Source organism: Triticum aestivum, chromosome 5D (genome assembly GCF_018294505.1).
Source record: "Triticum aestivum cultivar Chinese Spring chromosome 5D, IWGSC CS RefSeq v2.1, whole genome shotgun sequence".
Classification (NCBI taxonomy): Eukaryota; Viridiplantae; Streptophyta; class Magnoliopsida; order Poales; family Poaceae; genus Triticum; species Triticum aestivum.
Genome location: NC_057808.1, coordinates 394,618,155 through 394,690,243, shown reverse-complemented (window position 1 = coordinate 394,690,243; position 72,089 = coordinate 394,618,155). Strand labels below are relative to the sequence as shown.

At 47.3% G+C, this 72,089-nt stretch overlaps 2 protein-coding genes across 2 annotated transcripts in view; one reads left to right on the top strand and one right to left on the bottom strand.

Annotated features, from left to right (window-relative positions):
- LOC123122070 (uncharacterized) overlaps positions 1 to 2,014 on the bottom strand; it is a 2,277-nt gene extending 263 nt beyond the window's left edge. Inside the window, exons 1-2 of the mRNA XM_044542205.1 lie at positions 1,468 to 2,014; positions 1 to 171 (exon numbers count right to left, since the gene is read on the bottom strand). The exon at positions 1 to 171 is cut by the window's left edge and continues 263 nt beyond it. Coding sequence (XP_044398140.1) covers positions 140 to 171; positions 1,468 to 1,813 — 378 coding nt within the window. The 5' untranslated portion in view covers positions 1,814 to 2,014 and the 3' untranslated portion in view covers positions 1 to 139. The remainder of the gene's footprint in view (positions 172 to 1,467) is intronic.
- A 41,120-nt stretch (positions 2,015 to 43,134) lies between these two features.
- On the top strand, positions 43,135 to 45,455 carry LOC123125101 (GDSL esterase/lipase At5g45910-like). Its single transcript, XM_044545636.1, has 5 exons — positions 43,135 to 43,725; positions 43,866 to 44,081; positions 44,227 to 44,375; positions 44,584 to 44,823; positions 44,918 to 45,455. The coding sequence occupies exons 1-4, from the start codon at positions 43,464 to 43,466 to the stop codon at positions 44,800 to 44,802; spliced, it is 846 nt and encodes a 281-aa protein (XP_044401571.1). The 5' UTR covers positions 43,135 to 43,463; the 3' UTR covers positions 44,803 to 44,823; positions 44,918 to 45,455.
- The last annotated feature ends 26,634 nt before the right edge of the window (positions 45,456 to 72,089 follow it).

Genomic DNA, 72,089 nt, shown 5'->3' with positions numbered 1-72,089 from the left:
TATCCTCCTAGTTATAAGTATACAACCATTTAGACTTGTTGCATTTGTTACATGGTAAAAGTTGCCCAGGAAGGAAAATACTGCTGCCCAAACTCGTGTGCTTCTTCTGTACATCGCTGCTCCGCATTCGACTTCACGTCTACATGAATGGAGGCTTGGGGAATATATGCCCTGTGACAATGAAAAGGGCAAGTTATATACTGTTGTATTGGATAGTTGAGCAAGCAATAGATTGGCAAAAAGTCTTGGCAGCAAGATAGTGACATATGGCACAGCACTATTTTAGTAGCAATGAAGGATATGGAAAGGAATTACATTGATATCATCATATTGTAACATTGGATCTTGAGGGTACACTTAAATCTATGAGCATTATTTATTACAGGAATATTACGGTAGAGATTCTGGCGTGTGAATCAAAATGATCAAGAGCAAATCGTGGTTGGTGGGGCAACCAAGGTTCACCTTGAGCACAATTGCTCACTAGGTAGACAGTCTCTAATCAAAATACTAAAAACTGTCTATTTCGAAAGTCTGCCCTTATTGGAAATGCAAGGGTGACAGCGACATGTTAAAATAATAAAGGTTAAGTTCCAAAATTTTCTTCTCTTGTTTTTTTCGTTCAAGAGACCAGGACATATTGTTTTCCGGCAAGATTTTCGATCCTTACGTATTCTTGTTATGAAGTTTATATCCTAAGAACCCTACCCATGTCCTGTCAACATTAGCCAAGATATAAAGTTTCTTTTTCTTGTCTCCTGCTTAACAAGCACCAAAGCGCATAGGCAATCAAATCCCACCTTCACTTTTACATATACATTTTGACTTTATATGTTTACCTACTGCTCCTTTCCCATCTTTGATTTCATACGGTCATCAAGGCAGCTATACTATTCCCCCTCGTTTAACTCATCAAGCAGCAACACCAGGGAGTCTTTCTTGATCTAAATTACAGAAAAACATTATCCAGGCAATAAACACGCAGTGGCATGCACCAGCAGTCACTGGTTTGCTTGCTTTTCCTTTCCCCTTCTCTAGGAGATGGGGCAGGGATGGCGGGTGCTTCAATCCTAAGTTAATCTCAATTGCCCAGGGAGAGAGGAAAAGCTTTTTGTGAAATCATAATTTCTGCATCATCAACGCGCATATACGATGCCCTCATGAAGAGAATTGGTAGACCAATCCTAAAGTTTCAGTTTGATCCGCACGAGGAGCTTCATAATTATAATCATTTAGAACAATTTAAACGGGGCCATAGATGCTTCAAATTTGGGCAGAACTTAAGCGAAGGCGGCCAATTCGGCGCGTTGTAACCCCGATCGAGCCCAGAAACAGCACCAATCCTCGTGTCTGTTCCCAATTACGCTAACATTTACACGAAATCGAATCGCGATATCGAACAACCCAGAGCGCAGGAAAGACAAGCCGTCCCCTCGGGGATGACGCGGAAGAAAGGGGATCACGTACATGTGGAGGCGTCCTTATGGGGCGAGGAGGAGGAGCATGCGGCGGGCCAGCAGAGGATGGCCCTCCAGATCCCGGAGAGGTTGGTGAGGAAGCCGACGAAGAGGAAGACGCAGGCGAGGCCGACGACCCAGGGCATGAGGAAGAAGCCGAGCATGAAGGTGACGGAGCCGCAGAGCATGAGCGCCATGGAGGCGCCCAGCATCATGGACGCCACCCCGGCCGCCGTCACCTGCCGCGGCTCCTCCCCCGGCCCGAGCGGCGACCGGAGGATGGTGAGCAGCAGCGCGCCCAGCTCGTAGAGCAGGCGCGACTGGTGCGCCTCCGCCGCCGCAGCCGCCGTCCTCATGCTTCCTCCGCCGCCGCCGCGCGGGAGCCCGGGGCCTCGAATCGTCGGAGGAGGGGGGCGGGACGAGGCGGAACAGCGGGGTTTGCGCTGGTGTTCGGGGTCGGGGGGTGCGTTGCGTTGTGGGGTGGGTTTGGTTTGCGCTCGCTTTCGTTGCTGCGGATGCGGAAAGGGAAAAGGAGCGTGGGCGACGGTGAAATAGAGGGGGGTTGGGGACGGGACGGGATGGGTCTGCCTGCCACCGTCTCTCCCGCGAGAGGATAATGGTGGAGGCCGAATGAATAAAAATGAATGAATGCTCGTGCAGTCGTGCTGACCAACAGAATACAGAATACGCTGCTACACTAGTCTATTCTTTACGTTATCGTGTTGGTTAATTGTTCCCGTTATACGACGTGGATAACTGTGCGGCCAGACTTGATAGGCTGCTAGGCTGGCCGTTGTTCATCGTCACAAGCCAAGGGCGCCCGCCATGGGTACGTACGCCAAGGGTACGTGCCAAACTCTTTTTTTTTAACATCAGTATACAGACACAAGCTATATATATATATATATATATATATATATATATATATATATATATATATATATATATATGCGCATACCTATAAACGCACACATGCACATCTTAAAAAAATCAAAACAAGATTATAAAGATGGTTCGTTTCGATGTGGACAAAATAAGGTTATGAAAAATAGAAGCAGCAACTCGATAAGAGCATCTACAGCGGGCGCCCCAAAGCTGCCTTAAACGCCCGGGCGGGCCGTCCGGTCACTAACCGGTCATAAAATTTTGACCTAGCCGAACACCTCAAATATGCCTCAAACGCCCGGGCTGATCAGCACCCCTCATATCTAGCCCAAATATGGTGGCCCGGACGCGTCGGCCTGGCCTGCTATGGCCCACAATGACCCCACTCTAGCCCCCACAAATATATGACGACCGACGAGCAAACCCTAGTCAAACTCAGTCTGTACTCACTCGACCTCTCCACTTCTCCCCCAAATCCACTTCGTCTTCCCCCGCACGCCATGTCCGACAGTGAATCCGACCTATCGCAGGAGGAGCTAGCGCTCTGCATTGCCCTCCGCCGGTCGCTGCTGGATCGGGGCGGCATCTCCTCTTCCGGGGCATCAACGACTGGCCGGGTGGGCAGCAGCAGCAGCAGTTCGGCGGCGCTCCGCACTCGTCCGACGCGGTCCCTGCCGACCCCTGTCAGGAGGCACCCAGCACCGCCCGCTCCTGCCCCTCCGAGGCGGCACCGGGTGCTGTTGCTGGCGGAACTGCAGCCGGAGTCTATGGGCCGCGCGTATCGCCTTGCAAAGAAGCGGGTGGTGGAGGCGGCTAACAGCCGCGGATGGATCGAGCAGATCCGCGCCACAGCCAGTTCCCTCAGCCAGCGACGATGACGAGGACCTCCGCACCTCCATCCGCCGCTCGTACACATCCGCGGAGACGGAAGCCCGTCGTCGTCGCCGCAAAGATGCGAAGGCGCTCCGCGTGGCGCGGGAGGAGTAGGAGTGGTTGGTGAGGCAGCGGGCGACGGCGATGGAGAGAGCCCCCACGACTCTGGGAGGAGTAGACACGCGAAGCCCGTTGCATGGCGGGCATCATCATCTCCTCCTCCTCCTCCTCCGTTTCAGACAGCGACGACGATGACGACGCGCTCGGAGCCGCTGACGCCTACGCCGAGACCCCAAGGGGAAGCGTCCGGCATGGAGGAAGTGGTGAAATCCCCTCCCCTCCCGGTTTTAGTTGATTTTTAGTACTGTTAGTAATGAACTCGGGCGACATCTTATGTATCAGAGTATCAGACTATGTTATGTATGCCCGATTGCTATGTTTTATGTTGAAGTACGTAGAAACTCTGTCTGCATGGTTTTGTATGGATTTGGGGTAGGACATATGAGGGATGCGGTTGTAGAACAGGAGAAATGAGGTCCACCCGGTCACCTTCAGTGGACGCGCTCGGGCACGTCCACAGTCGTATAGTGGGGGCAAATTAGATGACCGCAGCTGTAGATGATCTAACTTGTGATGTTGGATTCGACATGAGGTGGCCCCGGCGGGCAACGGGAGATACCAAGTCGGTCTAGACCGAATGTCAAATACTCCCTCTGTCCTATGTTATATAAGAGCATCTACAGCCGGACCTCGCAAACCCACATCATACGCCCGGGCGGGCCGCCCGGTCACGTTTTTTCGACCCAGACGGACGCCTCAAACGGGTCTCAAACGCCTGGGCTGACCGGCACCCCCATATCCATCCCAAATATGGGGCGGATACGGGGGCGCTCGGGCACGCCCGCCACGTCGGACCCGACCCATGCTTGCCCACCCGACCCCACTTATATTTGTCCCCATCCGCTCGCCGGAGCAAACCCTAGCCACTTCACTCCACTCCCCTCGTCTCCCCTCCGCCACCCGAGCTCACCTTCGTCGGATTCCGGCCTTCTCTGCCATGGCAGACAGCGGATCGAACTCAACCAGTCTGGATCCATCGACTGGGGTGTCATCCCGTGTGGGTTGGAGGAGGCAATGGCAGTCCGCATTGCACTCCGCCGCTCCCGGGAGGACAGCGCCCGACCGAGGACGGATCTGACGCCACGACGCCCTAGTGTTGGCTCACCGGGCGCTCGGTCCTCTGGTGCTGGATCCTCGCGGTCCCGACAGGGAACACCCTTCTTCCCCATTACCGGTCGGACAGACTATGAGTCCCACCGGGAACGGGCGGCCCGCCGTGGGAAGGAGAGGATAAGGGCCGCCGAGGCCCGTATTGCGGCGGAAATGGCGGCGGCGGAGGCGGCTCACGGGCGACCGCAGAGGAGGAAGCCATCCGTGCTCGCATTGTGAAGAAACGGCAGCGAAAGAACACACGCACCCTCGCCCGAGAGCAGAATCGGGCAGTCCGTGCCATGGCCGGACTGCTGCCGAAGGAGGACATCGGCGGCGAGGACAGCTCCGGTGCAAGCAGATCCGACTCGATCCGTACTGCGTCTTCGACCAGTACTTCTGCGAGAAGGACGACAAGGACGCTGGGAAGGGCAAGGGCAGCCGTGGATGAACTCCACCATAGCCAAACATGCCAAATTTTAGTAGTCCAATGGCATGTTAGTGTAGTGTGATGGGGTAGCCGGACGATGCGTGTGCGTTGACGTAGTTACATGAGTTTATATGAATTTGAGATGGTGTTTGAGGGGCCGGATTTGCCAAGTCCGGGTGTAGATGCTCTAAGATCGTTTTGCAACGCGACCATGTGCTTGGTTCTTCGATGCCTTCGATATCATATCAGTGATTCCGTTTCAAAAATAATATGATTCCGTTTAAAAAAAAAGATATCATATCAGTGACGGGCGAATGACGACCGGAGACGATGCAGAATGCCCTCTCCGCGAGCCCTCGATCGGGAGTCCAGTCCCCAGTGGCAATCTTTTACTCATTTCTTGCGCTGAATCTTAGGTTTACTCTGGCGCACACCCGCAAGCATGTCACGTACTCGCATTTGGTCAACCGAGAGATCGAGAGATTCGACATTACTTATACTTACTTTGCACGACGACGGAGATATCCTCCAGCCTACAGCGATCAGAAATGATATTCTTCGCCTCTTTCTTTAGGATAAATATAAACAAATAAACAGATAGTGAGCAGGTATGAGGAAAAACTTGGATTAAATTATGGAGGCACGAGGACACGCGGAATCTTTCTTTCCCAAGAAACACCGACACGACGAGCGCAGAGTAGAACCGAAGCATCATTTCTCCTGTGCGCGTACGCGATCTGCTTTTCCCAGCTTAGACGCTAATTAACGGAGACACGTCCGTCGTCAAGCCACTACCTTTGTCAGATTGACTCATTAGGATGCTCAGGCCCAGTTTTTTTTCCAAAATCTGGAGATTTTTTCAGAATCCAATCCCTATCTAGCTTCTTCTAGATTCCGACCTCCAAAGATTCTGAAAGAACTTGAGTAGGGGTCGGATTCTGAGAGAATCCCCAGATTCTGGCATAAGAACTGGGTCTGAAACGGAGGGAAAGTTGCCTTCACGTTGTAGAGAGCAACTTTTACTCTCTTCGTCTCATAATATAAGGGGCGCTACTCTGCGCCGGCGCACCGGCCCAAACGATTCGGCCGGTCGCGCTAGGACCGTACGATGCAATGACTGCTAGCCGCCAGATGTGTCTTCTCGCTTTGTTCCTTTTCTCCATCGTCTTCCTGAAAATTTGCAGCGCCACACACCGCAGCGAGAGGCGGCTGCGTGAGTGCCCATCGACCTCCGCCGTAATTTGCCGCCCTGCCGCCAGTCGCCGCCCTCGTCGGTGGTCAGCGCCTCCCATACGTTTCTCGTCAGTCGCCAACCGGGTCGCCGCCCTCGCTACCGTGCTGCGTCAAATCTCCTCCTCCCCCCTCCCACCGACCGCCGTTTGAGCAGCCCCGGCGACCTTGCAGCTCGCCTCGCAGCGGTGGCCGTCGCAGTTTGCCGCGGTGACCTGTCACGGCTCAAAAAAAGCTTCGGTTGTTGCAGCTTTGGAATTGCTGGTTCCAGCAAAATTAGATACTGGTTGAAGCAAATTTTCTTCCCAGTTGTATCAAAAATTGCTTTGCATCTCTGAAAGACATGGGCTCTAGCAAAAAATCCAAAGGTTCCAGCAAAAAAAGGTGCTGGTTGAAGCAAAACTGCTCGTCGATTGTATCAAAAATTGCTTGCAGATCCATCGAAGAAGAAAGCCATTGCCGCCGTGAACAAACACCGCCATGGGTGAATGTAGCAAAATTTATCTTCAACTCCAATAAAATCATAACATGGTTGTAGCAAAAAACGACTGGAAAAACAGGTGATGTCGTGGAGGTAGATGTAGCACAAATCCGCAAAACACCTGTAGTAACAAAAATAAAAAACAATTGTAGCAAAATGGTTCGCCGGTTCCAACAAAAATTAACGTTGTAGCATGATTTTGATGGGTGGGTGGTAGCAAATACATGGGCTGGTTCCAGCAAAAAAAAACATGCTGATAGCAAATCCTGCTGCGGCGGCCATGGAGAGGAGCACAACCAGCCGAGGGCGGCCATGGCGACAAAGCGCTGGTTGCCGCACGCTCGCGCTGATGGATGGGCAGCCGCTCGCTGTACCGGCGTGAGGCGGGTGGATAGTGGCCGGCCGCTGGAGCAACGCGGGCAGGTGGTGGTGGGCTCGCCGGAGCAAGGATGCGGCGGCGCGAGCCAGAGGCAGGCGAGATGTGAGCGAGAGGATGCGTGGATGAGGATGTGCGGTTGCTGGGATAAGTATGTGGGTGCTGGGTATTGCGCGTGGGACCCATGGCCATGTGGTGTGCGTGAGGCACTGCAGCAGTTGTGCTGTGCACGACGAGAACGGCGCGACCGGCCGAAAGTTTGGCCGGCGCGCTGGATACAAGCATTTCCCTAATATAAAAGCGTTTTTGACACCAGAAGGAGAGAATAGTTAACTATAGTATTACAAGGATTACGGGTTACCCGTTGTGTTTGCAAAACTTAAAAAGGGTTAGTCGTTGTTGACTGCTCCGAGGAGATGGACGAGGATAAACACGAGGGCGGAAGGAATTACCTGTCGTGCTCACCCCGGGTAAAAATATCCAAGGAAAAAGGGTGGAGGTGAGCTGATTTGGCGCGTGACATGGCAGCGACAGGAATATCATATCGATCGATTCCCCATTGACAGGAACTGTAACGGTGGACTATTTGGCGTAAAGCCGTAAAACCATGATTGAATCCGGCCCACCTGTCGCTTCACGGTTTCCGTAATTCTGCTAGTAATCCCTCAAAAAAAAAGCTAGTATAAAAAGAAAATCTTGACCGGAAAAGGAGCGATCGAGCTAGCCGGTGCCGAAACAATGTGTTCACTACGGCACTACCGCACGGAACTGGCTCGTAGTACCAAAATCACCTGTTTACCTTTGTTTTTTTTGCTTGTTTGAGGGTCACCAGTTGGAGCATTTAGAGCCGAACTTGACAAATCCGATTCCTCAAACATCTACGGGCAGTGACCGGTCACGCCTTAAAAAATCATTCCACATTCGGATGCATTAAATTAAAAACCTCAAATCCATATTATTACACGCAATGCAGCGATCTTTGAGCGAAACTTCTCCGGTTCCGCTCCCCGCTCGCTTGGCTCCACCCTGACAATGTCCGGCGGCCGGCTGCGCTCCTCAGAGTGTTGGTCCGGTCGCCGGCAAGGTAGAGTATAGGGCATGCGACACGAGCCGCCGACGTCCTCCACGATGCGGTTGCGGCGCCCGAATTGATGCGCCATACGGGGCACCCAAGAATGCGACTCCGTCTTGCCGACGTCCACCGTCGCGAGGGCTGCCGCCGCCTCCCCATGCCCGGTGCCTGACACGGCGGGCATGCCGTGCCATGTTCTTGTCGGACGAGGCCCATGGTGCGTCCTGATGCTCGGCGCGCCAACGGAGGGGTTGCGCGTCCGCGACCACGCCCGGACGCCAGACGGACCGCACCGCCTCCGGCGAGGCAGTTACGGCTGGCCTAGCGCCGGATCCATGCATCATTTGGGCGGATGCAATGGATTCTCGACGGAAGGAGTCCGAGTGCTGTCGTGCACAAGCCTCCTCTCGGGTGCGGCGGAGCGCAAGCCGGACGACCATCTCCTCCTCGGGAACGCGTGGGATGAACTCGGGGTCGACGGACCTGGAGGTGAAGGACTCGGATCCGCTGCTCGCCATGCCGGAGACGGCCGGAAGTCGCCGGAGACGAGGTTAGGTGGCGGTGGGGAGTGGAGAGGAGTGGAGTGAAGTGGCTAGAGTTTGGTCCGATGAGCGGATGGAGAGGAATATATGTGGGACCGCGTGGGCAAGCGTGTGCCTGTCCGACATGACGGGCGTGCCCGGACACCTCATATCCGCCCCATATTTGGGCTAGATATGCATATCCGTTTCATATTTGGGCTGGATATAAGGGATGCCGGTAGCTCGAGCGTTTGAGGACCATTTGAGAGGACCGTCAGACTCAAAATTTTAAGACCAGACAATAACCAGGCCATCCCGACGTATGAGGCGGATTTAAGGCACACGGTCGTAGATGCTCTTACCTTATTGCTTTGCTCCGATGCTCCGTTTCATCTCGGACGTGGGGTTCTACGTCTACCGTGTGTACATACGTGCTTGAGCGCGGATCGCCCGAGGCAACGTATGGGCGCGCGAACGAGAGGAGGGGAGGTCGTGCAGTAGAGTGGGGCCTCTTGCTCGGGTCGACGTCACATGTTAATTACTTCCAACTTCCAACGTCACAAGTTTACTTCAAAAATCTTGGATGCTGGATGTTGGTCACGTGCGTGCGGGGAAGACGCAACGAGCCCGGGAAGCGAGGGAGGGAGGTGGCTGGGTTGAGTTCACGCCATGTCTCCGCGTCGGTGATTATTTTTATCATTGTCAGACATGGCTGCCCACTCGTCGAGAAGAGAACCTACTCGTGACATGAAAATTACTCCATCTATAAATAAATATAAAAGCATTTCAAATATGATCGCGAGCAGCACGCTTCCACCGCTGTCAGCCGCATGGGAACACCAGACTCTAACTTAGTACTGTCTCCGTCCGGGTTTATTGGTCTTCATTATATTTCGTGCCAAATTTTAACCATAGATTAAACTAACAAAATGTTCACGCATGTCATCAAACATTATATTTTTGAAAACTACGTTCAAATACGAATCCAATGAGATAATTTTTCTTGACATGCATTAACATTTTGTTAGTTAAATCTTTAGTCAAAATTTGGCACAAACTACAAAGGGGACCTATAAACCAGGATGGAGGTAGTAAAGGAGATGGTTCGTTCCTCTGTGTTGTGTTGCGGTGTGATTGGTGTGTTGCAAGACAAGAGGGCATGGGCATTGTTGAAAGGAATATTTAAATTAGTGCCCCTGTTTCCTTAGTTGTGCTCACTTTTCCCTACGCTCCAAATTTTTACTAACTTTTCCCCTCTTCCTTAGCTGAAACTCTCACAAATGCTCATAGCGGGCGTTTGCCGTCTTGACCGTCCATTGACCGTTAATTGCTGACGAGTGGGGCCGAGTCTTCGTCTGACCGTTGCTTGCTGACGGGTGGGACCGCAAGGAGACACGTATTGGGCAGCTTGTCTGAATCTGAAACAGATCAAGACAGGCCACACCGCACCGCGCCGCCCCGCCCCCTCCGCCGGCGTCGTGCCGCGTCCATCGCAGTTGTTTCTGTTGGAAATATGCCCTAGAGGCAATAATAAATGGTTATTATTATATTTCTTTGTTCATGGTAATTGTCTATTATTCATGCTATAATTGTATTGTCCGGAAATCGTAATACATGTGTGAATACATAGACCACAACGTGTCCCTAGTAAGCCTCTAGTTGACTAGCTCGTTGATCAACAGATAGTCATGGTTTCCTGACTATGGACATTGGATGTCATTGATAACGGGATCACATCATTAGGAGAATGATGTGATGGACAAGACCCAATCCTAAGCATAGCATAAAAGATCGTGTAGTTTCGTTTGCTAGAGCTTTTCCAATGTCAAGTATCTTTTCCTTAGACCATGAGATCGTGCAACTCCCGGATACCGTAAGAGTGCTTTGGGTGTGCCAAACGTCACAACGTAACTGGGTGACTATAAAGGTGCACTACGGGTATCTCCGAAAGTGTCTGTTGGGTTGGCACGGATCGAGACTGGGATTTGTCACTCCGTGTGACGGAGAGGTATCTCTGGGCCCACTCGGTAATGCATCATCATAATGAGCTCAATGTGACTAAGGCGTTAGTCACGGGATCATGCATTGCGGTACGAGTAAAGAGACTTGCCGGTAACGAGATTGAACAAGGTATTGGGATACCGACGATCGAATCTCGGGCAAGTAACATACCGATTGACAAAGGGAATTGTATACCGGATTGATTGAATCCTCGACACCGTGGTTCATCCGATGAGATCATCGTGGAACATGTGGGAGCCAACATGGGTATCCAGATCCCGCTGTTGGTTATTGACCGGAGAGGCGTCTCGGTCATGTCTGCATGTCTCCCGAACCCGTAGGGTCTACACACTTAAGGTTCGGTGACGCTAGGGTTGTAGAGATATATGTATGCGGAAACCCGGAAGTTGTTCGGAGTCCCGGATGAGATCCCGGACGTCATGAGAGGTTCCGAAATGGTCCGGAGGTGAAGAATTATATATAGGAAGTCCAGTTTCGGCCACCGGGAAAGTTTCGGGGGTTACCGGTATTGTACCGGGACCACCGGAAGGGTCCCGGGGGTCCACCGGGTGGGGCCACCTATCCCGGAGGGCCCCGTGGGCTGAAAGTGGAAGGGAACCAGCCCTTAGTGGGCTGGGGCGCCCCCCTTGGGCCTCCCCCCATGCGCCTAGGGTTGGGAACCCTAGGGGGAGCTTCCCCCTTGCCTTGGGGGGCAAGGCACCCCTTCCCCCCTTTGGCCGCCGCCCCCCCTTGGAGATCCCATCTCCCTGGGCCGGCGCCCCCAGGGGGCCTATATAAAGGGGGGGGAGGGAGGGCAGCAACCTACAGCCTTGGGCGCCTCCCTCCTCCCCTGCAACACCTCTCTCTCTCTCTCTCTCGCAGAAGCTCGGCGAAGCCCTGCCGGAGAACCGTTACATCCACCACCACGCCGTCGTGCTGCTGGATCTCCATCAACCTCTCCTTCCCCCTTGCTAGATCAAGAAGGAGGAGACGTCGCTGCACCGTACGTGTGTTGAACGTGGAGGTGCCGTCCGTTCGGCACTCGGTCATCGGTGATTTGGATCACGGCGAGTACGACTCCGTCATCCACGTTCATTGGAACGCTTCCGCTCGCGATCTACAAGGGTATGTAGATGCACTCCCTTCCCCTCGTTGCTAGTATACTCCATAGATGCATCTTGGTGAACGTAGGAAAATTTTAAAATTATGCTACGATTCCCAACAGTTTCCTCCACCCTATGCCCCTATTTCGTTTGTCGGCGACACCGCGTCTCCGCCAGATAGAGCCCACCTCCCCATCTGGGATTACATAGCGATGTTGAGTGAGGACGCCCGGAAGGCAGTCGACCGTGGAGAGGATTGGGTCGAATCCGCGGTAGATAATTCATGGATTAAACCTGGGTAAGCATCGTTTCCTCTCGAATTGACGTTCTAAGTCGTATTGTAGGCCATATTTGACTTCTGTTTGCTTGAATCGTTCGAATTTGTGCTCGATTTTACCCGGCTAACTGAAGCCTTTGTTTCAACAAAATAGGATTGATCCCGCGCTGGCTTTCCGGCTGGCGATTAGAATGGAAACTAGTGTGCTGCGTGGTACTAAACCGCATTTGATTTCATCATTTTTCTATCCCAAAGTGGTAGAAACCAGCATATTTTTCAAAGATTTGCGAGCTGAGCTCCGAAACACCTATCCCTGGAGTGATGCCGATGCTGTTGAACTGAATTACTTCAGCAGTGACGAGCAAAGATTTCTTCCACTAACTTGCGATGATCATATGCCGTTGCTTTTTGCTGGGATTGCTGGCTGCCGATTCGGTAAACTCCAAATCGATGTGCTTCAGCCACGCACAGAACGGGCGAAGGGGAAGGGAGTTCAGACATCATCTGTCTGTGCTAATAGCCAGCACCCCGGCACTCCTTGTAGGTCGACACCAAGTAAAGCAAGTGGTTCATGGAGCCACAACATGCCTGCTGCCAATTCTGGTTCCGATTCAGCTGCTGCTTCTCGTGTACCTTCTGCAGTTGGTGTAGAAGAAGATGCAGAACCTGACGAGGCAGTGCCTACAAATGATGATGAAGACGAGATGATGTTTCCTGAACTGGTCGATGTAGCCAGTCAGCAAGCAGTGGATGATGAATATACGGAGGAGCCCATCAAACAAGCTAGGTTTGATGACACTGACGATGAAGAGAAGGTGGAGAACATGGACAGCTTAATCGAGGATGAATACGATGGTGATGACATGCCAACAATCGAGTGGAACAGGGAAAAACCTGAGCTTAGTGTAGGTACCATTTTCCAATCAATGGTGGACTGTCGGAATGCAGTGACAACATGGTGCATTATATCTGGAAAACACCTATAAGATTAAAAGGAGTGAGCCAGCAAGGTTCACAGTTTTTTGTCCATATCCTAGGTGTAGGTGGAAGTTGCATGCATCTCGTATGAGAAAGAGCAAATATATTCAGGTAATCCAAGTTCAGTTAGTAATTTAGTTTCAGATCATTGAGTAAGGTTTCTTAACTGTTTTTTACCCTTTTATTTTGTTTCAGATAAAGAAAAACCCACACAAGCACACCTGTCCACCTGGAGGGGGAGGGGGAAGGCCAAAACCAAGCTAGCAAAAACTAGGTGGGTGGCAGATGCTATATTGGATTGGCTGAGAGAAGAACCTGGACTTGGTCCAACAGCACTCCATGGGAAGCTTTTGAGAAGTACAAGATAGAAATTCCTTACATGAGAATTTTCAATGCTAGGGAAAAGGCTCTTGACAGAATTAATGGTCAATGGAATGACAGTTTTCAGCTGCTTTACACTTTCAAAGCTGAAGTGGAGATGGCAAGTCCAGGGAGTGTTGTAGAGATTGACAAGCATACAGTTCCATTCAAAATAAAAGGAAGTCATTTGAGAAGGAGTGCTTCAGAAGGGCTTTTGTTTGTTTCAAGGCTTGCTGGCAGGGGTTTCTAGATGGTTGCAGGCCCTATTTGGCTGTAGATGCTACACATTTGACTGGAAGATGGAGAGGACAGCTAGTAGCAGCTTCTGCAGTTGATGGACACAACTGGCTATTCCCAGTTGCATTTGGTGTGGTGGAGGCAGAGTCTGAGGAAAGTTGGGTCTGGTTTCTGCAGCAGTTGCGCAACATTATAGGCACACCCCCAGGTTTAGCTATACACACAGATGCTTGCAAGGGTTTAGAGAGTGCAGTAGAAATTGTATTCCCTGGAGTGGAGCATAGGGAATGTATGCGACACCTAGCGCATAATTTCAAAAAGAAGTTCAAAGGTAAAGTTTATGATGAGAACTTATGGCCAGCATCATACACATGCAGCAAAAGGAAGCATGAACACCATTTGAGAGTGTTGTATGCTCAAAATCCTCTTGTGAAGGAGTACATGGATGCACATCATGGCAAGGTGTGGTCAAGAAGCAAATTCAACGAAATCTGCAAAGTAGATTATGTGACCAGTAACCTTGCAGAATGCTTCAATTCAAAGTTCAAGTCAGTGAAAGGGCTCTTGTTGTGGCAAGCATTTGACAAGATGAGGCAGATGATCATGATAAAGATGGCTATTCGCAAAAGAATTGCAGAAACACAATATGTTGGTCATCAAATACTCCCATCACTGATTAAGGCATTGCACTTGAACGCAAGAGGGCTGAAGATGAAATGTATTCGATCTGGTACATATGAGGGAGAGGTTACCTATACTGACACTAAAAATAGGGTATGGAGGTATCCTGTGAACCTAAGTACTAGAGAATGTACTTGTAGGCAATGGCAGATCCGTGGGAAGCCATGCATACATGCCCTACATCTGATGACCGTTATCGGGGGTGCAGATGGTGAAGTTGATCAATATTGCTCTGAGTATTTCTCTGTTGCCAAATTTATGGCTGCTTATGCTGACAATGTGCCTGCACTCTTGGGGAAAGATCAATGGAACATAGTAGATCCAGGGTTCAAACTCCACGCTCCTATCATTACTAGACCACCAGGAAGACCAAGGAACCAGAGGATTAGAGCAGGTGAGGAGGGTCGTCTACCAAAGAAGCGTGCTAGCAAAAAAGTGGAGTTATGGGGCATATTGCTACGCTTTGTACCAATGCAGTGGATGCATCATTTGGAGAGGAGGAAAGATGGACAACATCCAATGCTGAGGAGAATGCAGCAGCAATGGAGACTGAAGATGCAGAGGAGAATGCAGCAGCAATGGAGACTGAAGATGCAGTGGAGAATGCAGCAGCAAATGAAGCAGTGGAGAATGCAGCAGCAAATAAAGCATCTTGGTATCTGTTTGCATTTGTAGAATGCAGCTACCCTTTTGTTTGCATTTGTTCTCTTTTTTGTCTATCTTATAATTTTATTTACCAGCTCTAGGGAGAAAAGGCCAAGAGATGAAGAAGCAGAAGATTTTGAAACCATGGCCTTTGATGGTTTTGAAGCTATAAGAGAGGAAGAGGAGGGGGTAATTTTTCCAATTGTGCCTTTAAAGATTACTGAACCCATAGATGACCGTCAAATGGTCGTCAAGTGCTCGGCGAGTGGAACTACTCCATCAGCACCTCCACGGCGAAAACCCCAAGTAAAGATCAAAAGGAACAAGAGTCTGAAAGAAAAGAGCATCTCAACTAGGGAAACCAGGAGCAAGACGGTGAAGCCAGCTGCAAACACAAGGAGCAAGTCGAAAATTTGAATTAAGTTGTTGGGAAATGTTTGTGTTGTCAATTTGAGGGCGAGTCGATCGCTTAAAACTTGGTAGATTTGTATTAAGATGTTGGCATCTTAAAACTTGGTAGATTTGAGCTACTGTGAAAACTTATCAGTTGTAATAATGTTGCTTCTACTTTGGTTTCTTATTTGAGTCAGAATTCAAATTTCCATCAAAATTTGAATTTAAATCAATATTTGAATTTGGGCCAAAATTTGGATTCGAGCCAAAGTTGAAGTTGAACATTGGAGGTTCATTGCTCTGTGCGGTGTATTTGATCGATCATTTGAAGTCCAATATTCGTAGGTGAACAGTATGAATGAGAAATGTGCTAGAAACGAGCTCGAAAGCTAGGGTAAACAGCCCTATTTGAAATCAAGTTTTTTTGACCTTGTCTAAATGAGGCATATATATTTTTATTAACACTTGTTCCACATATATAGGGTAAAAATAAAGTCTCACTATTTATTGATTAATATTCATATTACTACATTTTTTTTTGAAAAAATATGCTTTTAATTCAAAACCGTCAAATAACACGTTTTAGATATGAAAATGAAAAAGTAAGTTCAGATCCTTCTTATTCACTCCAAAATGAAGCTATGGAGATTTTTCTGATTTTTTTGAATTATTTTGATTTTTTTCAAACCCTAAACCCTCTCTCCCTATTCTACGAACTCTGAACATGTTCATAGGTGATAGCTCATTTGTGTGAAGCCTTTTTTCATGAAAATGACCTACACCAAGTTTATATATTTTTCTCATAACCTTGTTACATATGACGGCTATGTGCGCAAGAATTACAACATTTTGATTTTTTTTGAATTTTTTAAAAACATTTGAACTTGATTTCGACAGATCACTTCAAAAAATGTTTTTTCAAAAAAAACGCCCCTATACCGAGTTTATATTTTTTTATGGTAACTAGGTCTCATAAACGGACGAACTACGTTTTTATTATATTTTTGCAATTTTTTCTAATTTAGTTATGGCCATTTGAAATCTGGTCAAACCCTAATAACCCCGTTGACTGGCTCATAACCCCGCAGAAATGCTCCAAACCCTAGCGTCGAACGTCCGTTGTCGGATCCTACCAAGCGCCAAACACCACCCGTCAGATGTGGGGGCAGGCATGCGTGATCCGCGTGACGCATCCTGATTGGCTACTGCACTCCCTTTTACGATCTGCCCCACTTTACGTATGAAATTATATGTTTCGCACATGACCACCACATGTCAGTGTTATGAGTTGGTTCAAATATTCAAACTGCAAAATACAATGTGGCAAATCGTCAATATAGCTTCCCCTTCTCCTCTTCTCCATATGACAGACAAAGGCATCGAGCAGATCTTGAGCAGTTCCTCTGTTTCTTTCCCCATCTTCTCGTTCTTCTTCCTCTCGAGCAATTCCTCTGTTTCTTCCTCTCCAGCGATATGTCGACCTCCTCGTCAGCCCCCCGTTCCACGTGGCCGGTGTATGGTCCAGTGCCGATGACTCGATGCACTGACTGCCCACGGACTGCGCCACTGAAGCGGTTGACTTCAAAGGAGGAGAAGAATGGGAACTTTGGGCGCGAGTTCGTCAAATGCGAGAGCAAGCCGGAGGGGCAGGTTAGATCTGAGTTTTCCTCGCATCCTTTATCTCTAATTTCTCAAAAAAATCTGTCAGATTTGGGATTTAGGTTACGTGATTTCATTTTCAGATCGTGAAGAAATGCCACCATTTCGAGTGGATGGATGATTACATCCAGAGGCTTCAAGGGTTGGGCTTGCTGGATTCGAGGGGGAATGCAATCCGCGAGTTCAATCTGCCCCATGACAGTGCCGCTCCGGCAGCAGCAGCGCGTTTGGAATACCCGACGGTGGTAGATGTCGAACTGAAGACGGAATTGAAGAAGATGAACAAGAACTTCAAGCAGCTGATTGAGTTGAAGAAGCAATCCAATCTGATAGCTTTAGGAATACTTGCTCTAGGAATTTTTTACTTGATGGCCATCTCTCGTTAGCGATGTTTGTCTACTGTTGTTGCCACTGTTTAGCAATCCAAGTCTGTTTATCTCAAATGCAACTCTGTTTAGTGCAACTGTCGATCTCTGAATGTATGCAGTTTATTGTTATGTTTCGACACTTTCAGTTTCGGCAGAAGACAACTACTAGTTCAGTGATAGGATTATTTTGTTAGCTAATAACCTCGAGTGTTGGATCATACCCTAGCTCGTCAGATGACAGTAAGCAGTACTTGAGCAGCACAAGGGATATACATCAAGTTCATCTCTTCTCTCTCGCACTTGCCAAAATTTTGTCCTCGAGTTCGTCAGTTCTGCTAGAAAAAAAACCTAGTTCGCGGGCCCAAAGAGAATCAAGCTGCAATAGGCCCACAAAGGATAAATGAGGCCCAGAAACAAGCGATGTTTCTTTTTTTGTTTAGGAACGATTGCTTTGTTCTTTTTTGTTTCTGATTGATTTTTTCATTAATTTGATTGCCCAATCTCTTCTATTTCATTGAGCTCACAACCTGGCTTAGTTTGGCGGTGAAGTAATTTTAGAATCAAAGTATTTGCAAACCGCAGTATTATTATGCCTAGCGAACCAATACTTCAGTATTGGAAAAGAGGTCCAACCCTCTTTTTTATATACTTCAAAAATAGTGTAGTTTTCTACATATTAAAGTATATAAAACTACACTTTTGACTAAAGCCAAACATCTCAAAGTATTTGATACTTCAATATTTCTGGAAACCAAAGTATTCTTGGAATACCTAAAAAATACAGAGCTCCCAAACCAAAGCCGTGTACAATATGTTCTTATTTTTAGAAGGCATCTATAAACACATCATTTTTAGTTAGTTTGGTTAATTTTGCCCATGTCAATTAGCCGTGTCTAAACTTGGGACAAACAAAATACAAACATAACAAAGCATTAATATAACACACATAACTTAACTTAGATAGGGTTGCTAGGGCAACACAAGTTCTTACATATAACACGATACCGGTAGATAATTAACCTTACGTAGATAGGGTAGCTAGCTCGGGCAACACACACACACCAAACTTACACTACATAGTAGATAGGGTAGCTAGGGCAACACCGCCATGTCTTCACCATCGTCTTCACCTTAACCGCCGGTTTCACCGTCTTCTTCGCCGTTGGCTTTAGTATTGCTCCTCCTCAAGGCCGTTCTCGCCGAGGTAGTACGGGAGGCTGTGCATGCGGTTGTGAGCGGGGAAGACGCTCTCGAAGTCGGTGAAGATGTTATAGGTGGTGAATGCGACGAACTCGCACCCACACCAATACACCTTGCCGAGAAGGTAGTAGGCATCGAACCTGTTGGTGAAGTGGACGACGAGCCCTACCACTGGAGCGTTGGCGTGGGGACGCTGCTCCACGAGGTTGAACATGGGCGGCGAGCCCGCCGGGAGGTGGTGGAAGCCCGCACGGAGGAACCCCCGTGCAAGCTCAGTGCTACCCCTCCAGCGTGAGAACGCCCACACGCGGAGCGATGCCTCGACGACGACGTTGGCGGGGTACCGCCGTTCCGGCACAGTGGGCGGCTCTTGGAACGTCGGCCCGTTGTACTGCATCTTGCTCGCTTCGCTGAGTGTTTGCTTTGGCTTTTGGGGGAAGAAGAGAAGGGGGAGGCGCAGATGGATCTATAGAAGAAGAGGCAATGAAGGGCGGTTAAATAGCCGGGGGAGACGAAGAGGGTACACGCGGAAACAGCGTAGATCGTGACTCAGTGCGTGCGTGAACCGATGCGATCATCAATGTGTGAACGTGAATCGATGCGAGCGTGCTCTGCGTTGGCGGCTGCCTGCCTCCTCCTTCTGCGTGCACTGCGTTGGCGGCTGCCTGCCTCCCACAACTGAATCGAGCGGCAGCCGTGCGGCGTGAACCGATGCCTCGACATATGGACGCGAGCGTGCAGCCTTCCCCTTCTTCCACCGGCACGTATGCCTGCGACGCTGCGGAGCGACCGTGCAACACGATGTGTGCGTGCGGCGTGCATGTCGTGTCGGCAACCGTGCGGCACGGATCGATGCGTGCGTGTCGGCGTGCATGCATGCGATTAGGTCTAGGTCACTAGATGCGTGCATGGCGGCGTTCGCATGCATAGCAGGCCACATCGATGCCAAAGCCGGGCATGCATAGCAGGCTGCATCCATCGATAGCAGGCTTTTTTAATTAGGCTCCCTTTTTAATTTATTACCAACAAACTAACGGGCCCGTCCTATGAACACAAACACGGCCCAACCAGCGAAGCCACGGCCACAGTCAACAGAGTCCAACGTGGCCCCACAAGTCAGTTAACGGCCAAGACGGCAAACGTCTGCTATGAACATTTGTGAGAGTTTCAGCTAAGAGCGTGGGGAAAAGTGAGCAAAAGTTTGGAGCGTGGGGAAAACTGAGCACAACTAAGGAATTGGGGGCACAGATGGAATAAGCCCTTGTTGAAATAGAGGTGGAATGGGCCTGTGTAATGGAAGGCAAATTAAAGCCTGTTATTGCTGAGATAAGGAACGGAACAATATTTTATTTAGGAAAAAAACTCTAGATTGTTTTTTAGATTTCATATAGTACTGACGACTTTCAAAATATATTAGATTGGTGATGTTTTGTAAATATGTAAGATTTCAATGTTCAACTCCATTCATTTGATTGAGAGGTATGTAAAGAAAAATCAGCAATAACAAAAAATACTGGTAGCAACTATGCATCACTGGATTTACTTTTTTACGCCCCCCTCCTGGATTTGAGTTTGTACATGAAATTGTACATGTTATAGAATATCACCTCAGCTGTAATACTTTGAAAATTAGTGTTATGGTTCTTTTCTTTTTCACGAGACTCGGCCAAAAATTGATTCCCACTAAATATTTTTCCCACTGATATATACCTAAAATGATATTGTCTCAAACTTAAAACATCGGGTAAACATTTGACATACAAACAACTCGGATCCCATATTCTTGGGAGGAGGGAGGGGTATGGAAAGCCGGAGAGGGGCTTTGTGATGGAAGGCATGTACACACGGAATGCAAAAAATAATGTATGCTACTTGTCGTACTGTTTGTTAACACTCATCTTCCGCAGTGACCCTGAAGAAGGGCCCCCTAAAGATAAAATTGGTTGTATGCTACTCCCTCCGTCCATAATGTAAGACGGTTTTTTGACACTAGTGTAGTGTCAAAAAACCGTCTTACATTATGGGACGGGGGGAGTACTTGTCAACCCCTTCCCCCTCTCCAAGTGTACAACCATACTCTATCCCAGCCCATTTTACAGTGAAATATGGCATCGACTCATAAGTCACTAAGTCTTTTCCTTTCCCGCCTTCCCTTTTTGCCCTTCTCCTCCCTTGATGTGGTGTTGTGGCCTTCCCCGAAAGCGGCGGTGCGGTTGGCTCGGCATTGAGGTAATGTGGTGCACATGTGACGTCAGCTGGCTGGGCTTGCTGGAGGAGGGGGGGGGGGGGGGGGGAGGGCCAACTCAACTTGGCGAGCAGGAAGGGGGCTTGTGGGGGGGTGCGGAGGGCCATCAGGACAACACAACAAGGAAGAAGGAGATGCCACATCAACAACTAAAAGTAAGGGCTGTGGGCTTTTCTATGACCTCCCCCTTATAATAGGAGCTTGGATAGAGATTTCATTGGAGTTTTGTTTTTGTTCCACAACCCCAATTTTTTTAACAATACATCGCCATGAATACAATGGTTTAAGGGCTTAAGCGTTGCTGCGTTGATCTCATGAATACAACGTAGGTTTGTTGTTTTTTCAATGCTTATGAGTTTGCTTAGTTTACTTCAGCGTGTGGTGATATATGTTTCTATGGTTAAATAGGAGTCTAGCAGATTGGTTTGGCTGCTTGGCACGACTGAAAAGGACGTCAACTAAAAGATGGCAGTAGCAGCAATAAAGCAATTTTTTTTTTTTGAAATGGAGGTTAAACCTCCCGTCTCTGCATCATTGTAATGCGCACAACCATTTTATTAATTAAATGAATACCCCGCGCGTTGCTGTGGGACATCTAGTAGGCTTCTAAATGCTAAAGGACTTGGTTTTCACTCATTAATATGTTTGAGAAAAGAATGCTAAATACATATTCAGTAAAAAAAGCTGAAGATTGACATAACAGTTTTCGTTCAATAAATACTAAGAAGTGCAGGATTGCAGATACATCGAGCAAATGAAATTAATTTTTAGCAATGGGCCATTATAGCAAGCAGACACAAACGCAAGTCAAATGAAGCTACTAATTCTAGCTTGTGAGTATTATATCACATATTCTTTCGACCTCAAGTGGTCACACATGATAGTTTTAGACTACCGCTTAAAAGTAGTTCACACCATCACTCCACCGGGGACAGCAACCTGTGGAGATTTATTTTAGTCTTTCCTTCATGATGAGTCAAACACCTTAGGAAAGATAAATAAAAAGATCTTCAAGTGGACCAGCAAAATTCATAGATAACTTTGTAAATCGAGCTCTGTTGCAACCCCTAATGAGCAACTATGCTAGTTAACATATTGATCTTCAATTTGGTTGAATGCTTGAGATAGTTGGAAGTGTAAAATTTAACTGAGGTGCGGAAAGAGCACTACCACTGAGACTGGAGGTGACCAAACTGACAAAACCTGTTGGTGGTGGCACCAGCAAGATACTGTTGCTCTTTGACAATATGAGCTACGCACGTAGACGACTTTGCCAGAATCTCGATAAGGATGCCTGCATGTGCTATTAGTAAGTAGGAGCGGCAGAAAGTGTATAAACAACAGGGAGTTGAAAATGCATCGAAACAAAAAGTCAATGAAACCACCAACTTCCAAATTCTTGAGTTAGGGTGTGTATACACTATCACTGTATATATGGAGCAAGTTAGAGGCTGGTTGAACAATATAAATATATCTTCTGCAGGGAAACATAATCATAATGGACAAATGTGTAAGCACTTACAGATTTTGTTTCTGTAATATGAGGATGCGTTGTTCCCTGTAATTTTCTCAGACAAAACAATAGCTTGTTGAAAGATGTGACATGCCGATAAAATTAGAAAAAACCTCCGCAACACAAACTCTTGATAAATTTTGGTATCAAATCATTGCAAGTCTGTAAAGCAGAAGGTACCTGTGTTTTTGTTCCAGTTTTGCAAGTTGCTCTGCAACTTCACACTGAAGCAAGAGTCCATGTAGTTGACCCGACAGCATGAACGCACCGTAATTGGCCTCGCCTTCCAGCAGCAGCACCTGCGACATGAACGTGTCTGTATCGACGGACCCACAGTCGCAGCATCCAATAACCCAAGCAGGCCTGAGGTATACGGTCCCCGACGGCAAAACCGCCGTCCACTGTGGTGCTGCCACTCGCAATTGCCTTATAAGGAAACAAATACATTGCACGGAATAATCAATGGAAGAAGTTGAAGCAAAATTTTCCACAAAGCAAATTGAAGATAACAATTCAAGAAATTCAACCAAATCTCCGCAAAGCAAACTACGAAAATGACTCGTTATAATCAAGTGTTAGGTTCAGACAAAACGAACAGTATACATCAAAATAATATACTATAATCTAGTTCCTCCTCCGACATATGTTAGATATGCAGATGCAGTATACAGTAAGAACGGCAAGGACAGGTTCTATTTGAGAGCATCGGAGCCCAAGACTGAGCCGCACCTTGACGCGATTGGCTGGAGTCCAGTACCCTCGTGTGGCGTTCACCTACACTCTCTCACCCATTGATCCCCGCTAGCTGGTACCACGTCCTTACGCGGCCGACGTGAGTCAGAGGCAGAGTGAGGAGGACATGGGCCGTTGCTGCATCTAAAGGTCGTGCCACCGTGAGCACATCGTGCCGGTGTCGGTGTGGATGGCCGACTTGAGCGGCAGCAGGCTCAGCATCTGCAGCTGCTGCACGTCGGGGAGCTCCAAGATGCAGACCTCCCACCCCACCGAGTAGGGTTGGCCGCTCGACGGGGAGACTTCCCGGCCTTCTGTCGAGGCACCTGACACGCGACGGCAAGGTAATCACCAAGAGTAGCCGAGGTCAATGTGGACGCAGTGGAATCCGCCGCGAGGCGCTCTTCTTCCAGGGCGGGGGTCCGTACGACGAAAAAGCTGGGGGCAGGTGGGGGATCTCGCCGCAAGGGGGTCTCGCTCTCGCCATCGTACCTTGCCAAATCTTATGCTGTCCGGAGAGAAAAATCGGAAGAGCAACTGAATCCATAGAGTAATAATTCAGTAGTGGGATTTGATGGTAATTGGAGAAGATGAAGAGGAAGGGAATCCGCGGCTGTGGGGAACCGGTGAGGTGCTGCGTTTCGGAATTGCTACAGACGGAAAGAGACGTGCGTGGGCAGTCTGTCTCGTCGGTCCTACTGAAGCTAACGTGGCTGTTTTCTTTTGTGGCGGGTCCCACATGTAAGCCTCCGAGTAAACGCTGCTGATGTGGATAGTCTGCATGTCAAGAGAAATATCATAGTGGGGATGGACTATTTAAGTATTATAGATTATTTGACAGAGTGTAGATAAAAAACAATTTCGACTGAACCATTACAAGATGCGAAATAAACGCCTACGATTAAGTCTCCTTTTTTGGCAGCAACACTTTTGAGACAAAATAAATGCCATAGTGCCACCGTCGTCACGTGTAGCGAAAGACGGCCAAGACAAGGAGAAGGTAACAAAGCAACACTACGAATCTCATGGGCAGCTCGATTATTTTCTAATAATTGTTGTACCTCATAAGTCACATTAATTTGCTTCTAACATCCAACCATAAGCTGGTTTTCGATAAATCAACAAATAACTTGTAGTACACGGACCTATCTTCTCTACATCTATACGAGCTATACGCAAGGAAAACACTGGATGAAATGGATCTTTCACATTCTAAATTTTAAATCCACGGCGGGTTAACTATGTAGTGATAAAAAAAGATGAGGCCACGGGTTAATCGTTGAGCATTGGAGAGCTCTGAAGTCTCTGCAGTAAGCAGCTATCCACTGTACGCACATGCCTGTGGTCTGTGGAGATCACCTGCTCGGAGTAGAGCTGATCAAAGCTGACCAGAAGTCCAGAACCAGGCGCGTGGCATCATAGCGTCTAGACTGCAGACCCGGGCTACCTTCATACTACGATCCAGCAGCTAGACTGAATGTTGTATGTGACGGGGCAGCTAATGGACCATGTGTATCCCGCCAGCTGCCCGGACTGGCCTTGTCCAAATCCCATCACGAGCTCACGCCAACCCGATCATCGAATCCCGTCCGCGCAGCGTCGCGACTGATCAGATGGATCGATCATCGCTCGTGATAGTGAGTGCTTTCTGCTGTTCGATCTACTGTCGGTGAAGGCAACGTGTGTGCGTGGGCGTGGCCGCGCTCCTTGTCGACGTCGGCTGCACGTTGTTGCAATGCTGCGTGCTTCCCGCCTCGCCGGGCGCGGGTGAAAGCTACTGCTTGCGGATCGTGTTTCGCGTGAGTGATGGATGGAGACGCCTCAGCGCTCCACGCAGGTACTACTAGAAAAATGGGATCCGCAAGCTGACCGGGAAGCGCGCGCGCGAGAATCTGGCGGCGCCACAGATCGTGCTCGTACCCCCCTCGGGTCATTTTTAGTTTGCACATAAATTTTGTGCCAAGTTAAAGTATTTTTACTTTGACCAATCTTATAAAAACGGTATCAACATTCACGATGTCAAATCAATACTGTTAGATTCGTTATAAAATGTAGTTTCATAGTATATATATACTTGATATTGTAGATGTTGATATTTTTTAATATAAATTTGGTCAAATATTACAGAGTTTATCTTGACACAAATCTAATACACGGAGTAAAACAGATTGGAGGGAGTGCGTGCGAAGAATGGACAGGACGGCAAATAACCTACGAGTTGTGAGACGCGAGTAGACGAGACGAAGGCCATCCTCTTTTGTATTTTTGAACCCGCCATAATTTCTTTTAAACACAATACAGAAGAGTCGGCACATCACAAAAAGTCTATGTGTTCTTGCTTGTGCTAATGTTTCGACCTTTTTTTTTTGTTATTGCTCAGTCAATTTTTTTAGCGTTGGATTTTCTCTATGTAAGTAGTGAGTACTTAATTTTTTGCTGGGAACTTAAAATGGAATTCATTTTTAATTAATTCAATTAAATCATAAGTATTATTAAAATTACCCTATTTTATGCTTGTTTTGCACTGTATGGAAGCATGGAAGTTTTGTGTAATTCATTGATATATTCTAATTGCCACGTATAAGAAAATAGTTTTTTTGCATGGTATCAGAAAAGAGTTTCGCAATAAATCTTTGTGATTTTACCATGGTAGGCATAATTGTATAATATAAATTTATTTCCAAATTTCTTGTCATTCTTTTTATGATTAAAACACTCCCATAAGTCATTCTTCATTGGAAAAAATATTTTTGTTCAAAATCTCAATTTGTACTAAACCTAAGTGCTATTTCATTTTAATTTTTTTTTGCCCTTTTTGATTATTTTTTTCATTTTCTTTCTTCTTCAAGGTAAACCTTTGCCTTTAATTCTTTCTTCCTCAGATTAAATGTTGTTTTATTTCATTTTTGTTTTTGTTCCAGGTAACATCACTTTCTAGACTCAATCTTTCTTAGATTGAAATTTATCTTTAAATAATATTTAGTTTTTATTTTAGTTAATATTATATATTTTTTATTAGTGGTAAAAAAGGTGACTACCACTAGAAAAATCATCTAAAGTTATTGCTTGTGTTAATGTTTCAACCTGTTTTTGTTGTTGTTCCTTACTCGCCTGAATGTTGGATTTTCTCTGTATAAGCGGTGAGTACTTAATTTGTGTTAGGGACTTAAAATTGAATTCATTTTTAATTAACCCACTTAACTCATAATTATTACTAAATTGTAAAATTAGGCTTGTATTGCACAATATGGAAGAGTGCAAGTTTTGTGTAATCTATGCACAATTCATTGATATATTCTAATTATCACAAATAAGAAAAGAGTTTAAGAATATGGTAGGCATAATTGTATGATTCAAATTTTATTTGAAAAATTCTTGTCTTTTTTAGGATTAAACCACTCCCATAAGTCATTCTTTCCTGAAAATAAATGTGTTCTTTTGTGATTTTGTTCCTGATCTCAAGTTGCACTAAAAGCATATCCTTCTTTGAGTTGTTTTTGGCATTTAGAATAATACCAATGCCCTTAATTCATTCTTCTTATAATAAATGTTGTTGTATTTTATTTTCATTTTTGGTTTTGTTTCAGATAAAACCATTTTTATGATTCTATATTCGTTAGGTTGAAATTTATATTTTAAATAATATTTAGTATATTATTCTAGTTAATATTTTTATAAGTATTTGTTTACGGGTAAAAAAGTTGATTGGCACGAGAAAGAATGTCTAATTTTCTCACTTGTGCTAATGTTTCATCTTGTTTTCTTGTTGTTGCTTATTCAATATTTTACCACTGTATTTTCTTTGTGTAAACAGTGATTGTTTGTTGTAATAATGAGACTACTTAATTAGTTTTAGGGGCTTAAAATGGAATTCATTTTTTATTAATCCACTTAAATCATAATATTATTAAATCACACTATAGTACACCTGTTTTGCATGATACGGAAGAGTGTACGTTTTGTGTAAACTATGTGTAATTTATCAAAAACAATTTGGATTTAAACCACTCCCGTAATCCATTCTTCCTTATTAGAAATAAATGTGTTTATGATTTAAATTTTACTAAAAGCTATGTGTTATTTTCTTTGCAAGGCTAAAAGACGAGTTATACATTGCTCTATGTTATATGTACGAGCTATGAAGCTGCATGCATTTGATTCTCTATGCCTCATGACAGCTACAAGGGCAGAACAAATATGACACTACCTCCATCCGGAATTAGTTGTCGCTGAAATGAATTTATCTAGACATATTTTAATGCTACATATTCTTTTGAGCATTAAGTGATTCCAGACGAAGGGAGTATTATATATGCTGCCACATGCTATGGTTAAGCACTGGGCTTGTAGCATCACCCGAAATACCAATGCATTGTCTATATGGATTTATGGTGTAGAAACGCTGGCAATAAAAAAGGCAAATCACGAGGCTTTCGATCGGCTAAGCAAGGTACAAATTCGCCCCAGGACAACACTTCTTTTTTGTCCATTTGATGGTAATCCAAGAGTATAGAAACAAATGACTGATGCAAACATATTTTTTTCAGGCACCTGATGAATGGGTGCTCCCAAAAAACTATGATATCATTTGGTGTGCCATTCCGTTACATCATCGGCTGGATCGAGCAGCAGTTATTACATGTTGCAACAATGTCCTATGATGATTGGTCGTTTGGTGAGATGCTATAACCATGTAAATGATTCCGTTGGGAGGATGGAGCCTGATCAGAGCAATGGCAATGTTTGCTTAGCCCTTATTTTCTTTGTCTTCACTATGGTTTTTTTTGTTCGTGTTTCCTTTTCCTTCATTTTGTCTATTTATTCATATTTGTGAACAATTTTTTAAATATTGGAACAAATTTCAAATTTCTGTTTTTTCAACTTTGGATTATTTTATAAATTCATGACCATTTTTAAACTCATTGACATCTCTATATTCAGAAATATTTTCAGATTTGTGAACATATATTTCTAAGTTAGTGAACACCTTTTAAATTTGGGACGTACATACCCGATATAATAATAATATTCTTTAGTAGAAATGAAAGAACCGGCTTGAAACCAGGAAGCCTTGACGAGAGGTTTTGTGCTTTGCTACTGTAGCTAACAGGCCTGGTAGCTGACAGAGGGAGCATACGAAAATTCGCTGAAACCACGTCATGGACAGCCCATGTGCAAGCGAGCTATGCGTTTAGTCCCCTATTCCGCGCGTAGGGCGTCGCTTGTCGTGAACACTATATCTCGCTTATAGAGACCATAGCTTCCGTTGCGCTGAAGCATTTTCTTCCCCCGTCTTAAACTAGGTTGGCTCGTTTTGCTTTTGCTTTTCGATCCATGGCTACATTGATGTTCGATCGCCGCTGTAGATGTAGCTTTGTTTGACTTGTTTTTTTTCCTTTTTCACCTTTATCGTTTCCGTTTTATTTATCTTTCGATTTCCTTTGTTTCTTCCTGGTTTTCTTTTAAAAAATTATTCACTGGTTTACACGTCTCTCACGGTTTTCCCTGGTTATTCCTTTTTTTTACATTTTTCTGTGATTTTATGGTTCCTTTTTCTTTTTCGGTTTTCTTCTGGTTTTTTCCTCTTTTCTATCTTTTTTTTTCGTTTTTATGATTCTTTACGGGTTTCTTTAGTTTTCTGTTTTTCTAGGTTTTGTTTCAAAGATTTCCTCTGTTTCTTCATGGTTTTCATTGTTTTTTTTTCTTTTCTTAGTTTCTTCTTAGTTGTTTATTGGTTTTCACTATATTTTTTGCTTTTTTCTCACTTTCTTAGTTTTTTGGTTTTCTTTGCTTGTTTCTTCCGTTTTTGATTTTCATTGGTTTTCTTCATTTTTTCTTTAAGACAATGTCTACTTTTTCATACACATTCAAACATTTTTCGTGTTCAACAGAAATATTTTTTATACATGTTTAACATTTTTTTAAATTTATGATTAACATTTTAAACAAATTATACAAATGTAAGGAACACGTTAAATAGTTTCTACATACAAAATGTACATTTTCAGTATATATAATGAACATTTTTTAAAACATGTTTAAAATTCTTGAAATAGATGATTAACATATTGCCATAAATGATCAACATTTTCAAAATGTATGTTTTTATGTTTAATTTTTATATACGTTCCACATTTTTCTTATACATCAATGATATTTTTTATACATGCTAAACTTGTTTTGAAATAGACAATTAACATTTATATATTTTTTTTCTGTTGATGACTATTTTTTCATACACATATATACGGGGAACATTTTTATACACGTTTAGTTTTTTTGAAATATATGATTAACATTTATTTGATATACGATCTTTCTTACAAAAAAACTCATGCTTAATTATTTTATGTATGTTCTACATGTTCTGTATACATCAAGAATATTTGTTTTATACATGATTAACATTTTCTTCATAGACATTTTATGTTTTGTGTATATATTTATTATACACACATTGAACATTTTGGCTTGATTTTTTATTTTTTTTGTAGGGATCAAATGCTTGATTAACATATTTTCAAGTCATGCTTTTTTCACACACATTGTATACATGAGAAACAATTTTCTCTATATAGTTTTAATATTTTTGAAATGCTTGGTTAATTTTTTTCTAAATATTTTATGTAAATATTTTTATAATATATAGAATATTTGGAAGTACAATCAGAAATATAAAAAAAAAACGGAAACACCAACGCCCACACGTGTGGGCATTTGCATCTCGCCCACACACGTGAATCCGCGCCCGTTTGTGGGTGCACAAATCTTGGCATGTTTGTGGTGCCACGTAGGACCGGGCTGGTGTGTGGGCATTCACAAAGTCGCCCACACGTCCGTTTCACCACAGGAAGGGGCCGGTGTGTGGGCGTTTAGCAGTTCGCCCACACGCCAGTTTTTATTCACGCACAAAGGCTGGTGTGTGGGCATTTGCCATCTCGCCCACACGCCCGTCTCCTCTCTCCACACCCAAGCTGCCAGTTGCCATGCGTTTTGCAGTGTACTTGGCAACTGCCCTAGCGTGCTTGTAAGCAGATGGCAACTCTATCGTTTTTTTATCTGAACATGTCAGTTGCCATGTGTTTTGCAGGGTACACGACAACTGCCCTAGTGTGCTTGTAAGCAGATGGCAACTCTCTCTTTTACCCGAACATGTTGTTTTGCCATGTCTCTTTGTAGCGCTACACGGCAACTGCCTAGTGTTACTAGGTGGCAACTCCTAAGATTTTCAAATCATGGCAACTGTAGTTAACCAGACCATACATGGCAACTGCTTAGTGTTAGTAGGTGGCAACCTCTAAAGTTTTCAAATCATGGCAACTATAGTAAACCAGATCATACATGGCAACAGCTGCCGTTGTCCTAAATGGCATCTGGCACTTGACCTGATGGTAACTGTAGTTGAGCAACCATGGCAACTGAGTTGTCCAACATGGCAACAGTAGTTCAGCGACATGGCAACTGCAGTTAAACGAACATTGAAGAGGGTCCGGACCATGGCAACTGCGGGGACACGTGATGACTATCACGCGGGAGCGTGCGGACCCGTGAGGTAAGTGGTTGAGAGAGGTCGTGTAGGCGTCATGCATTTTGCCCACACGTAGGCGTGTGAGAGAGACCGCAAAGAAAAAAAAGAGGCGTGTGGATGCTAGTTGTTTTGCCCACACGTAGGCGTGTGGCCTGGTCCTCTTAGACACTACACAAAACGTGTGGGTAGACCCCTTAACGCCTACACGTGCGGTAATTATCGTCGTCCAAAAGAAAGTAAAAGAGGAAAAGAAAGTGAAAAAGAAAAACGAGGCAGTGGCGTCCGGCGTGCTGGTCCAGTGCATTTAGGGAGGTACCTGAAGCTACTCGATGCTCTGTCTCGCTTCAAGGTAGATATGTGTCGCTTGTTCAGCGAACACGCACCATTAAGGCCAACTCTACCGCACGACCCTAAACGGACGTTCGCTTTGTCCGAATTTTGTCCGTTTGGGATGGGAATGGGTAGCAAAATGGACATGCGTGTCTCGCTTCTGTTGAAGGCGACCAGCGCAGTCGACTACCCCAAAATGTCCGCCCGTGCGTTTGCCCCCGCGGTCGCCCTGCAGCAGCATCAGCTCGCGCCCTCCGCCGCGCACGCCGGCGCCCAGCCACGCTCGCTGTCTAGCCCGTCGCGCCGTGCCACAGCTTGCTAGCTAGCACACCCGCCGCCCCGTGCCGTAGCTAGCTAGCTCTCCCGCAAAGCCGCTTACCATAGCTAGCTAGCTAGCTATCCCGCACAGCCGCTCGCGCACCCGCCGCCGTCGCCCGCGCGCTGCAGCCGCACGCCGCGCCAGCCGCGCCGCCGCTCGCGTGCTCTCCCGCAGCGCAGCTCGCGCGCACGCCCCGTCGCCCGCGCGCTCGCCACCGCAGCCGCACGCCGCGCCGACCTCGCCACGCCCGCGCTCGGCCACCCCGCGCTCGCGCCGCCCGCGCGCGCCGCATTGCCGCGCTTGCGCCATCCGCCCCCGCTCGCCCGCCTGGCCGCGCTCGCCTCGCTCCGTTGCCGTTCTCCCGCTTGCCCGCCGTCCTCCCGTGCTCGTCGCCTGCCGTGTCGCTCGTCCGCAGCCCGCGCGCACTCGCCGCTTAACTGCTCGGTGCGGCGTCCCGCTCGGGCCGCCACCCGTGCCCGCGCCCCCGCCTGCCGCCGCGCGCGCCGGCCTCGTGCCAGCCACGCGCTAGCAGCTGCCGTCGGCGCTCGCCCCGCGCGCCCGCAGCGCCGGCCCGCCCCGCTCAGCCACGCGCCAGCCTGCCACGGCCCGCTCGCGCCCTCGCCTCGCCCTGCTCGCGCCCCCGCCTCGCCGCCGGACGCGCCTCGCCCCGCCCAGCCCCGCCCCCGCGCGCCCCCGCCTGCCGCCGCGCACGCTCGCCACACTCGCCCGCAGCCGCCGGCCCGCCCCGCCTCGATGCCCACCGCCCACCAGCGCCCGCGCGCGCTCGCCGGGTGCGGCCTGCGCCAGCTGCTCCTTCCTTGCTGGAGCTCGTCGTGGAGGCAAGCGGCAGCACGAAGCGGGCATCCATGGCCATGGAAAAAGAGAAAAAAAGGAAAGAGGGGACGTGTGGGCAGATGGGCCCTTTTTATTTGTATGACGGGCGGGCATACTGCACATGCAAGTGGACCGAGGCGGATGAGGAGTGGCCAGAGAGTGTCCATCTGTGTCCGCTTGGGGCTCAAAACGAGACCAACTTTGGTCCAGAGATGGGGTGAAACGGACACGAAAAGGACGAAAAATTAAAATAGGGTCTGCCGCTGGGTTGTCTGGTATGTCCGTTTTACCTCAAACGAACGCACCCGGACAAAATGAGGTCATGCGGTAGAGTTGGCCTAACATCCCGGAGATTTTCCTCCGGTGAGTTAAAGCATTTTTTTCTCATGGTTTACTATGACCCAACAGTTCATCGTTTCTTCTACTCCCTCCGATCTAACTTTGTACTAGACTAGCCTCAATTAATTTGGATTGGTGCGAGTACTAGTTTCCGACCCAGATTAAAACATATGTTCGTAAACTTAAATAATATTACATAATTAGGAAATATTCTAGAATTTATATAATGTTCCTGAATATTATTGGAAAATAAAGAATTTAGAAAAATATTTCTGATTAAATAATGTTTACCAATCTAAAATATGTTCACGAATTAAAAAGGATTTTAGTAAATGTTCCAGCTTTTAAAAAATGTTCATGAATTTTAAAGAATGATTCATGGTTTTGTATAATTGTTCCTAAATTTTAAAATAGTTCATGAATCTAAAAAAGTGATCATGATTTTTAAAAATATTCTTGATTTTTTAAAAAAATGTTCCTGAATTATTAAAAATGGACGTGAATTTGAAAATAAAAAGCTGTTTTCCCAGCTCCAGTCAAATTTGTCCCATTTAAAATTTCAAAAGTAACACACATTAGCAATGGTTATGTATTTTCATTTGACATCTGTTGTTCAAGCTAATCAAACCCACCCCCCGCCGGTTCACAAATATAAGATGTTTCTTTTCTTCACTCCTTCCGGTCCGTATGTAGTCATATTGAAATATCAAAACATCTTTTATTTATGAATTTGGTGGGAGCATAAACTTTTTTGCGAGGATTGATTCATCATGTCATGGTAGTACAAAGAACACACACAAAAAAAAATACATTCATTTTCGTAGACCACCTAGTGACAACTACAAGCACTAGAGCGAGCCGAAGGCACACCGTCGTTATTGCCCCTCCCTCACCGCAGCCGAGCCAAGCTTATTGTAGCATATAGTTAGGAGTCGTCGTGCTAAGAGTCCACAAGACCAGTGCACCAGAAAAACAATCGCCGCCAATGAAAGAGAAGTATAGATCAAAAGGTTCCAATCTGTAGACACGCGAACGAAGACTGGATCTAAGAAAATACACCAACAACCAGCACCAACAGAATCCCGCAAGATTTGCCGGAAACACACCTCCACACGCGCTTCGATAATTGTAGAAGCATTACCAGAACGGGGCTAGGCGGGTGAAACCATTTTTTTGATAGAAAGACTGTAAGGTAACCCCATATAGTATAATTGGTGCAACAAATTCAAATTGCAAGTATCATGCCTTGAATCTGGGTGGGTGGGAAGGCATCAACCCCTTCCCGCCACTAGGCTATGCCTTAGTCTGCAGGCGGGTGAAACCTTATTCCATCTTCGAAAAAAACGACACCGCTTTGTCTTTTTAGGCAGAACACAAACCCTAAACAAACTCATAGAAATACCTAAAATGCTTCTTTTTCGGCATGGGCAAAGGTTTGGCAATTCAAGCACGATCTCTCCCACCGGAAAGGGCCAGGGTCCATCTCACCTCCATAGCCCTTGAGCCATCGCATACGAGGCGGTCCGACGGGCAATGTCGGTGCGTGCGGAAGGCTTAGGAATCCTAAGACTTTTTTCTTGGAGAGGAGGCGATGATTGCCGGTCTCGATTGTGTTATCAACGGAGGTAGTACTGCATATTTGAGTACCAGACCACATGAACACATTTATTGGTGGTTGATTCATCACATTGCGAGGTGCATGCCACTGCTGTCATGCTATGAAAGGACATCTGACCGGTGATGAATTGCAAATCTGCTGAGTGACAAATTATTTTTTTCAAGAAAAAATTCAATCTATTCATTTTCAATCATTGTAGTACAACGAAAAACAGAAATCATAAAAATTACATTCAGATCCTTAGACCATATAATGATGACTACAAGCACTGAAGCGATCCGAAGACGCGCCACCATCATCACCCCTCCCTTACCTGAGCTAAGCAAAACATGTTGTAGTAGACAGTCAAGAAATCATCGTGCTAAGGCCTAATAGGACCTGCGCACAAGAGTAGTGTAGATCCTGAAGACACAGAAACGTAGACGAACGACGTCCGGATTCGAGCAGATCCAACAAAGACAGATCCACTAGGGACACACCTCCACACGCCCATCGATGATGATAGACGCACCACCGGGATGGGAGCTAGGCGGGGAGAACCTTATTTCATGTTTAGAGCCATCGTCATCTTGCCTTCCTAAGCAGAATACAAACCCTAATAAGAATTAAAGAAACAACTAAAAATGAAGCCCTCCCGCCGACAAGGACCGGGATCCACTGCATCCCTATGGCCCTAAAGCTATTGGAGACAAGACAGACCCGGCGCAATTAGGTAATAAAACCGCCCACTAGAAAGTCCGTTAGACAAAATACCAAATAAAATAAAATAAAATCGAGAGACTAGCAAGCACAAAAAGGGAAGTTGATATTTTTTTATAAAAGCCAAAAAAATTCCATTTGATTGAAAAATATACTAGTAATTCTGAACTTCAAACATACGTAGAAATGTTCAAAACAGAACAAAATTGTGTAGGTGAGGTAATAATCGTGTCATGACTAGTGATTGTGTACGGTGCATTGCTACTATTATTTCCGGCTCGTTCCCGTTCTAGTTAAATTGCCCTTTAGAGCATCAGCCGGACGCCTCAAACTATCTCTCATACGATGCGTCGGTCAGTGATCGGGCACGAGAGAGAAGGAAAAAAGTGATCCAACCGGACCCTTCATATCATCCTTATACGCCCGGGCTGTCCGCGAACCCTCATATCCATCTCAAATGTAGGAAGGATATGAGGGCCCGCGGACGCGCCCGGGCACACCCGCTCAGTCCGCCACGTAGGACGTGGCCCCACCCTGAACCATATTTTCTCTTTCTTCATTCATTCTTTTCCTTCTCTTTTTTCATCTCCACTAATCACGTGCAAGTGACCGGACATATGAGTAAGAAAATAAAGAGCGTGGCTGCACGAACGGACAAATAACGGACACCGCGGACATTTTGGGAGTCATATTTGCTAAGTCCAGCTGTAGATGCTCTTATGGTAGTGGCTGTCGTTGCAAACATTTATTCTGATATGGAGAGGTAGTTGGCTGTTTTTGTACTAAAGGTAGATTTTTTTGGAAATGGAGGTATACCCCGGCCTCTCTGCATCATAATGATGCATGCAGCCCTATTATTAAAAATTCACAAAGTATCACCACAAAGGTCTTACAGCTCGCAAACGGAGCAAAGCACAAGGCATAAAAACTGAAAAGTACAAGCGGACAAAGACAACCGGTACGGTAATAATGAGGACAATCTCTCTAGACTCCTATCCTGTTATGCGACCGCCATCCGAACCGGTTGAATATAGCCCGAGCCACCATCTCCCATTGGTTGCACCCAGTAACCAAAGGCTCCCTGGAGTCCATAGGAGTGAGTAAGGACCACGTACGGATCCAAGCTGTAGCTCTGAAGATAACCTGCAAAAAAGTTAAGTTGTGTTGTCTGGTGAATATCATATCGTTTCTGCAGTTCCATATAGCCCATAATAACGCACATATTCCAATCCGAATACGAGCTGCCGTGAACTGTTCAACCCCAGCTAACCACGTCCCAAACAAAGACGCAATATCTTCGGGGGGGGGGGGGTGATATTAAAAGCTATATGAATCGTTCTCCAAAGTAACTTGGCAAGTGGGCATTCAATAAATAAATGTTGTATTGTCTCGTCTTGAGCACAAAAACAACACCGCGAGTTACCTACCCATCGCCTCTTAAGTAGGTTGTCCTTTGTGAGTATTACTTGCTTGTGAACAAACCACATGAAAATTTTAATCCGCAAAGGAACCTTAATCTTCCATATATGAAGTGACCTTGAGATGGGGCCAGAATTAATCAAATCCGTATAAAATGATTTCACCGTAAATATCCCATTTTTAGTTAACGTCCAGTGTGTGGAGTCTGGCACGTTGGAGAGTCGAACTTCAATCAATCTCCGAACCAGGTGCATCCAGGCTGTCCATCTCTCACCCACTAACGTACGTCGGAACTGGATGTTCAAGGGAATATTTTGAAAGACAATACCTACGTAATCTTCCTTACGTTGCACAATATTGTAAAGGGTAGGATATTGTAAGGCCAGAGGTGTCTCTCCTAGCCACGTGTCCTCCCAAAATCTTGTTGACATCCCGTTGCCAATCACGAATTTGATCCTACGAAAGAACAAATCCTTCGTTCTCATAAGTCCCTTCCAGAACGGTGAATCATTCGGTCTGATAGTAACCTGGGCTAGCGTTTTCGAGTGCAAATACTTATTGCGCAGGATTTGAGACCACATGCCCTCCGGCTCTGTCTCTAACCTATACAACCATTTGCTCATAAGGCATTTATTCTTAATTTCCAAGTTCTCAATACCGAGCCCCCCTTGGTCTTTAGGTCGACAAAGGATATCCCATCGTGCGAGACGGTACTTCCTCTTGGACTCCTCAGATTGCCAAAAGAAACGAGATCTAAAGAAATCAAGCCGCTTTCTGACCCCTTTCGGAATTTCGAAGAACGAAAGTAAAAACATTGGCATGCTAGTCAATACGGAGTTAATCAAAACTAGTCGACCTCCATATGACATCAGCTTGCCCTTCCAACAACTGAGTTTTTTTTCAATTCGTTCTTCAATACATTTCCATTCCTTATTGGATAGTTTACGGTGGTGAATCGGAATACCCAAGTAACTGAATGGTAAAGCACCTAATTCGCATCCAAACAATTGTCTGTAAGTATGTTCCTCTTCTTTGGCCTTCCCAAAGCAGAACACCTCGCTCTTATGAAAATTGATTTTTAATCCAGACAATTGTTCGAATAGACATAAGATAAGTTTCATGTTACGTGCCTTAGCCATGTCATGTTCCATGAAAAGGATAGTGTCATCCGCATATTGTAGAATGGACACTCCTCCATCAATCAGATGAGGAACTAGACCTTCTACATGGCCATGTTGCTTGGCCCTGCCAATAATGACGGCCAGCATATCTGCCACAATATTGAAGAGAAGAGGTGACATGGAATCCCCTTGTCTCAACCCCTTATGCGTCTGGAAGTAGTGACCGATGTCATCGTTCACCTTAATTCCGACACTACCTTTCTGGACTTGAGTATCCACCTGGTGCCTCCAGGTTTCACTAAAACCCTTCATACGCATTGCCTGCTGAAGAAAAGGCCATTTTACTTTATCATAAGCCTTCTCGAAATCCACTTTTAAGATAACCCCGTCTAGTTTCTTTGAGTGAATCTCATGGAGTGTTTCATGTAAGACAACCACTCCTTCGAGTATGTGTCGTCCAGACATGAAAGCTGTCTGACTAGGTTGAACCACTGAGTGAGCAATTTGTGTCAATCTATTGGTTCCTACCTTTGTGAAGATTTTAAAACTCACATTCAGCAGGCAAATGGGTCGGAATTGTTCTATTCGGACCGCCTCATTCTTCTTCGGTAATAATGTTATAATACCAAAGTTGAGGTGAAACAACTCCAAATGGCCATCGAAAAAATCGTGAAACATAGGCATAAGATCATCTTTAATGATATGCCAACATTTCTTATAGAATTCAGCTGGGAACCCATCTGGTCCCGGTGCTTTATTCGGCTTCATTTGAGTTATGGCCAGATGAACTTCTTTTTCAGTAAACGGTGCAGAGAGAACATCGTTCTCCGCTGCCTGTAATTGAGGTATATCATCAATCACCGACTCATCAAGAGACACCGTGGAAGTAATCGGGGGTCCAAAAAGGCTTTTATAATAGTTGGAAATATATGCTTTCAGATTTTCATGCCCCACGATTGTTCCTTCGTCCTGTTCAAGCTGTATGATCTTCTTCTTCCTATGTTTACCATTTGCAACCATATGGAAGAACTGTGTGTTGTTGTCCCCTTGGACAACCTTAAGCGTTTTCGCACGCAACGCCCACTTGAGTTCCTCCTCTCTCAAGAGAGCACGTAGGCCTTGCTCAGCCTCAGACTTGGTGCGATGCTCATTAACAGAAAGAAGAGTGGTTTCAGCCTTTACATCTAGTGCCTCAATGAGTTGAGTTAGACTTTCTTTTTTCTTCTTATAAATCCCACTCTCATTCCTGGCCCAACCTCTCAGAAATTGTCGGAGGTGTCTAATCTTATTCTGCCATCTCTCGACATGTGTCCTACCCATAACTGGTTTATCCCATTCGCGTGCAATCATCTCCATAAATCCTTCTCGCTCAAACCAACTTTGCTCGAAGGAGAAGATGTTTTTGTTTGCAACATGGGTAGCCTCTCCCGAATCTAAAAAGAGTGGTGTATGGTCCGAGATCGCTCTTTGCATCGCATGAACCGACACCATCGGATATTTTTGTTCCCACTCCACACTAGCAAGTACCCTATCCAACTTCTCATAAGTCGGAGTAGGTAGCGAGTTGGCCCATGTAAACTGTCTACCGGTGAGCTCAATTTCTCTCAAATTGAGGCTCTCGATAATCATGTTAAACATCATAGACCAACGTCCATCGAAATTGTCATTATTCTTTTCTTCTCTTCTCCGAATGATATTAAAATCTCCCCCGACTAGTAATGGCAGATTTTCATCTCCACAAATCCGCACTAAATCGGCAAGAAAATCGGGTTTAAATTCAGGTTGCGCTGCCCCATATACTGCAACTAGCGACCATCAGAACCCATCCAATTTTGATCTCACCCTGAATTTAACCGAAAAATCTCCCTGCACCACATTAAGCACCTCTAACGTCTCACACCGTACTCCTAGTAAAATCCCGCCGGATCTTCCTCTAGGAGGTAAAATGTGCCAGTCAAAGTCGATACCACTGGAAAGGGTTTGGAGGAATTGGGATGTGAAATTATCTCGTCCAGTTTCTAAAAGTGCAATGAAATCTAAGTGATGCTCTAAAGTTGTCTCTGCTAAGAATCTTTGTTTAGCCAAGTCTGCTAGACCTCTGCTATTCCAAAAAAGTCCTTTCATAAATCATCATGGAATTTTTTCTTAAGTTTTACTCTAGCACTTCTACGTACTGCCGAAGTAGGATAAATTTTCCGCTTCCAGGGTCTTTTGGGCTTCTCCTCAACACCCTGCGGTACGAAGGAATCATCTATGACAGACAGTGCCTCCTCCATCAAGAGAGGCTCCACCGTATCTGTGTTCTCAACATCCTCCTCCTCTTCAGCCTCGACACTCGGTAAGAGATTATTACAAATATTTGTAAGATCATTAATTCCTAAATTGTTCATGTCATTTTCATTCAAAGGTTGGATAGAGGCAAGATTATGAATGATCTCAGAAGCCCTCTCCGCTTCCAAGTCTAAAAGATCATTAACGGATTTGACGACCTCGGTTTCATTTGACCCCAAAGAAATGCCTAAGTCGTTTGCCTTATCAACAATTTCATTCTCAGAGAAGTGTAAAATGGAACAACTTATATCAAAGGACGTACCTGCAGTGATCTCAGCATGACGAAGCATGGCGGCCCTCTTGGCACGCGCTAGCTGCAGGTCGTCCGCATCCGGCTGTCCCTGGATCCGGTTGCTAACACGCCTGCCAGCCGACACCGGATCCGCAATCCCGCCAAAGGCGATGAGCTCCTCCGTGGTCCTCCCGCAAAGGGTGCGGTCAGGACTCCCACGCCCCTCCGGTATCGTCGGTGAAGGAGGGTAGGGCGTGGTGGAGTGGACCTCCGCCGCGAGTGCCACGGGGGAAAAGGACCGTGGAGACGCCTGCTCACTGATTCCGTCCCCCTTGGCACCCGCAGAAACCGTCGTCCCTCGACCGCCCTGCTCGGTGCAACACAGTGGAGGGGTTGCGACACGGGACTCCTTCCCGCATCTCATCCCCGACACGCCACTGTGGAAGATATGATCCTGTGGGGGGGTTATAGCACGGGACTCCTTCCCGCACCTCACCCCCAACTCGACCGGAGACGTCAAAATAGGAAGAGCGCCACAGACCTCCTGTCCAGGCGCCCCTCCCACGGCCAACCTCTCAGGATCGGCCCGCGCCCCGGGTGTAGACTCCGCAATCGTCACATCACCGACTAGATTCGGCACTGGTGGCAACTCAAGCTCTGCCGGGTCGTCTGCCTCAACCCTGGTGCTCCATAACCGGCTAGGAGCCGACCCCGGTGCAAAAGAACCAAAGCGAAGCGTGTTCATCGGAGTAGTGGACGAGGGCGCCTGTTTGGTAGAACTGGCTACCTTATCTGGCGCAGGCCCCTTATCCGACTCCGGCAGTGTATCATCGGCCCCCTTCTCCTGGTTCCCGGGCGCGCCGCCACCCTCAGTCGTATCCATGTCATGTGGCCCATCCCCCTCCTCGGAGACTGCAGTATCCTCGATCTCGAGCTCTAAGATATAAGTGACTCCAGCATGTGTCCAGCTGACCACATCTGGTATATGCTCAACACTCACCACACTGACCAACAGCCTCGCAGCATTTTGTGCGCGAGTGAAAGGCATGTCAACCTTTTCTGTCTTACCAATCAGACCACCCAAACTCCAAGCAATCAGAAAATGTTTTACATATCTAGGTGGCACCCCATAAAAACGAACCCATACCTTCTGTAGAGGTGTACCCTCAGGTTCCTCCTGCTTCCACTCGTCGAAAGCGATAACAATGTTTGTACTCGTAACTCTGCATAAACCCCACTTAAGAAAATGCATCTGATCCTCTTTAGTGGGACAATCAACCTTATAAGACTGACCATCTAACTGCTCCAGAAGCCACTGATAATTACCCGGCACTAACTCACGTAACTGTCTGACAATCTGAGCTTCGGTCAACTGCCCATTAGTAACTCTGATAGCTACCGGGAAAGAACTCTCAACCATCTGTGGTAGAGGATCGACCTCCGGTGTCTCAAAAAACATCAACTCCTTACAGCAGACCCCAAAAATGTTAATGGCAGGCTTGGGACCGGAGAGGAGAGGGCATTCCCCGGTCACATGCTGGGAGCGGAGACAATACTCGCAAAGCTCATTCGTACACTCTGCCACGAAGTGACCCGGCTCACCACATCTATAGCAAGGCAACTTCTTCCTCTTAATCGCCCACTTAGAGAGTTTCTCTCCCTCCGCTTTCTCTGACCCTTTGTCAGACGTGCCCTCCCGATGTTTGGTCCCTCCCGAAGTCACCGGAACCTGCACTGCTGCCAAAGCCCTAACCGCATCAACTGCCGCTGCGGGTAGCGTGGATGGATCTCCCACCTTAGCTGCTCCGTGTTCGATCTCCTCGCCCGAAGCCATCTCTATAGCTGGCGGTGGGGGCGGTGGGTAGTGCCGTGGCTGTGGTGGCCGTTTCCCTCTCCCACCGCGACGATATCCACCTCGGAAACGATCCCTGGGTCCGGCAACACCTTCAACAAAATTACCGGGCGGACCTTGAAAATGTCCTGCGTCCTCATCAGAATATCGATTATATCCCCGGCCGCCACCGGACGAAGAACCACGGTGCAGTCCCTCACCATATGCATCATATCCATCACCTCCCCACTGCCCGTAGCGATTGAAATTCTGTCCATCTCTACTGTAACCACTATATCCACCACGCCCTTGCGCACCGCAACCCCTTCCTAGGGCCAGTGCCTTGGCTGCCGGTGGCTGAATTGGTTCCTCCGGCTGGCGCACGTTGGTCTGAGCAGCATGTGTCAACGCCTGAGACCTGGCAGATTCGACCACCGAAACCTGCCGCGGGGCGGTCGGAGCACCCCGGCCGGCTCCGGCTCTGGGCTGCATCCCCGCAGCCGACGGCCTCTGAGGAGGCAGGCCGCCGCGTCCGACACTGCCTTTCGCACCGGCCGGCAGGGCGCCGCGGCCGGCGCCACCAGCGCCAGCGGTCAGCGGGGCGCTACGACCGACGCCGCCCGCAGCGGCTGCACCAAGGGCCGGCGGAGCACCACGACCAGAACCACCCGAAGGAGAGGCGCCAGCAGCGGACGGCGGCCCTCTTCCTGTCATGGCGCATGCGCGAGAAACTTTCCTCGCCCGTCCCGAGCCTAGCGATGGAAACCCCGAAGCCAAAACCCTAGACGCGATCGATGGTTTCGCTGGCAGCGTCGATACATGCACGTCCGCATGATGTGGATGCAAAGAGGCTTGGGCCTCTGGCTGGGCCTCGCCCAAACCTAGAGAAACCACGGCCGTCCCTGCATCCCTCGCTGCATCCACCCCAGGCCCAAGGCCCAATAACGTATTCAAACGAGCCCGTCTGGCCGCTCGAATATCGCTCGCCGATCTCGCCACCGGCGATCCTGGCGGCGGCGGTGGCCGGACAATCTTTCCTTTCTTCTTCTTCCTCGTGACCATAGTCCAATTTTCCGGCAAAAATTCTGACAAAGCTACAGGTTCACGTATTACCTTAGGGATTGTCCGATCCATGGTTTCATCGACGGTTTGGAGATTTGAACTTTTGATCGACGTCGAAACGTTGTGGCGTTGGGCTCCGGCAGCGGACTCGCAACCTGTGATGTCAAAGGCGTTCTTGTGGGAACACGAACCTCCACCTGTTCTTCGTCCTCGCTCTCCAAAAGTACCCAAAATCGTCCGCCCGGTCGTGTAGGGGCCGTCGGTGCCGTCAGATCGACCACCTCCGGCGCCTTAGGACGCAAATCGATCTGCACGCATTCGCCAACAACCACTTCATACGCGTCAAATTTGAATTGAAATCCTACCTTGATTATGCCGCTGTTCGGAAAATATTCGCCGGCGAGGACGTCGTTCTCCAAATCGAGAAGTGCCAGCCAATTTGAGTGCGGAGTGAATCGAAGACGTCCTTCGGTCCAGATGCTCGGATCTGTCCCGGCAGAAAACATAGCCCGCCATTGATTCCATCTGCTCTCCTCCCGTCCGATCTTCTTCTGCGTTGAGGCGCTACGATCCCCGCCCGATCCCGTCGGTCCCTCCTTTCCTCCCGGCGGCGCCGCCGCGAGGACACTGGGAGAGCGCGGCCGGATCTGCGGTGACCCCCCTACGCAGCCACCCGACGAGGATCGAGTTTCCGGCGAAGGGAATCCGGTCGCCTCCGGCGGCCTCGTTTCCGCCTCGGCCTCCCTCATTTCCCCTCCGGAATACTATGGAATAGCAGTCAGACGCTCCGGAATGTAGATAGAAACTCGTGGCTTTACCTGGCCGGCATGCACTCCGTCCCCACTGTCGGCCATACCAGGAAGGATCAAGCAAGATGAGCAGCAAGCGGGTGTGCCTGTGCGTCGCCGTTTCCTCGCTCCTCCTCCTCCCACTCGCGGGCCTGGTCTCCGCGGCGGCCGGGCGATACGACTCCATCTTCAGCTTCGGCGGCTCCTCCTCCGACACCGGCAACAACCTCATCGTCTTTCCCCCCAGCGAGCGCGTCAACTACGTGCTGCGCCCTCCCTATGGCACCACCTTCTTCGGCCGCCCCACCGGCCGCTGCTCCGACGGCCGCCTGGTCATCGATTTCATCGGTACGCTAACGCTACCTACCACTACGTAGTAGAGTACGTACCACTCACTCGATATCTGCTCCCGGCCGTTGTTACTTATTAGTTGTTCTCCAAATCAGCCTTTTTATTAGTTGCTCTTTGCTTGGGGTCGGATTAATTAGCGCAACACCTGGGCCTGCCGTTCGTCCCGCCGTCGCTGGCGCACAACGAAAGCTTCCGCCAAGGCGCCAACTTCGCCGTCAGCGGCTCCACCGCTCTCGACGCCGCTTTCTTCCACCGCCTGCTTCCCCGCACCAGGAAACCTCTCAACACCAGCCTGGGCGTGCAGCTGCGGTGGTTCGAGTCTCTCAAGCCTTCGCTCTGCGGCACAACCCAAGGTCTGCGTGGTCCAACTCTAATTCTCAAGTCATATATAGTACTACGCAAAGGCATATATTCAGCGTGCATTTCAGCCAGTAAACTGCACCACACTGCGGAGTGACAAGGCAACAGATTTATTTAATTTCTAATCTACGTACGCAGAGTGCGAAACGTTCTTCAGCAGATCACTCTTCGTCGTGGGGGAATTCGGGACCAATGATTACGGCATCTTCGTGCTGAACGGCGTGGCAGGGATGACGCTGATGCCGCTAGTTCCAGATGTCGTCGGTGCCATCTCCATGGCCGTCGAGGTACCGACCTCAATTGCTTCATCAACAAAGCAAGCTGTTAGTTACCTTTATTAGTACTTACGAAAAAAGGTTCCCCGCTTTATATTATAAAGCAACGAACCAAGCATCCAACACAACAGTACAAAATACAATCAAGTCATAGAGTCACGCTGGGGGCACAGCAAGACAAGCCCAAGGAAAACTAAACCTTTCTTTGTACTTGAAACAGAGGCTCATCAAGCATGGGGCGACGAGTTTAGTGGTGCCTGGGGTGATCCCGTTGGGATGCGTCCCCAAGATCCTCACCGGCGACTCTTGCCTCGAAGAGTACAACAAGCTAGCGATGCACCACAACTTGCTGCTGCAGGAGGCCCTGGACAAGCTCCGGGTCAGGCACCCGGCACCGCCATCGTCTATGCCGACCGATTCGGCCCCGTCATGGACATGATGGAGTCGCCTGCCAAGTTTGGTCAGTCAGCCCAGCACCACATATTCTGTACGTAGCCTCCATGTTTAAATGATGTGGGCCGGTGAGGATTGTATCGATGCTTGCGACTTTGCAGGTCTTGAAGAGGACGCTCTTCTTACCCCGTGTTGTGGAGGGCCCGACACGCTTCTCTGTGGTGAAGATGGTGGAAACCTATGCGAGAACCCGTCGGCTCGCCTTTTCTGGGACGGCGCCCACCCCACGGAGGCAGCTTACCACTACATGGCTCACCTCTTGCTGCGCAGCATAGACGACACCACTGTAAGAGGGGCCAGCTATACCAGTTTGTAATCAAGGTGGTACTACCTCCGTTCTGGTCAATAAATCAGGATGGAGGTAGTAGAAGATAAATCCGGAATCATGGAGAGCAGGCCCTGATGGAGAGCTATGTGGATTGCAGAGTCTCGTATGTCTGACTCCATTCAAGGAATTTCTGATCATGAAAAATTATAGTTTTAAATAGCCGGCTATAGCTTCGCTATAGCCCGCTATAGCCTTTTTAGTAGGGTGCCGCTAAATGGTCGCCTTCACAAATAGCCCGCTATAGCTGATTTGAAGGCCCGCCGCTATTTTCCATAGCCCTCTATTTAAAACATAAGAAAAATTGGGCAAAGGTTGACGTAATCGTGCATGTTCTCGGATTTCGTACTGCATGCGTCGAATAACATACTCCTTCCCTCTCATAATATAGAAGCATTTTTGACACTATTGTAACGCTTGTATTACGGGATGAAGGGAGTATATATCTTAAAAAGTAAGTTCATTCAAGACCTCCAACCGTGAGGCTTTCCAAGTAAATTTATATTGGGTCATCACTTTGCTCCATACTTCCTCCTCTAGGATCTTCCTCAACAGTGTGCCGGGCCCTGTCAAGCATTGTAGGAACCTCTGATGGTGTCCTACATAGGGGTGCTAACCACGTCAGCCCACGAGCATGGGTTGGGCCGAAGACCCCCAAACTACCAACTAGTGGGCCGCACTTTTGGAAATATGCATTAGAGGCAATAATATTGTATTATTTATTTTCACATTTATAATTAAGAGTTTATGTTCTATGCTATAATTGTTATGATTCTGGAATATGCGATTCGGCCAAAAACTCATTAGCACGTGTAAATGATAAACGGTAAAATCCGATTCCTAGTCTCGCCTTTAGGACTAGCTCAAGTGTTGTATGTTGATCGTGTTTTCTGGATCTTGAGATATTGTTAAGTGTAACGACAGTTCTAAAACAACATTGAGAGTATGATGTTAGAAGAACAATCATATTGAATTGGCCTAACTTGTTTGTTATACTTTGAAATGCAATCTTCACAAGTCAATCGATATAACACAGAGAGTTAATGTATGATTTAGTTCCTTAGACCATGAGAGTATCGTAGTCACTTCTTACCGGACGATGGACTTTGGGGTTGCTCAAATGTCATTTGTAACACGGTGATCATAACAACAACATTCGTGTTCATCGGAAAGTATGACAAGGGGCTAGATAGCTCAAGAGTGGGATTTGCTCCTCCGACGATGGAGAGATATTCTTAGGGTCCTTTCGGTGTGACGACATCCATCATCGACTGGCCAGACACAGGTGACTAGGTCACACGGATGCCGGAACATGTCAACGAGAAAGAAGAACGAAACCGGTAACGAGGAGACCAGTATAGTGAGCATGAGAATGACTCAAGAGGATGCCGATATATCTCACCTCGGGTTTTGTGAACTATCGCGAAGCAAAGGGAATATCACATGATAAGCAAAGATTCACTCGAATATCATTCGTGTATTCATAGGGATCAATATGGATGTCTATGGTTCCAGTATTGGTCATTGAACAAAAGGGAGTTTTGTTCATTTGTATGTTTTACCGAACCTACAAGGTCATAAGCTTAAGGGAGTCACGATTTGTTGAGTGTCAATGGAGTAAGAGTTATGATAAAATATTCAAGAAATAGTTTCACAAAAATTAGAAATAGTTTCGAGAGAAATTGGAAGCGTTTCAGAGTTACCGGAAGAGTTTCAGGGTTTACCGGGTAATATTGGGAATAGATATATAGGTGGAAAATGTTTCCGGAGATGCTAAATTAATAATAAAAGATTCTAATATATATTAGTAGGCTTTTATAATTAATTTAATATAATTGGGCCAAATAAAATATATAAAAGGCCAAGTGGTGGAGAGTTATTGTGCCCTAGGGCCCAATGACAAAGTGGGGCGCCCCCTACCTTGTATGACAAGCTAGAAGGGTGCCAGATTGGAGTGGGGGAGGGACTCGTCCTCCCCTTAGGTCGGTGCACCAAGGAGGGAGTCCTTCCCTTCTTGTGTGGTGCCCCCTCCCCTCTCCTACACAAATCTATACTAGAGGATTATGACCGTGAGACACAAGTTTTGGAGCCTCCTCTCGTTCAACAGTTTTAGTTCTAATTTAGAGTTGATCTAAATTAGAGATAGACCTAGTTATCTATAATCCTCATAATAGAGAATCCCTGTGCGGTTTTCTTCTTCTCCCTCTAATTCTCTGCCAACGATAAGATCTGGACGACTGTACACTTGCAATCCGTAGAGAGGCCGTGCTTTCTGTCTTCGGTTCGAGGGATCGTTTGTGAACGGTTCAAGGGACTTCATAAACGATCTACACCAACTCTTCTTCCGCTGTAACTCAAAGTTGGCAACGATATGATCTAAACCTCTAATGCATCTTGATAGTGTGCGTGGACCGTGTATGTAGGACAATTTTTTTGTTTCTATTATGTTTCTCAACAGTGGCATCATGAGCGGTTCCATGAGTAGATGCAGGTTTCGATCTAGATCACATGTGATTGTGAGGGTATTGTACAAAGTTTTTAGTAATCAATTTGATCTATTGCTAAAAGGAATTAAGAACTAGGCGAGTTCTAGAGCTTAAGAAAATCGTGTGAGTAGAAGATAAGATCTTTTACATGATGTTCTTGTTTTCTTCCCTTGAGTGTTGCTTTGTTTCAATTCATTGGCGGCATGATATACATTTCTACAAAGTTTTGACAATCGATTGACTCTGACCGCCAGGGATCTGCTAGCAGTTCTTTGGTCTACATCATAGTCAAGAATGGTGAACCGTCGCAAACATGAGAGGGAATGCGGATTTTGATCTACATGGGGGTCACCCGTATTGACGAAGTTTAGTGTGGGGCTAGAGAATTTTAATTAAGTCTCTTCCCTCACACACCCCGCAAAGTTAATCTAGCAACAAGAATAATCATACTTGATGGTGGATGTAGGTAGCTAGTGTTCTCCGAAACCCTAGAAGCCAGGTAAATTTAAATTTGGCTAAACCGATTAGAGGATATTTAACTTGGTTTTGTAGGTTGCATGTGATGTGGTATAGCCTTGGTCATAATAATGAGTTTATGTATGAGATGATTATATGTTATAATGCTTAAGTGACCTGCGCATCACAGTATGACATGATGGCTGGAGCCACGGGATTGTCTCTTTAATGACCTACGTGTCAAAATTTAATGTAATAGAGTAGCTATAGAGATAGCCATGTGATTACAGACGACACTGACAAGCTTGCAACAGAGGACCCCGGTGCAAAGAGGCTGTACAAGACAATGGAGAAGAAAAGTTGAAGAAACTGTTTCCACGACAATGATTTTCTAAATTGCTGCCATGGCACCGTTTTAAGGTTGCCACGACAAGCGATTTTGACATAAATCTATTTTTGTTAAAACTGCTGCCACAATAGTGAATTTCGAAATTGCTGCCACAGTAGCATCATCAAGTTTCCATGACAAGCAGTTTTGACTGAAATCTATTTTTTTTAAACTGCTGCCACGACACTGTTTTTCTGCTGCCACGGCAACGCTTTTTGCTGAAATTTCGCAAAGACGAAGAGGACTTCACCGGCGCCCATGGCTATACCATATCATGCTATTATGAATTATGAGTTGTTTATCCCTTTTTTGTACCTTTTTGATTGCGCACTAGCCATTTTTATTAGGGTGATCTCTCGCATAAACATATGAAGTTTTTAGGGCTCTTCCTAGTGTCAAAGATATTGGTTTAAGTGGGAGCACAATTATGTATTAATTAAATTTAATCACTAGTGCAATTAATTTTGAACATTGTCAATCTGTAGTTTGCATTATAGTTGTAGAATAATGGCTCGCGGTTCCACCTTTCCTGTTGAAATTGGTTAGTTGTTTTTATTATCTGGTTGAATCTTTACGATTGGTAAACATAATTAGAGGATCGTCCTCTAGAGTGCTGAGAAGTTTTTTTTCCTATTTCATGCTTACAATACTCTCCCACAGATGCCGTGGATGATGAGACTCACATCCTTTGATCCAAATCCTATCATAGTCTGCTTGCTTCCAAGAAACCCGAACTTCATAATGTTTGGGATAGTCATGTTATATTCTTGGAAATGAAAATTGTTTTCAGAAACAAACAAAGGCTAACATATATGTGATATCTAATGCAGTGTTTGCTTGCAAGTTCTAGTGAAGTTTCAACTATGTTTAAGACTAAAAGGCATAGGATCCGCAAGAACGCCAGTCATGAGTTGATGGTGAGAACTTAAAGAGAAAGAAAAAATCCGAAGGATGTAAGGAGACTTATATGCCTAGGGAAGTTTAGGGCGCACGCTAGTTGGATGCTTATTCTATGAGTAGGAGAAATATTGGAAGTAAAACTATGAGTAGTAAATGGCAGTAAGAAAGAAGACTGAAATGTTTAGCTCAGGTATGAATGTCATACAAGTTATAAGATGTATAGAAAGTTGGTCAAGTAAGTCTATTTCTTCGGAAATGTGATTAAATTGTTGATCAATAATTCATCGGGATTGTGGTTAAAAACTTGGTCACAAGGATACCAATTCGATTGCATTCTTTTGCAATTCAATACAAGAACTACTACGGCCTAAAATGACTAGCAGACAATGAGGTTAACATACGTGTTAGAAACTTTGTAAAAGTTATGATCCTTTTCATCAGCATATTACCTCTGTATTTATTGTCATAATTCATTTGAGAGTTTTGTACACTCTAGCCCATTGCATATAAGTTGCAAGGAGGTTGTTCATGAGAGAACAATTGTTGTTCGATGTTATGAACAAAAGGCCATAGTCCTATTATGAATAGGATGCATGTTATGAATATTGATGATAAAATTGAAAATCCATAACACTGACGCTAAATGTTGCAAGACTAAAAGAATTCCACGTATGTGTGGCACTGCATTTAGTCTTATTGGAGAAACCCGCATGGAGAAATTCCATAGTGATGGATTTTGAAGTCATCTGATTATGAATCATCTGACACTTGCAACTTATATCCAAATAGTGAAGTAAACTAAAATACCATTCATAGGCCATAAAGAACGAGCAACAAAATAATTGGAAACATGCATATTGATGTGTGTAGTCGAATAAGTGTTGTTGCAAGCAGTGGATTTATCTATCTTCAAGGGTGTCTTAATTAGGTATGTATATTTACTTAATGAGACGTAAATCTAGATTCTTTGAAATGTTTCAAAAGATTTTTAGAATGAAGTAAAAAATTATTCTAACAAGAAAATTATGTTTGTACAATTAGATTACATAAAGGAATATTTGAGTTACACGTTAGTAGATGTAATCAAACTATGTATGACATGGCGAGATCAAAGATTGCATTAATCAATTTGCCATTGTAGTTTTAATGTGATGCTTTAGACAATGCAACTTTTTCACTGAAAAGAGCGCCATCAAATCTGTTGAAAAGACAAGATATGTTACGATATGCCAAACCATTTGGTCTTTTCTTAATGTCCGGGAATATGAGACATATGGAAAAATGTTCACGAGTTACCTCCCAAGTCAGATTAGTGCTATTTTGTAGGTATCCCAAGTGGTTGGGTATTCCTCTATCACTACACCTAGGCAAAGTATTTGCCACAAAGAACGGTTAAATTTTGAGAAAATGTTTTCTGCAAAATAGTGAGTGGGAGGACAGTTCAATTCAATGAGATTATAGATTCTTCGTCATCTAGTCAAAGAAAAGAAACACTAGAAGTGGTTCTAGAATTCCCTACCGCGACTGGTACGGAAGCCTCTACCTGAGATATAGATACTTCGGTCGAACTTGTAATAGATTATAGTAGGTATTATGTGGGAACAATCATGAATCTTGTCTTGACCCATCTCACGAGTTCCATTAAGTTTTGTGTGGCCGAAGTTTTCTAGTTTTAGGTGAGATGACAATGGAAAGAGAATAAGGAGCGGTAAGAGCCTAAGCTTGGGGATTTCCATGGAACCCCAAGGTAATATTGAAGGATGACTCAAGCGTCCAAGCTTGGGGATGCCCCGGACGGCATCCCCTCTTTCGTCTTGAATCTGTCAGTAACTTCACTTGGAGCTATATTTTTATTCGTCACATGATATGAGTTTTGCTTGGAGCGTCTTTTATTTTTAGTTTGCTTGTTTCCGCAATCATTGGTTCCTGATCACACCTTCTATGAGAGACACATATTCATCTCAAATTTATAGAATACTCATTGACATTCAATTATATCTTTTGAGTTGAGGCAATTGCTCATGTTCTTCATATATTTGTTTGAGCAAGGCAAAATATATTTGATGGAAATTATTTGCACTATCTTGCTTCACTTATATCCTTTTGAGAGTTAAATATGAAGTGTTAATTTGCATGAGTTATATGTTTAGTCCAAGAATAATAGGTATATAAAGGTGGTATGATAAAAACTTGCATGTAGATCACTGAATATGTTGGTTTGATTCCTTGGAATAATTTTGCGATGTTGAGATGGTAACATGAGGATGTACTAGTGGATGATCTTGGTTTAGTAGGAATATTGGTGTTAAGGTTTGTGATTTAAAATTAATGAAAGTGTCGCTTTTGGCATAGCTAGGAAGTTGGAGCATGATTTATCCTTGATTGATATCCTTTGTGTTGTTCGGATTGGGCACGTGCGATGGTTAACTCCTCCCAACCTCCTCCTTAGGGGCATGCAAGTTGTACTTTGCTTCGAGGGCTAATAAGCTTTCGCAGTAAGTATTTCAGTTCCTTATGACTAATGTTAGTTTTTGGACTATAAGCACTTCCGCATATCCATATTTTGCTAGCATCTTCCGTACCGTGTATTGTCCATTCTCATCTCGATACTAGGTGCAAACTTCGCCGGAGCATCCAAATCCCGTGAAATGATATGCTCTTTCACACATAAGCCTTATTGTTTCCTTCCTCAAAACAACCACCATACCTACCTATTATGGCATTCCATAGCCATTCCGAGATATATTGCCATGCAACTTCCACCATTACTATTCACATGTCTTGAACATTCATTGTCATATTGCTTTGCACGGTCATAGAGCTGACATGATATTTTTTGGGAAAGACATCGTTCACCATTGTTATACATGTTATGCTAGATTATTGCACATCCTGGTACACTGACGTAGACATTCATATGTAGTCATAATATTCAGTTTATCGATGTAGGATTCAGGGCTCCGCAGACCCAAGAAAGGTTCAAACTCTGGGATGCGTGCGAAGAACTCAATCTCCCCAGTCTTCCAACTCGTTGATCTCACAGCCTAGCTCGATGAACGGGAAATGAAAGAGGTGCAGCGGTTTACCCAGGTTCGGGCCACCTTGCGGTGTAAGACCCTACTCCTACTTTTTGGTGGATTAGCCTCGAGGTGGGCTGAGGATGAACTGGTACAGAGGAAGAATAGCCTCAGGAGGTCTGCCCTTGTGTTGGTGCGAGCTAGTGAGGGTTTGGATGATCTGAATTGATCCCTCCCCTCTATGGTGGTGGCTAACCTATATTTATAGTGGCCTTGGTCCTCTTCCTCCAAAACAAGGCGGGAAGGGATCCCACAACGACCAATTTGAAAGGGGACAAGAAGTACATCTTATCCTGATGAAAGGTGCTCTTCGCCTGCAAAGCTTCTGATCGTGACACCATGGTGGGATCGGCGATGACCTCCGTCCTGCTGTCCTGGCGGTCTTGGTCTTGTAGCACGGAAATGGAAACCTTTGGCTGATTCCTCGGGACTCTGCGCCTGCGCTTGCCTCTTTAGCACTAAAGAAGAAACCTGCTATACTGTGCCCGCTGGCGCCCGCCTGGCCTTGGTCGTCATGGCTTGCGTCACTTGATCCTCATGAGGTGGGCGCTTGCATAGAAATCTCCACTCCTCAGGAGCCAGCCTAGGAGGCCGCTCCTTCTGGAGGTCTTGGCGTCGTCCACCTCGCGAGGCTTGGCCCCTCGCGAGGGTCTTGTGTTTTTGATGCTGAAGATGGGCCATACCAGGCCATTGATGGAGCCACGCCGTGGGCCGCAGGCAGGCAAGTCTGGGTACCCTGGTTCCCAGAACGCCGACAATAGCCCCCGAGCCCAAGGCGCGCTCGGACTTGGCTTCGAGGCGAAGCCAAAGGGCAAGGGCAAAGCGCCGCGGGCCCCAATCGCCTGCGGACCCGGTCGATGGTGGCGCTTGATGGGACGTGGGCATCTCCGCTTCCCCATGCTGCCTCGGCAGCCGTCCGACTTGACAACCGCCTATTGCATGCAGAGAAACCATCATTACTTGAGATCGTGGGAGGCCGTCGGTTAGCCTCCCTTCGCCTATAAATGGTGGAAGGGGGCGGAGCCCCCCGGCCCATCTTCGTCTTCTCGCTGCTTGCTTCTCCTTGTTCCTACTCCGCTGCCTTGCCAGTGTATCCATGGCGCCAATAAGGAGGTTTTCCGCGGCGGAGAAGGGAAAAACCCCTCGAGAGGAGCTCGGGCCACTTCCGCCGAAGAAAAGGCTTGGCCGCCGCCGCGCCGCCGCCGAGGGGTCTGTGGTGACGCGGCCTTGGCATGAGCGGCCTCCGCCGGGCTTCCCGATCCCCATGTACGCCCATGCGCAGAGCCCTGCACGCAGGGGCAGCACCCAACGCCGCGAGGGTCGGGGCCGCGGAGGTGGACTGGCGGTGGCTCCACGGCCACCCAGCTTGCGCACCCACGCCGAAGGTGTGGCACGCGAGTTCGTGGTGCGGGCGGCCATGCCACCGCGCACATGAATCCGGCTCCCGCGGTTCTTTGCGGACGAGATACCGCCAAGGGGGCCCGTTGAGCTATGGCTGCAGCACGCCGGGTGCTGCAACCAAGCTACTGAAGCGGAGGTCGAGGTCGTCCCCTCGGGCGACGTCTTTATGACCCGTGGATGGGGCGAGATCACCCGCCCCTGCTGCTCGGAGGGGGCTCTCGCCATCCACTTCGAATACGACGGGGCTGCGATGCTCTTCTTCAAGTTCTTTAGTGAGGACAGTCGGCGCCTGGAGTGCTGCTCTGGAAGAGGCGATCCACGCGGCGTGGCCACGGGCGCTGAACTTGCCCTTGGCCTTGCTAGCAGCTCCTCCGGCAGCAGCAGCGATTCTCTGGAATCCAACGACTCTCTGGAGTCTAGCGACAACGACAACTACGAGCTGCCAAGCTCTCGCCGCGCCCGGAGCACGGCAGCGGCGTCGACTCGGCGCCATCGGTGACGTCGCTGAGGCCAGGATCCTTCAGGGTCCCTCCGTTTGCTCTCCCTGCGCGAAATCATGACGAGCCCCGCGGGGGCATGTAAGAAACCGTAATGCTTTTGCCTTAATGTTATTGTTGCTGGCTTGACGTTGTGTTTGCGTCTCCCGCTACGTCACGGTGCTCCCTTTCGTTCTCGCAGTAGCTTAGTGCTCTACGTCGGCAGGTCCCAGTCCCCAGGCAGGCTTCAGCCATCACTGGTATTCCAGGTCGCGATGCCGTGGTCAAGGCCAGGAGGTGAGCGGCCCGAGGTCCGGTAAGAGCCCCCGAGGCACGATGCTCAGGAGGTCCCCTTTGACGTGCAAGAGGCTCTCGAAAGAATGGAAGGGGAAATCCTTGCCCCAGCGAGATCACGAGGGGCGAAACGCTGAATGTGGAATGCACATTTTGCGTATGTTAGGTGACTTATCTCGGCAATCTATAGTTGTCCTTGCGCCGCGAGGGCAGCCTTCGCGCGACGCGCAATTGCGTTCCGGTAGCTGCAGCGTTCCCAGGAGAGACTCGCGCCGACCACCTCTTCCTTGCTCGTCTGGGTGCTCTACGTCCTCGGGTCCCGGCCCTCAAGCAAAGCTCAGCCGCCACTGGTATGCCAGGTCGCGATGCCGTGGTCAAGGCCAGGGGGTGAGGGCTTGAGGGCAAGTAGGGGCCCCTGAGGCACGATGCTCAGGGGCTCCCCCTTTAACGTGCAAGCAGATTGCGAGGAGAAAGGGGTAGCTGGCCTCACGAAAGTGTCTTGGAGGGATCACGGCCCGCAGTCCTGACTCCGGGGGTCCCTGCGAGTTAGCCGAAGGAAGAAAGCATAGAATACAACAGCGCTCGCCGACCTGCCTGTGATCTTCCCGCGAAAAGGCGAAGGAACTGAGGACCCGGTGAGGTGACGTGCGCGCGGCTGGCCGCAAGCCAGAGCTTGGTCTCTCAGACTTGTTAGCACTGCAGGGACGGACCCCAGCACAGGCACCGTGCCAGCAGCCCCCTTTGCAGGATGAGCTAGAGGTGAGTTAGCAATGCACGGAGGCCGCGCAGGGCATCTCCACGAACAACAAGATAGCAGGGATAATGTAGAGAATCATGATAAGGCGAGGCCAGTTCTGATAGATGCACAAAACAATACACGCTGCAGGGCAGACCCGTACGGCATGAGGTTGATGCAGCCCGAGGGGCGCCCTCAACTGAACAAACCAAAAAGTGTCACCTGGCACCGTTGCTGAAGAAGTGTTGGAGCAGCTGAAGACGCGCGCTGCAGAAGTCGCTCCTCACGAAGCGTCCGGCTCCTGAGCCCCACGGGGCTCCGGAGGCCCGGGGGGCTCGCGAGGGTTCGTTACCTCCTCCGTCTGGACCGCCTTGCGCCTGACCTCGTGAGCCTCTAGGACGGCCCGCATGTGGCGCTGGTGCGCAACAGCCATGTTCGGCAGGCCGAAAGGCATGCGAACATAGCTGTGATGGGGGGCCCTCGCACCGGCCAACGTGGGACGGCCAGAAGAACTCTTGAGACGCGGCTCTGTTGAGCCCTGGGATGTTGACGCAGACGCGCAGCTCAATGCCCTCGTCTGGGGCGGGAGCTGCACCGGTGGTGTGGGATGACGCTCGCCTCGCATGGCTCTCGCCTCCTGAAGCTCCTTGATTGCCTTGGTGATGAACTCCTGAACGCCTGGCGCCTCGTGCCTTGCGCTTCTCTCGCGGAAACACGTGTTGAAGCACGCCTGCACATGGTGCCCGAATGCCTCCCTCGTGACGCCGGCCAGGTCTAAGGCCCTCCAGAGGAGTGCCTCCAAGGCCAACCTGAGAGGGGCGCCGGGCGTGCCTTCCTATGCGAGAGGGGAAGGCGCCCCATTAGTGGGCGCGAGGCCTGAGGCACGACCGTCAGACGCCCCATCCTCCTGAGATCCTCGGCGGAGCAGCTACTTCTTCTTCTTCTTCTTGGGGATGACCTCAGGGAGGTAGACGACGCCTTCATCATCTGGGTTCTCGACCGCCACAGCTTGGTAGGCGCGCTCGAGGGAGCACACCGCATCCTTTTTGTCGCAGGCGACTGTGATGATGCCTCCGCTCCCTGGCATCTTGAGGACGTTGTAGCCATGGTGAGTCGCGACCATGAAATTGGGCAGAGCTGGATATCCAAGGATGGCGTTGTACGAGAGACGAATGTGGGCGACGTCGAAGTCGATGAGCTCGGTGTGGTAGTTGTCGCGCTTGCCGAAGGTGACCGAGAGATGAATCTACCCGATGGGGACAATGGAGCCATCGGTCACCCCCGAGAAGGGCTTGGTAGGCTGGAACTAGTCGTACGGTAGCTGGAGCGAGCCGAACGTCTCGACAGAGAGAACATTGAGCCCCACGCCGCCATCGATAAGCGTCTTGGTGACGAGGACGTTGCTGATGGCGGGCAAGCAGAGCATCAAGAGCACGCCGGCAGTGGCCGCGCACTTGAGCTGGTCCGAAGAGTTGAAGGTGATGGCGTACTGGGACCACCTAAGCGGACACATCGCCTCGAGCTTGGGGAGAGCCGCGTTCACCTCGCGAGCAAACTGCTTGAAGATGCGATGGGAGGCGGGGGCCTGAGCGCCGCCTAGGATGCAAGCAACGACACGAGGCTCTTGGAAGCCCCCAGCACCATCATCTTGGTGGTGGTCGTCATTCCTTCTTGGTGGTGGTGGCAGTGGAGGAAGGCCAGCATTGCCCTGAGGGCGGTCCTCACGAGGCTGATCGCGCCAGTGGCCCTCGCGAGGCTGGCCCTGCCAGCGGTCCTCACGAGGTTGATCGCGCCAGTCCCGACGGGGGTCGCGGTTATCCCAGCGTACCCCGCTTCGGCCTCCTCCGCGTCCGTAGCCGCGGTCGTTGCGCTCGGGGCGCCGGCCAAGGCGCCCGTCTCAGATGGTCCTGAGCTCTTGGCGGTCGTTGGTGTTGTGGCTGTGCATGTTGTGGAAGATGCAGAATGGGCGGCTGCCCTTGGAGGTCTCTGGATGGTCACAGCCGTGCTTCATCTCAGGCTCGACCACAAGCATGGCTGGGCCCTTGCGCTTCACATCCTTGGCCTTAGCCTTCTTATCCTTTGGGTCGGCCTCCGGAAGCTCAAGGAGGGAGAGGCGACCTTCCTCGGCTCTCGCGCATCTGGTTGCCATGTTGAACATATCCAGAGATGAGCACAGGTCCTCGTGTATGGCAAGCTCTTCCTTCATCTTGACATCCCGGATGCCATCAGTGAACGCCGAAATGATGGCGTTGTCTGACACCTTGGGGATCTTGAGGCGAACGTTGGTGAAGCGCTGGATGTATTTGTGCAAGGTCTCCCCTGGCTGCTGCTTGATGCGGCGCAGGTCGCCCGCAGCGGGAGCGCGGTCACGAGTGCCTTGGAAGTTGGCGATGAAGCGCTCTCGCATTTCATCCTAGGAGGAGATCGATCCGGCGGGGAGGTTTAGGAGCCATGAGCGCGCGCCATCCTTGAGAGCCATGGGGAACCAGTTCGCCATGACTTTCTCGTCGCCGTTGGCCGCCTCGATGCTCAGCTTGTAGAGTTGGAGGAACTCGGCAGGGTCGGGGGTGCCGTCATAGTGTGGAGGCAGGTCTGGCTTGAACTTCCCAGGCCAGACGATGTGGCGCAGCTCTGGGGTGAATGCACGGCAGCCTGCCACGCTCACGGGAACCCACTGCAGAGGGGGACCTAGGTCTTGGTGCTCGCGTGCCGCCGCCTCGGGAAGCACGCGGTCTTGACGCGGTGGTGCTGGGAGTGCACACGCCTCTCCTTAGGCCTCTGCACCACTTGGCAGCTTTCTTCGTCGCCGGCGCCCTGCGCAGCAGGTCGCGCCGAGGAGCCTCACGCCTTGGCTCGACGATGGCATCCTGCCTAGGAGGTGGGGGAGGCGCACCATGGGCCACGTCGCCCGCAACATGAGGTGGGGTAGGGAGCGAGGGAGATGGTGCAAGGGACTCTCCGGCGGTGCTGATGAGCTCGGTTATGCGGTCCAGCTAGTCCTCGTAGAGGTCATCGATCAGGCGATAGCGCAGAAGCTCGCGTGCCATGAGCAACGCAGCCTGCGCGTTTGCCGGCCCGCGATGAGCATGGGAGGACGAAGCAGCCGCCGGAGTCAGCGACGGAGTAGCGGGGCGCCCATCACACCGCACAGAAGGATGCAGCGACGAAGCCTAGTGCCCATGGGTCGCGGAGCCGGTGGCGCCATTTGCCGCAGGCGACGGGGAACGGCGGGGGCCGCCTTTTCCTGCGGGTGCTGTCTAGGCGACACAGGCAGCGAGGGCAGCCCGGCGCTCAGCACGAACTCGACGAGCATCAGCCATGGGAACGACGGAACGGTGGCGAATCGACTGGCGGAAGAGAGGCTCCGACGCACCCCTACCTAGTGCGCCAAATGTCGGATTCAGGGCTCCACAAACCCAAGAAAGGTTCGAACTCTGGGGTGCGGGCGAAGAACTCAATCTCCCCAGTCTACCAACTCGTCAATCTCACGGCCTAGCTCGACGAACGGGAATGGAAAGAGATGCGGCGGTTTACCCAGGTTCGGGCCACCTTGCGGTGTAAGACCCTACTCCTGCTTTGTGGTGGATTAGCCTCGAGGTGGGCTGAGGATGAACTGGTACAGAGGAAGACCATCCTCAGGAGGTCTGCCCTTGTGTTGGTGCGAGCTAGTGAGGGTTTGGATGGTCTGAATTGGTCCCTCCCCTCTATGGTGGTGGCTAACCTATATTTATAGTGGCCTTCGTCCTCTTCCTCCGAAACAAGGTGGAAAGGGATCCCACAACGGCCAATTTGAAAGGGGACAAGAAGTACATCTTATCCTGATGAAAGGTGGTCTTCGCCTACAAAGCTTATGATCATGATGCCGTGGTGGGCTCGACGATGACCTCCGTCCAGCCGTCCTGGCGGTCTTGGTCTTGTAGCACGGAAATGGAAACCTTTGGCTGATTCCTCGGGACTCCACGCCTGCGCTTGCCTCTTTAGCACCAAAGAGGAAACCTACTGTACTGCGCCTGCTGGCGCCCGCCTGGCCTTGGTCGTCATGGCTTGTGTCACTTGTGTAGGGGAACGTAGCATGAAATTTCAAAAAAAATTCTACGATCACGCAAGATCTATCTAGGAGATGCATAGAAACGAGAGGGGGAGAGTGTGTCCATGTACCCTTGTAGACCGAAAGCGGAAGCGTTAGCTTAACGCGGTAGATGTAGTTGAACGTCTTCTCTATCCAACCAATCAAGCACCGAACGTACGGCACCTCCGAGTTCTGCACACATTCAGCTCGATGACGTCACTCGAACTCGATCCAGCAAAGTGTCGAGGGAGAGTTTCGTCAGCACGACGGTGTGGTGACGGTGATGGTGAAGTAATTCGCGCGGGGCTTCGCCTAAGCACTACGACAATATGACCGGAGGAGTAAACGGTGGAGGGGGTCACCGCACACGGCTAAGAACAATTGATGTGCTTTGGGGTGCCCCCTGCCCCCGTATATAAAGGAGGAGAGGAGAGGTGGCCGGTCCTAGGGGGGCGCCAAGTGGGGGGAAACCCACAAGGACTCCTAGTCCTAGTCGCCCCTCCTTCTTTTGGAGGGGGAAAGGGGAAAGGAGAGGGAGAGGGAGAAGGAAAAGGGGGCCGCGCCCCTCCCCTTTTCCAATTCGGACTCCCCATGGGGGGGGGGGGGGCGCCACCCGCTTGCGGGCTGCCCTCAATCTCCCCTATGGCCCATGTGGCCCATTACTTTCCCCGGGGGGTTCCGGTAACCTCCCGGTACTCTGATAAATATCCGAAACCATTCCGGTGTCCGAATACTATCATCCAATATATCAATCTTTATCTCTCGACCATTTCGAGACTCCTCGTCATGTCCGTGATATCATCCGGGACTCCGAACAATCTTCAGTCACCAAAACACATAACTCATAATACAAATCGTCATCGAACGTTAAGCGTGCGGACCCTACGGGTTCGAGAACTATGTAGACATGACCGACACACCTCTCCGGTCAATAACGAATAGCGGAACCTGGATACTCATATTGGCTCCCACATATTCTATGAAGATCTTTATCGGTCGAACCATTATGACAACATACGTTATTCACTTTGTCATCGGCATGTTACTTGCCCAAGATTCGATCGTTGGTATCTTCGTACCTAGTTCAATATCATTACCGGCATGTATCCTTACTCGTTCCGTAATACATCATCCTGCAACTAACCAATTAGTCACTTTGCTTGCGAGGCTTCTTATGATGTGTATTACCGAGAGGGCCCAGAGATATCTCTTCGATACTAGGAGGGACAAATCCTAATCTCGATCTATGCCAACCCAACAAACACCTTTGGAGATACCTGTAGAGCATCTTTATAATCACCCAGTTACGTTGTGACGTTTGATAGCACACAAGGCATTCCTCCGGTATCCAGGAGTTGCATAATCACATAGTCGAAGGAATATGTATTTGACATGAAGAAAGCAATAGCAATAAAACTAAACGATCAATATGCTATGCTAACGGATGGGTCTTGTCCATTACATCGTTCTCCTAATGATTTGATCCCGTTCAACAAATGACAACACATGTCTATGGTTAGGAAACTTAACCATCTTTGATTAACGAGCTAGTCTAGTAGAGGCTTACTAGGGACACGGTGTTTTGTCTATGTATCCACACATGTATCAAGTTTCTGGTTAATACAATTTTAGCATGAATAATAAACATTTATCATGATACAAGGAAATATAAAATAACAACTTTATTATTGCCTCTAGGGCATATTTCCTTCAGTCTCCCACTTGCACTAGAGTCAATAATCTAGTTCACATCGCCATGTGATTTAACAATGATAGATCACATCCTCATGTGATTAACACCCATAGTTCACATCGTCATGTGACCAACACCAAAAGGGTTTACTAGAGTCAATAATCTAGTTCACATCGCCATGTGATTAACACCCAAAGAGTACTAAGGTGTGATCATGTTTTGCTTGTGAGGGAAGCTTAGTCAACGGGTCCGTCACATTCAGATCCGTATGTATTTTGCAAATTTCCATGTCTACAATGCTCTGCATGGAGCTACTCTAGCTAATTGCTCCCACTTTCAATACGTATCCAGATTGAGACTCAGAGTCATCTAGATTAGTGTTAAAGCTTGCATCGTCGTAACCCTTTACGACGAACCCTTTATCACCTCCATAACTGAGAAACATTTCCTTAGTCCTCTAAGGATAATTTTGACCGTTGTCCAGTAATCTACTCCAGGATCACTATTGTACCCCCTTGCCAAACTCATAGCAAGGCACATAACAGGTCTGGTACACAGCATGGCATACTTTATAGAACCTATGGCTGAGGCATAGGGAATGACTTTGATTCTCTTTCCATCTTCTGCCATGGTCGGGCTTTGAGTCTGACTCAACTTCACACTTTACAATACAGGCTAGAACTCCTTCTTTGACTGATCCATTTTGAACTCCTTCAAAATCTTGTCAAGGTGTGTGCTTCGTGAAAGTCCTATTTAGCGTCTCGATCTATCTCTATAAATCTTGATACCCAATCCATAAGCAGCTTCACCGAGGTCTTTCATTGAAAAACTTTTATTCAAGTATCCTTTTATGCTATCCAGAAATTCTACATCATTTTCAATCAACAATATGTCATCCACATATAATATTAGAAATGCTATAGAGCTCCCACTCACTTTCTTGTAAATACATGCTTCTCCGAAAGTCTGTATAAAACCATATGCTTTGATCACCTCATCAAAGCGTATATTCCAGCTCCGAGATGCTTGCACCAGTCCATAGATGGATCGCTGGATCTTGCACACTTTGTTAGCACCTTTAGGATCGACAAAACCTTCTGGTTGCATCATATACAACTCTTCTTCAAGAAATCCATTAAGGAATGCAGTTTTGATGTCCATTTGCCAGATTTCATAATTATAAAATGTGGCAATTGCTAACATGATTCTGACAAACTTAAGCATCGCTACGGGTGAGAAGGTCTCATCGTAGTCAACTCCTTGAACTTGTCGAAAACATTTCGCGACAAGTCGAGCTTTGTAGACAGTAACATTACCATCAGCGTCAGTCTTCTTCTTGAAGATCCATTTATTCTCTATGGCTTGTCGAGCATCGGGCAAGTCCACCAAAGTCCATACTTTGTTCTCATACATGGATCCTATCTCGGATTTCATGGCCTCAAGCCATTTATCGGAATCTGGGCTCATCATCGCTTCCTCATAGTTCGTAGGTTCGTCACGGTCTAGTAACATGACTTCCAGAATAGGATTACCGTACCACTCTGGTGCGGAACATGCACTGGTTGACCTACGAGGTTTGGTAGTAACTTGATCCGATGTTTCATGATCATTATCATTAGCTTCCTCACTAATTGGTGTAGTCATCACGGGAACGGTTTTCTGTTATGAGCTACTTTCCAATTCGAGAGAAGGTACAACTACCTCATCAAGTTGTACTTTCCTCCCACTCACTTCTTTCGAGAGAAACTCCTTCTCTAGAAAGGATCCATTCTTAGCAACAAAGAAATTGTCTTCGGATCTGTGATAGAAGGTGTACCCAACAGTTTCTTTTGGGTATCCTATGAAGACGCACTTCTCGGATTTGGGTTCGAGCTTATCAGGCTGAAGCTTTTTCACATAAGCATCGCAACCCCAAACTTTAAGAAACGACAACTTTGGTTTCTTGCCAAACCACAGTTCATACGGTGTCGTCTCAACGGATTTAGACGGTGCCCTATTTAAAGTGAATGCAGCTGTCTCTAATGCATAACCCCAAAACGATAGTGGTAAATCGGTAAGAGACATCTAGATCACACCATATCTAATAAAGTACGGTTACGACGTTCGGACACACCATTACGCTGTGGTGTTCCAGGTGGCGTGAATTGTGAAACTATTCCACATTGTTTTAAATGAAGGCCAAATTCGTAACTCAAATATTCACCTCCGCGATCAGATTGTAGAAACTTTAGTTTCATGTTACGATGATTCTCCACTTCACTCTGAAATTCTTTGAACTTTTCAAATGTTTCAGACTTGTGTTTCATTAATTAGATATACTCATATCTGCTCAAATAATCTGTGAAGTTCAGAAAATAACTATACCCGCCGCGAGCCTCAACACTCATCGGACCGCATACATCGGTATGTATTTTTTCCAACATTGGTTCGCTCCATTGTTTCGGAGAACGGAGTTTTAGTCATCTTGCCCATGAGGCATGGTTTGCAAGTATCAAATGATTCATAATCAAGTGATTCCAAAAGTCCATCCGCATGGAGTTTCTTCATGCGCTTTACACCAATATGACCTAAACGGCAGTGCTACAGGTATGTTGCACTATCATTATCAACTTTGCATATTTTGGCATCAATATTATGAATATGTGTATCACTACGATCGAGATTCAATAAACCATTTACATTGGGTGTATGTCCATAGAAGGTTTTATTCATGTAAACAGAACAACAATTATTCTCTGACTTAAATGAATAACCGTATTAAAATAAACATGATCCAATCATATTCATGCTCAACGCAAACACCAAATAACATTTATTTAGGTTCAACACTAATCCCGAAGGTAGAGGGAGTATGCGATGGTGATCTTATCAACCTTGGAATCACTTCCAACATACATCGTCACCTCGCCCTTAACTAGTCTCTGTTCATTTTGCAACTCTTGTTTCGAGTTACTAATCTTAGCAAATGAACCGGTATCAAATACCCAGGGGTTACTATGAACACTAGTAAAGTACACATCAATAACATGTATATCAAATATACCTTTGTTCACTTTGCCATCCTTCTTATCCGCCAAGTATCTAGGGCAGTTCCACTTCCAGTGACCATTTCCTTTGCAGTAGAAGCACTCAGTTTCAGGCTTGGGTCTACCTTTAGGCTTCTTCATGGGAGTGGCAACTTTCTTGCCATTCTTTTTGAAGTTTTCCCTTTCTTTCCCTTGCCCTTTTTCTTGAACTAGTGGTCTTGTTAACCATCAACACTGGATGCTATTTCTTGATTTCTACCTTCGCTGATTTCAGCATCGCGAAGAGCTTGGGAATCGTTTTCGTCATCCCTGTCAATCACTATCTTATCTGGAAGATTAACTCCCACTTGATTCAAGCGATTGTAGTACCCAGAAATTTTGAGCATGTGCTCACTAGCTGAGCTATTCTCCTCCATCTTGTTGGTAAAGTACTTGTCAGAGGTCTTATACCTCTTAACACGGGCATGAGTCTTGAAATACCAATTTCAGCTCTTGGAACATCTCATATGCTCCGTGGCGTTCAAAACGTCTTTGAAGCCCCGATTCTAAGCCATAAAGATGGTGCACTAAACTATCAAGTAGTCATCATATCAAGCTTGCCAAATGTTCATAACGTCTGCATCTGCTCCTGCAATCGGTCTGTCACCTAGCGGTGCATCAAGGACATAATTCTTCTATGCAGCAATGAGGACAATCCTCAGATCACGGACCCAGTCCGCATCATTGCTACAAACATCTTTCAACTTATTTTTCTCTAGGAACATATCAAAAAATAAACGGGGAGCTACATCGCGAGCTATTGATCTACAACATAATTTGCAAATACTATCAGGACTAAGTTCATGATAAATTAAAGTTCAATTAATAAAATTACTTAAGAACTCCCACTTAGATAGACATCCCTCGAGTCATCTAAGTGATCACGTGATCCAAATCAACTAAACCATGTCCGATCATCACATGAGATGGAGTAGTCTTCAATGGTGAACATCTCTATGTTGATCATATCTACTATATGATTCACATTCGACCTTTCGGTCTCCAGTGTTCTGAGGCCATGTTTGTACATGCTAGGCTCGTCAAGTTTAACCTGAGTATTCTGCATGTGCAAAACTGTCTTGCACCCGTTGTATGTGAACATAGACCTTATCACATCCGATCATCACGTGGTGTCTCGGCACGACGAACTGTCGCAATGGTGCATACTTAGGGGGAACACTTATACCTTGAATTTTTAGTAAGGGATCATCTTATAATGCTACCGCTGTACTAAGCAAAACAAGATGCATAAAAGATAAACATCACATGCAATCAAAAATATGTGACATGATATGGCCATCATCATCTTGTGCCTTTGATCTCCATCTCCAAAGCACCGTAATGATCTCCATCGTCACCGGCTTGACACCTTGATCTCCATCGTAGCGTCGTGGTCGTCTTGCCAACTATTGCTTCTACAACTATCGCTAACGCATAGTGATAAGGTAAAGCAATTAGATGGTGTTTGCATTTCATACAATAAAGCGACAACCATAAGGCTCATGCTAGTTGCCGATAACTTTTACAAAACATGATCATCTCATACAACAACATATATCACATCATGTCTTGACCATATCACATCACAACATGCCCTGCAAAAACAAGTTAGTCGACGTCCTATAATTTGTTGTTGCAAGTTTTACGTGGCTGCTACGGGCTTCTAGTAAGAACTATTCTTACCTACGCATCAAAACCACAAAGATGTTTCATCAAGTTTGATGTTTTAACCTTCAACAAGGACTGGCCGTAGTCAAATTTGATTCAACTAAAGTTCGAGAAACAGACACCCGCCAGCCACCTTTATGCAAAACAAGTTGCATGTCTGTCGGTGGAACCAGTCTCATGAACGCGGTCATGTAAGGTTGGTCCGGGCCACTTCATCCAACAATACCACCGAATCAAAATAAGACGTTGGTGGTAAGCAGTATGACTATCATCACCCACAACTCTTTGTGTTCTACTCGTGCATATCATCTACGCATAGACCTGGCTCGGATACCACTATAGGGGAACGTAGAATGCAATTTCAAAAAATTTCCTACGATCACGCTAGATCTATCTAGGAGATGCATAGCAACGAGAGTGGGAGAGTGTGTCCACGTACCCTCGTAGACCGAAAGTGGGAGTGTTAGCTTAACGCGGTTGATGTAGTCGAACGTCTTCTCGATCCAACCGATCAAGCAACGAACCTACGACACCTCCGAGTTCTGCACACGTTCAGCTCGATGACGTCCCTCGAGCTCTTGATTCAGGAAAGTGTCGAGGGAGAGTTTCATCAGCACGACGGCGTGGGGACGGTGATGGTGAAGTAATATGTGCATGGCTTAGCCTAAGCACTACGACAATATGATCGGAGGTGTAAACGGTGGAGGGGGGCACCACACATGGCTAAGAATAATTGATGTGCTTTGGGGTGCTACCTGCCCCCGTATATAAAGGAGGAGAGGGGAGGAGGCCGGCCCTAGGGGGCGCACCAAGTGGGGGGAAACCCACTAGGACTCATAGTCCTAGTCGGCTCCCCTTCCTTCTTTCGGAGGGGGAAAGGGGAAAGGAGAGGGAGAGGGAGAAGGAAAGGGGGGCCGTGCCCCTCCCCTTGTCTAATTCGGACTCCCCATGGGAGGGGGCGTGCGCCACCCCCTTGCGGGCTGCCCTCTCTCTCCCCTATGGCCCATGTGGCCCATTACTTTCCCCGGGGGGTTTCGGTAACCTCCCGGTACTCCGATAAATATCCGAAACACTCCAAAACCATTTTGGTGTCCGAATACTATTGTCCAATATATCAATCTTTATCTCTCGACCATTTCGAGACTCCTCGTCATGTCCGTGATCTCATCCGGGACTCCGAACAATCTTCGGTCACCAAAACACATAACTCATAATACAAATCGTCATCGAACGTTAAGCGTGCGGACCCTACGGGTTCGAGAACTATGTAGACATGACCGAGACACCTCTCCGGTCAATAACCAACTGCGGAACCTGGATGCTCATATTGGCTCCCACATATTATACGAAGATCTTTATCGGTCGAACCGTAATGACAACATACGTTATTCCCATTGTCACCGGTATGTTGCTTGCCCGAGATTCGATCATCGAGATCTTCATACCTAGTTCAATCTCGTTACCGGCAAGTCTCTTTAGTCGTTCCGTAATACATCATCCTGCAACTAACTCATTAGTCACTTTGCTTGCATGGCTTCTTATGATGTGTATTACCGAGAGGGCCCAGAGATACCTCTCCGATACTCGGAGTGACAAATCCTAATCTCGATCTATACCAATCCAACAAACACCTTCGGAGATACCTGTAGAGCATCTTTATAATCACCCAGTTATGTTGTGACGTTTGATAGCACACAAGGCATTCCTCCGGTATCCGGGAGTTGCATAATCTCATAATCGAAGGGATATGTATTTGACATGAAGAAAGCAATAACAATAAAACAGAACGATCAATATGCTATGCTAACGGATGGGTCTTGTCCATCACATCATTCTCCTAGTGACGTGATCCCGTTCATCAAATGACAACACATGTCTATGGTTAGGAAACTTAACCATCTTTGATTAACGAGCTAGTCTAGTAGAGGCTTACTAGGGACACGGTGTTTTGTCTATGTATCCAAACATGTATCAAGTTTCCGGTTAATACAATAGCATGAATAATAAACATTTATCATGATATAAGGAAATATAAATTAAAAACTTTATTATTGTCTCTAGGGCATATTTCCTTCAACTTGGTCCTCATGAGGTGGGCGCTTGCATAGAAATCTCCGCTCCTCAGGAGCCAGCCTAGCTAGGAGGCCGCTCCTTCCGGAGGTCTTGGCGTCGTTCGCCTCGCGAGGCTTGGCCCCTCGCGAGGGTCTTGTGTTGTTGATGCTGAAGATGGGCCGCACTAGGCCATTGATGGAGCCACGCCGTGGGCCGCAGGCAGGCAAGTCTGGGTACCCTGATTCCCAGAACACCGACAATCGAGTTGTAAGTAAATTAAAGTTTGATGATCATCATTATTAGAGTGTTGCCCTAGTGAGGAAATGAATTGGCGGAGACTTGTGATTCCTCAGAAAAGTGGGGATGGGATCCATGAGGCCAATCAAAACAAAAGAGAGAAAAAGAGAGAGAGGGGGTGTAATACTATCCTTTTTCCACACTTGTGCTTCAAAGTAGCACCATGTATTTCATATGGAGAGTCTCCATGAATTTTCACTTTCATATACTAGTAGGATTTTTACATTATAGAACTTGGCTTATATATTCCGACGATGAGCTTCCTCAAATGCTTGAGGTCTTCATGAGCAAGCAAGTTGGATGCACACCCACTTAGTTTCATATAGAGAGCTTTCATACTATTATAACTCTAGTGCATCTGTTGCATGGCAATCCCTACTCCTCGCATTGACATCGATTGTAAGGCCTCTCCATTGCCTAACGATCAGCCTCATTGATATGAGACTATCTTATACCTTTTTGTCTTTCCTAATTATAAACCCCCGTCATAATTCTCTTTGCCATCCAAAGTGCTGAGTCCATGGATCATGCTCAAATATTGTGTGGGACTTGAAAAAGCTGAACCGAGAAAAAGTACGGTTTAATTGCTTGGTTTGGCACCGGGGTGTTCATGATAGATATATTTGTGTTAGGAAGACCGAGCTATGCCATGCTTATATGATTAAGTGGGTAGGGATAACGTTCTTTAGCATTTTTATTTTAAAAGGCAATGATTGTTTGCTAGTATTCTTGTGTATTATTGTTTTGATGTCAAATTGATAGACTATTGTCTTAAATCGCTCGCTTCCCAATATTCATACCGCAAATGTATTACGTGATCAAGAACATGGTGGGTAGCATTTCACATAAAAAATTCTATTTTTATCATTTACCTACTCGGGACGAGCAGGAATTAAGCTTGGGGATGCTGATACGTCTCCAACGTATCTATAATTTTTGACTGTTTCATGCTATTATATTATCACTTTTATATGCTTTATATGCCGTTTTATATTATATTTATGGACTACCCTATTAACTTAGTGCCCAGTGCTAGTTCGTACTTTTTGCATGTTTTTTGTTTCGCAGGAAACCATACCTACCGAAGTCCAAACACGATGAAACTTTATGGTTATTTTTTTCTGAAACATAAAAGACCCTAGAAGCTTCGGGGAGAGATCGGAAGATACATGAAGGGGCCACAAGCCCACATGGCACGTCCAGAGGGTAGGCACGCCTAGCAAGCTTGTGGACCCCCTGATGCTCCGTTTGCCCTAATTTCCGGCCAATAGATACCCATATATTCCAAAACCCTCGGAGCGAGACCCGAAACAATTTTTCCGCCGCCGCAAGCCTCTGTTCTTCCGTGTTCCCATATAGAGGCCTTTTCCGGTAGTCTGCCGGAGGGGGAAACCATCAGGGAGGTGATACATCTCCAACGTATCTATAATTTTTGATTGTTTCATGCTATTATATCATCAATCTTCTATGCTGCATATTCTATTTTATATCATTTTTGTGGACTAACCTATTGACTTAGTGCCAAGTGCCAGTTCTTGTTTTTTTGCCTATTTCCTTGTTTCGTAAAAAAACCATACCAAATGAAGTCCAAACATGATTAAACTTTACGGTGATTTATTCTGCACCACAAGAGACCCTAGAAGCTTCGGGGAGAGACCAGAAGACACACAAGGATGCTACAAGCTCAATGGGCGCGCCCCAGGGGGTGCCATCCAGGCTTGCGCTCCCCATGATTATCGTTTTGACCTAATTCTTGGCCTATAAATTCCCTAAAATCCAGAAACCCTTAAAGAGAGACCCGAATCAATTTTATCGCCGCCGATTCTTTCGCAATCCCAGCTGGAGGCCTCCACCGGTACTTTGTCGGAGGGGAAAACCATTGGGGAGGCAATCTTCATTGACATTTCTTCCTCCATGATGATGTGTAATACATTCGATCCATAATAAGTGTCGCTGTTTTGAAACCGCGACACTTATTTTAGATCGGAGGGAGTACTTATTATGTTAGACTCTGTGTTAAATCAAAGGCACTTATTTTGGGAAGGATGGAGTATAAAAAACTATAATGGCATTAGACTCATACCTTTTTTTGTGAAATCATTAGATTCATATTTCAAAGCACTTATGGGTATAATTATGTACCACAAAAAGCTAGTACATACTACTAGTAAGGGCATCTCCAACGCCGACCCCAAAAGAACACGGTATTTGTCCGAAAATTTGTCAAGACTTGTCTCTGGACACACATGCAGGAGTTGGCCATCCAAAGCTAGCCACTGTATGTCCGCCTCTTTTTTAACATAAAGAAAACAAGTGTAATTTATGATTTGATTAGTAGCTTGTTATTTGGGGAAGGTTATAATTATATACTCCCTCCATCCCAAAATAAATATCTCAACTTTGTACTAGCTCTAGTATAAATTTGTACTAAGTTTAAGACACTTATTTTGAGACGGAGAGAGTAGTTCTTTAAAGCAAGTAGTACTAATAAGCACCATGGTGCATGGCGGAAGGTGGCTTCAACTAAGCTTCCGCCAAATGAAAATGAAGCTACTAATTCAAAGCACAACATGCTTGCTTAGCTATAATCCTTGTAGCTTCCGCCAAAGCATACTTGCCTAGCTACCTTCGGCCAAATGAAATGAAGCATTTGAAGAAAAAAATAAAACAAAATGATTAAGTGGCTTCCGCCAAACTTTAAAACATGCTATCCGCCAACGTTAAGCATACTAATCCTTCCGCTAAACCCAAATAGCAGTACAACAACAGCCTTTCGCCATCCGGACAAAGAGAAGAGGGATACGTGGTGGCTTTTTGTCGGGATGTATCCCGCGGTATGACCCGGCCAGACTTGGTGACTCACCAGAGACCTGGCTAGAGCTTGGCGACTCACTGGTGATCCGCCCGAACATGGCGATTCACAGGTAACCCGCCTGGACATTGTGACTCACTGGAGACCCGGCGGGCGGATCAGACTGACGACAAGGCCCAAGGTCCAGCAGGCTGGCTTATACTCTGGTGGGCCGGCTTAAGGAGAAAGGGATGACGAATATTTCCTTTACGAGGAAGCAAGACCCGGACTTGTATTCAACTTGTAAGAAAAGATAGACTAGTCCTAGTCCTACTAGGACTCCGCATGTAACCCGCCCCTCTAACTTATATAAGGAGGGGCAGGGCACCCCAAAGAGGGACAGGCAACAAGGAACAATCTCTAGGGCTAGACACAAAGAGCCGGCCAAGCCGGCGACTCTCTCATGATCATAATGAGACCTAGCCATAAACAACATGTAGGGTTATTACCGGATGATGTTTTCCGCGGCCCGAAGATGTCTAAATCCTTGTCTTGTGTTGCGTCTCTCGATTCCGCCCAACCCCTCTCAAGCTACCGCATAGATGCGTTGGCCTCACGACTAAGTCCTTACACTAGGACATCTGCCGTGACAATTCCACGACAGTTGGCGCCCACCGTGGGGCCTGCGCACGGTGGTGATGAGTTCTTGGAGGGATTTCTCCCAGGGATCGAGAGGCTCGTGATTGGTCAGACGAAGAAGAACTAGCACGGAAAAATCATGCATGATAACCCGTTATGGACAACCTTGGGACTTCAGGCGCGGAATTCAGTCCAATCTTCATCAACAAGATTTTCGGCGGTTCCATCGCCGTACCAGATGGCTCGTGTGTCTACTAGATGTGGTTGATCGTATCTACTAGATGTATGAAAATTTCCTACCTGCGTTTAAAGATTTGAGTCACCCGGATTCGAGATCGACAGAATCATCCTCGTCAGCAACACTTGTCTCCACTGGTTTTTGGCTGTCCGTATCGTTGTTCAATTCGATCGGTTCCTGGGCAATCTTTGCATTAACAAGTACATACAGTACAAGCAAGTC

Coding starts and splice junctions, on each gene's coding strand:
- LOC123125101 (XM_044545636.1), top strand. CDS start 43,464: ATGAGCAGCAAGCGGGTGTGCCTGTGCGTCGCCGTTTCCTCGCTCCTC. Junction 43,726..43,865: donor CCTGGTCATCGATTTCATCG/GTACGCTAACGC, acceptor CGGATTAATTAG/CGCAACACCTGGGCCTGCCG. Junction 44,082..44,226: donor GCTCTGCGGCACAACCCAAG/GTCTGCGTGGTC, acceptor CTACGTACGCAG/AGTGCGAAACGTTCTTCAGC.